The following is a 72,089-nucleotide window of genomic DNA, read 5'->3' on the forward strand; positions in this document are numbered from 1 at the left end:
ATTTTATTGTTTTCCAGTTTTCAAGGCTTGGATCAAGATTGAAGTTTCAAGCCGCTACAATCGTTCTTATTCAGTTTTATTTAATTCAGTTCTTTCAATTGATGTCTTTTTAATTATGTTTATGTTTTATTTCAATATGTCTGGCTAGTTTCGTTTAGCTGATTCTAGGGTTTGTAAATAGTTGATTGAATTTATGTGATTTATTTGTTAATACCTTTGTGCCTTCAAGTTTATGATTCATAATTCCTTGTGCTTGTTTTCTTGTGAATTATCTGATCAATAGTTTGCATGTTTAACTATTCGATTTGAGACCTAGCGGAGATAACTGTTTAGCGGATTCAGGAATGTATGATATAATTTTAACCTTGAGACCTAGCGGAGATTGGTGGATCATAGGGAGCTATGCTTAGGAGCTATTGGGAGTTAGTAGATTTTCATGAGACCTAACGGAGATAGAGAATTTACTAATCTACGATCGTTGTTGCTCTAGCGAGAGTGATTGATTAATTAAGTGATCTCTCATCATAACTGGATTAAACTGGTACATAGGATTAATAGATTTATTGCGTAGATTTAATTAATGAATTTACTACCCTAGGACCAGTTGTCTTTAATATTTGATTCTTCTACGTGCTTTTATTTATTGCTATTTGCGTTTTAGTTTAAGTCAATCAATCTATACTTTCTGTTGCTTGTCTACTGTTATAGTCTGTTTAGGGGATAGCTAAAGTTATTTCGTTGTGTCAGCCCTTGTGGATACGATAATTGATTGCTGTTTATACTACGATTACACAGTGTTAGTTGCGGTATTTTTATTGCTAATAAATTAGAGATCAACTTTTTGGCGCCATTGCCGGAGACTGATTAGAAGTTGCTTTAACATTTCCGATAGAACTTTGACTCAACCTAGAACACCTCTAGTTTGACTTGCAATAGAACAAGGACATCCTAGTGATGGTAAGTTGACCCAGTGTCATCTCTCAAGGAAAGTCTTAAAGGGCTTCTAATTGTATCGCAGGAAAAACAGTAAAGAAAGCAGTAAAGAGATTGATTATTAAACTAAAACTTGAAATTAAAAACTTAATTAAAAACCGAACTTAAAATTAAACTAGGCGAATTAAACTATTAAACCCTAGGCAAGATTTTAAAGAACTTAAATTAAACCTACTTATGAAATTAAATACTTGTAAATTAAAAACCAACTAATCTAGACGTGAAACTAAAGTGCATAATTTAAATTGCATAATTAAAAAGAAAGCATAAACATAAACGAAAAGCATAAACATGATTAAACAAAATTAAATTGAATTGAAATACGAAATACCGTAAAATCCTTGAACGTGTAATTGTGTCACTCAATCACAATCCAAGAATAAACTAAAAACTGAAGTGAAATCTAACTTAAAACAATGAATCTGAAAACTATGAAGAACTATGAAAGCAAGTAAATCCTAAGCTTCGGCTGCCAAAGGAAGATCTCAAAGGCGTCCAAAAATTAGGGCAAGGGATGATATTTTACAATGAAAAGTATGGCCCTATTTATAAACTTCAAATCCCTATGGATCACCTTGGAAGTTGCCATGCAAAGCCGGACTCTAAAAGGAATAGAATCGTGCAAAGGAAGGTAAGTCCAGCTGTGACGCGCGCTCTAGAAGTAATCTCCACCCTAGCGGAAATCGCGGCTCTCGCCAGCGGAATGGATCGCCAGCGGAATGGTGATTTCTCTGCTATCGCCAGAGGAACGGTGATTTCTCTGGCTTCACGATTCCGCTGTAATGGACTTTTGCGATCCCGCTGTACTGGCTTCTATCCCCTCTGCTCTGACTTATGACTCCAGAGAAATGGTGATTTCTCTGACTCCAGAGAATAACCACCATTCATTCACAAACCCGAAATTCGAATCGAAAACCATCTACTCTTCCACAAATTCATAAAAATTAGCAAGATTCGAGACCAAAAACTAAGCATAGAAAGACTAATCTCGCCCAATTGAAAGCATAAGCGCAATAAAACACCCCCCCACACTTAAAGCATGCCATGTCCTCAGGGCAGAAAAGAAATAAGAATAGAGGAGAAAACGTCCCTGATTATTGGCATGGGAAAACTGAAGCATCGTGAGAGGTGGTGAAGAGGGGAATTCGCGTCTGTGGCAGAGTGGAGAGTTGCAGCGAGCGCGGAAAAGTGCAGCGCGAAAAAGTACAGCGCGGAGAAGTGCAGCGCGGAAAAGTACAGCGCGGAAAAAGTGCAGCGCGGAAAAGTGTAGCGCGGGCTGGCGAGGCTGCGCTGACGGCAAGGTTAGAAGTGCAGTGCTGAAGTCAAAACATGAACACCACATCAAAGTATCCGCGCAAGCAACCAAAACTTAGGAAAGACACAAAACAACAACGGAAAACAAAGAAAAACAAAAACTAAAAACAAACCAACGGTGGGTTGCCTCCCACCAAGCGCTAGAGTTAAAGTCTCCAGCCCGACTTCAGATCTGACCCTTAATGAGGATCGTGCAGAGTGTGAGACTCCACCACCATCGGAGTTCTCAGCTCATAGTAGGAATTCATGCGATGACCCCTGACTTTGAAGCTCTCCTTCGCATTCTCTATGTACAACTCAACTGCACCAGGGTCAAACACATCCGTTAGCACCGCACCTTCTTGCTTCTGAGACAGCGCTGGTGATCTGAACATCGGTGCCTCCTTTTCCTCTTCCGTGTAGGTGTTCATCAAAGCAGGCTGGATGGGCAGCGCTGGGTTCCTCAGAGCTGGGCTCGTTAGAGCTGGCAAAAGATGTGCAGCGCTGGCGTTCTTTGTCATAGTTAGCCAAGTAGTCAGAGCTGGGCTCGTCAGAGCTGGAGTGCTGGACAGATTTGGCAAAACTGGCAGAGCTGGAGTGTTGGAAATTCCCACTTCTTCCGCATGGTCAGAAATCTCAACAAAAGAACAGAAATTCATTAAAGAGTTAGGAATAACAGGCTTCTTATCGAAAACCGAGAACGTTACCAATCTATCGGATCCCGCCATACTCACAGTTCCAGATCCCACATCAATGCGAGTCTGGGTAGTAGCCATAAAAGGCCGTCCGAGTAGAACAAGATGTCCATTCTCTCCTATAACGCCCTGCCCTGCATCAAGCACCACGAAATCGGCTAGCACCTTGATTCCTCTCACCTTGACCTCAACATCTTTTAAAAGACCACGAGTGCTACAATATGCTCCATCAGCTAGTTGAAGTCTTGTTCTCGTGCTTTTAAGCTCATCTTCATTCCTGCCCAATTTCTGAAAAATAGCAAATGGCATTACATTGATTGCCGCACCTAAGTCTAACATTCCCGAGAACTCTCCAGCTCTACCCAAACCAATACTAAGAATAAAGCTGCCAGGATCTCCTTGCTTCGGTAATGGTTGGGTTAGATCAACAATCGGTGGTGGCAGAGGTGGGCTAGAACGTTGGACAACTTTCGGTGGTCGATACGGCGTAGTGGACTTGTGGAGAGTTAGCTCTGGCCGCCTTATCAACTCTGGCGCTCGTCTCAACTCTGGTGCTCTTCTTAGCTCTGGCGTCCTTATCAGCTTAGGTGTCTTTCTCATGCCATAGTTTTGCAGAACTGGATTTGGCATGACTGACCATTGCAATGCTGCACTTGGCAAGGCTACACTCTGCGGGGCCGGATTTTGCATAGCTGAATTACGCATGGCAGGATGCTGCAGAGCTAGACTTGGCATAGCTGGCTCCTGCAGAGCTGGATTCTGAAGTGTTAGATTCTGCAGTGCTGGAATCTGCAGTGCTGAAGGTTGCATAACTGAATCCTGCATGGCTGGTTTCGGCAAGGCTGAACTTTGCAGAGCTGGGTTTTGCATAGCTGGAGTCTGCAAAGTTGGACTCGGCAAGGCTAACTTCCGCAGGACTGGATCTGGCAGTGCTGAGCTGGGCAGCGCTGCACTCGGCAGGGCTGGGCTGGGCAGCGCGGCACTCGGCAGGGCTGGGCTGGGCAGCGCGGCACTCGGCAGGGCTGGGCTGGGCAGCGCTGCACTCGGCAGGGCTGGGCTGGGCAGCGCGGCACTCGGCAGGGCTGGGCTGGGCAGCGCTGCACTCGGCAGGGCTGGACTGGGCAGCGCTGCACTCGGCAAGGCTGGGCTAGGCAGCGCTGTTACCTTCTTCTGCTCTAGTACCGTAGTCGGTTCAGGCATCCACGTCAGCTCTGGTACCCTGGTCTGCTTCAGAATCCATGTTTGTTCCGGTATCCAAGTCTGCTCTTCGAGAGCAGTGATAGCTAAAGCTTGGTGAGTTTGCAGAGGTTGACCATGAAATTTTCCGGGCTGCTGCTGCTGCAATTGGTTCAAGGTGCCCGACAGTTGCCCTACGGTGGTCTCCAGTCTTTTTATGGTGGATGCTTGAGACTCCATATTCTGCTTAGTCATCTCCATATTTTGCTTGCTAATCTCCATGAAAGCTTGCAAAGTATCTTCAAGTGATGACTTCTGGGGTTGAGCGTGTTGCTGCGAAGGCTGAAAATTCCCTTGCTGTTGATACCTCGGTGGATATTGTTGGGGAAAATTTTGTTGCGGTGGGCAGGGCTGCTGACCTCTCCATCCATTGTTGACGTTCTGCCCTTGATTATAATTCTGTGGTCTGCTCTGCCCTTGATTATAGCTTTGCCCTTGATTGTAGTTTTGCACGAAGCCAGGTCTGCTTTGCATTTGGTTATAGCTCTAAAATCCTTGTGCCGCATAGATCTCAGCTTGTCCTTCCGGAGTAAATTCTCCCATTCTATGGCATTCATTGGCTCCATGACTGAAATCTCCACAAATACCACAAGGCTCGCCATTCTGCACCGGGACGGAAGGAGTTTCCATCTTGCCCATCTTAAGATGCTGCACTTGTCTCACAAGATCGGCTACTTGCTTCTGCAGCTCAAACTGTTGCGTCACAGAGCTGGCCTCAACTCTCTTCCCACGGACTGATTTCTGTTGTGAGCTCTCAGCTAAAGTCTTGAATATCTCTTTCAGCTCTCCTGCAGTCTTCCGAGCTATGTTACCTCCTGCAGTGCTGTCCACCATGAATTGGGCAGTTTCTACTAACCCATCGTAGAAAAACTGCATTAACATTACGTTGGGAAATTGATGTTGTGGACATTGACGTAGAAGTTCTTGATATCTATCCCACGCTTCGTGTAAGGGCTCGTCCGATCTTTGGGTGAACTCCATGATTTGCGTTCTGAGCTCTTGTGTCTTGTGGCTGGGATAGTACTTGAGCATAAACTTTTTACAAGCTTCTCCCCACGTAGTGATTGAGTTGGGCGGCAGAGATAGCATCCACGTCCTCGCCCGGTCTTTAAGTGCATAAGGGAAGCACTTGAGCTTGAGTTGGTCCTCCGTGAGACTAAGCAGAGGAATCGTTTGCACTTGTGTGCAAAAATCTCGGATGAATTGCAGCGCATCCTCGCTTGGCATTCCATGAAACACCGGCAGCAAATTCGAGTCGTTGGGTTTGAGGTTGTAGTTTCTCACTGCAGTGGGAAGCACGATTGCCGACGTGTTGGTATCTCCAATCACCGGCCTGGTGAAGTCTCCCATGTACTCCATGTTTTGAGCCATGACTTCTTTCTCCTCGTATGTATTCTGCTCTGTATCGGCAGATTCAAAGCTGGCGGTTTCCTCCTTCGTGTTCTGCTCTGATCGGTCAGAGCTGGAGTCAGAGTGCGCCTCAGATTCAGAGTCAGAGTATAACACGTCTGCTCTGGTATGTGTGCGAGTGTTATCCAGCGGGGAAGTTAGTTTTCTTTTCAGACTACGGCGTCCCTGCATACACAACACTTAACACACGGATTAAACGCACCGTGTGGAAGAAACAGATAAAAACGAAAATAACAGAAATTTAAATAAAGCGAGTAAAAACGACACAACTAAAACGCCTAAAACTTTCCCCGGCAACGGCGCCAAAAATTTGACTCAACCTAGAACACCTCTAGTTTGACTTGCAATAGAACAAGGACATCCTAGTGATGGTAAGTAGGGCTGGGAATTTCGGGTTCGGGTAATCGGGTACCCGATACCCAACCCGAAAAAATCGGGTATAGGGTACCCGATACCCGATTTTTTCGGGATCGGGTACGGGATCGGGTATTTAGGGGTCTACAGAATCGGGTATCGGGTATACCCGATCGGGTATCCGGTATACCCGAATTACCCGATAATTTTAATTAATAAATTATAAATTTTAAACTATTTAATTTAATTAAATTAAATATGAATTCTAATTTGAAATTTCTAAAACTCCCAGCCCTAGTCTCGGAATCATCCCTCCCGCGGCTCCCGCCCCTGTTCCCAAATTGATTCTTCCCTCCCAAATTCCCAATTCCCAAACTGAACTCCCAGCCCGTCGGCGCCAACCCTAACCTCTGGGCCGCCCCACTCGCCGTCGCCCCTCGCCAGCCCGACGTCGGCACCATCCCAGCCCCTCGCGGCCTCGCCCCTGCAGGCTGCAGCAGCCATTCCGGCTCCCCAGTCCGCGACCTTCGCCCGTGCAGCAGCCGTTCGCCGCCGCAAGTACAGCCTCCGAGCTCCGACGACAGCGTTGACAGGTGAGCTTCTTCTTCTTCTTCTTCTTCTTCTTTTTTTTTTTGTTTTTTTAATGCAAATTCCTAATTTAGTAATTTATTTCCAGATTTCTTTGTCATTGATGTTAATGTGGTTAGAGAGACTTGTTAGTTGTTAGAATTCATTGTCATTTTCAGAGAATGTAGTTGTTAGAATTGTCATTGTCATTTCTTTATCATATATGGCAGTGCATATGTTGTGAATGTAGTTTATATCATATGGCAGTTTATTTTGGGTATTGGCAGTGTATACATTTCGAATTTAGTACTTAGGAAACTGATTTGGGCAGTTTATTTTGAATTTGATTGGCACTTAACAGTTTATATGGCAGTTTATATGAATTCTTTCTTGTTGTTTTGTTTTGTTGTAGTTTGCTAATTGCTACATTGTCATGGATTCTTCGCGCAATAGTAATAGAGTTGAGGAATATGATATTGATATGAATGATGATATGGATGATGATGGCTTAGAGGATATTCCTATTGGCGAAGACGGGGAAGAGACAATACAAACTGGAAAAAGTGGAGCATCAAAGAAAAGGAAAGGAGGAAGTGCACGTTCAGATCATTGGAAAGCATTCACACTTTTATGGGTTGAAGAAGGTGATCCTCCGGAGAAGACGCGAAAGGGGAAGTGCAAGACATGTGGAGCTATAATTAGCGCCGATTCATACCGTAATGGGACGAATGGCCTAAAAAATCACACTATCTCATGCTCTAGAAAGCAAAAAAATGCAACAGGTGGTCAATCTGTATTGCATTTCACACCTGCCGGCACGGATGGGACCAGCGCGTTGTCAGCTTGGAAATTCGACCAAAAGTTTGTTTGTCTCACTCTGGTTGAGATGATTATCCTTGATGAGCTCCCATTCATACATGTGGAAAAAGAGGGCTTCAAAAAATTCGTTGCTGTTGCTTGCCCAATGTTCCATATTCCATCAAGGCAGACGATTAGAGCTGATTGTGTGAAGCTCTTCTTGGAGCGGAAAGATCGATTGAAGACTTTCTTCACCAAAAAAGGCATGGGTAGGGTCTCATTGACCACAGATAGCTGGACTTCAGTAAACAACACAAATTTTATGTGTGTTACTGCCCACTTCATCAACAAGGATTTGATCTTACATAAGAGGATCATTACCTTTGTCAAGATTGTTAGTCACAAGGGAGTTGATATTGGTGAAGCTATTGTGACGGCAATGAAGGATTGGGGGTTGCAGAGATTGCTTTGTTGCACGTTAGACAATGCAACAGCAAACGATGGGGCAGTGAAACATGTGAAGCATTATCTCAATTTGGTGGTGAAGGATGGTTTACTTGAGATTGGTATCTCGGTTCACAGAGTTAGAGAAGCATTGAAGTGGATCAAGGCCTCCCCAGCAAGAGCTTCAAAGTTTTATGACTATGCAAAGCTAGTCAAGATTGAGTCCAAGAAGCAATTATGTTTGGATGTCCCTACACGGTGGAACTCAACATATCTTATGTTGGAGTCAGCTGAGCCGTATGAGCAGGTATTCGAGGTGTTTGGGGTTTAAAGACTTAAAGTGATATTTGTCCTTTATTGCTGGAATTGATTCATCTGATCATATCGCATTATTGCTGGAATTGTTGAGTTTTGGTGTTTTATTGTATTTACTAGTTTAGTTTAGTTTAGTATTTTGTTGGTGCATCAATGGCATTTAGTTTATATTGACTTGGACCTAAATATGTGCAGGTGTTTTGTTCTCTAGAATCTGTGCAGGTGTTTTGTTCTCTAAATATCAAATGCATCTAGCTATGTGCTAATGTAATTAAGTCCCTTTTGAGTTTGATTTGCAAGTAATTAGTGCAAGTTTCTAGTTTCCTCTATTATGATATTTGAAGTTATTCCAAAATATAACTGCTTCTACTTGTGATTTGTATTATTATTATATGAGCAGGTATTCGAGGTGTGTGGGAGTATGTTTTCATCATATACAGAGGACTTGGGGAACAAGAAATATGATAATGGGCAGCATATTGGAGCACCTGAAGCGGTGGATTGGGTGAACATCAGGAAGATCATAGAATACCTCAAGAAATTCTATGACCTCACTCTTCTTGCATCTGGGACTGCATATGCCACTTCACACCTCTTCTTTGTTGAGATGTGTGATATATTTGATCTTATTGCTGAGTTGGAGCTGAATGAGGATGTGGAGGTGTCTTTGATGGCTACAAACATGAGGAAGAAGATTGGAAAATATTGGTTGGAAGGAGTTGAATCAAATCCAAACATGAATCGGCTTCTTTATATTGCTGTTGTGTTAGACCCTAGGCAAAAGTTGAAGCTTGTGGAGAAATGCTTCAAATCAGTGTATGGTTTGGAACGTGCAGCTGTTTTGGTGGGTGAGGTGACGAGCGCAATGAAGGAGTTATTTGAGTTTTATAAGGTATCTCATCATGTGGCGCCCACATCTCGACCACGAGTTAGTGCTTCTACATCGACATCAATCAGAGAAAGGAGATCAGAGCGTCGTAGTGCAATGAGCCTTGAGGCTTTGCAAGAGAGTGATCAAGATTGTGATGATCTTGATACAAACGAGCTCACTATCTACCTCACTGAGAAGCAATACAAAGTGGGTAAGAATGATGTCGACCAGTTTGATATTTTGATGTGGTGGTCGAGCAATACTGCACGTTATCCTATACTTGCTGAGATGGCTAGAGATATCTTAGCCGTCCCCATATCTATTGTTGCTTCGGAGTGTGCATTTAGTATGGGAGGACGTGTTCTATCACCGTATAGAAGCTCTTTGGCGCCGGAAATGGTTGAGGCTTTGATTTGTGCTGAGGATTGGTTAAGATCTACCAATATTGATAAAAAAGATGAAGAAAGCGTTCCAGAAGAAGAGCAACAGAAGGAGTTTGAAATGGGTAATTATATTTTATTCAAGTCTATTTGACATTAACATATTATTACGTTACATTGTTTGATTTTGTTTATCTTAATTTCAATTTCTTACAGTGCTCCATAGCTATACTCATGGTGATCCGAGGACGGCACAGAGTCAGACGGATCAAAGTGGAAGTCGTGCAACGGAGACGGATTAGTAATAGTAGTTACGGCCCATGAACATCATTTTGTGATTGTGATGTATTTGACTTGACATTTGTTTATGTTAACATTTAACAACGTACTTGGGTACTTTAGAAGTTCGTTTAATTTTAAATTTTAGACTTGGGAGCTGAGATTTGTGCTTGTTGATTTTTTATTTGTTGTTATATATTATTTGTTACTACAGGGAATTAAAAACGTAAGAAATTGTATAGGGCAAAGGCTGAAAAATAGGGGTTACATTTTCAATTTTTTTTAAAAAAAATAGGGTATTTTCGGGTATTAGGGTAATTCGGGTACCCTATTACCCGAATCGGGTAATTCGGGTACCCTATTACCCGAAATACCCGATTTACACAGTTGACTTGGAAGAGGATGTTTTGACCGGGTAATTTCGGGTACCCGATTACCCGACTCGAGTACCCGAGTCGGGTATTTGGGTACCCGATTTAAAATTCGGGGTCGGGGTCGGGTAGTGCGTTTAGGGTATTTTCGGGTTCGGGTACCCGATTTTTTCGGGTAGGGTACCCGAACCCGACCCGATTCCCAGCCCTAATGGTAAGTTGACCAGTGTCATCTCTCAAGGAAAGTCTTAAAGAGCTTCTAATTGTATCGCAGGAAAAACAGTAAAGAAAGCAGTAAAGAGATTGATTATTAAACTAAAACTTGGAATTAAAAACTTAATTAAAAATCGAACTTAAAATTAAACTAGGCGAATTAAACTATTAAACCCTAGGCAAGATTTTAAAGAACTTAAATTAAACCTACTTATGAAATTAAATACTTGTAAATTAAAAACCAACTAATCTAGACGTGAAACTAAAGTGCATAATTTAAATTGCATAATTAAAAAGAAAGCATAAACATAAACGAAAAGCATAAACATGATTAAACAAAATTAAATTGAATTGAAATACGAAATACCGTAAAATCCTTGAACGTGTAATTGTGTCACTCAATCACAATCCAAGAATAAACTAAAAACTGAAGTGAAATCTAACTTAAAACAATGAATCCGAAAACTATGAAGAACTATGAAAGCAAGTAAATCCTAAGCTTCGGCTGCCAAAGGAAGATCTCAAAGGCGTCCAAAAATTAGGGCAAGGGATGATATTTTACAATGAAAAGTATGGCCCTATTTATAAACTTCAAATCCCTATGGATCACCTTGGAAGTTGCCATGCAAAGCCGGACTCTAAAAAGAATAGAATCGTGCAAAGGAAGGTAAGTCCAGCTGTGACGCGCGCTCTAGAAGTAATCTCCACCCTAGCGGAAATCGCGGCTCTCGCTAGCGGAATGGGTCGCCAGCGGAATGGTGATTTCTCTGCTATCGCCAAAGGAACGGTGATTTCTCTGGCTTCACGATTCCGCTGTAATGGACTTTTGCGATCCCGCTGTACTGGCTTCTATCCCCTCTGCTCTGACTTATGACTCCTCTGGTGATGACTTGGCTACACTGGCTTCTTGATTTCGCTAACTCCAGAGAAATGGTGATTTCTCTGACTCCATAGAAATGGTGATTTCTCTGGCGTTTGATTCCTCCGCACTTATAGTTCCAGCAACGAAGTGATTTCTCTGGCGCTTCCGATTCCTCTGGCGCTTCGATTCCTCTGGCGCTGCTCTGGCTCTGGGGCATTTCTCTGCTCTGGCAAGCGGGGCTTTGCTTCTCTTACATGCCAGAGTATGCACAAAAACACGATTCTTAGCCCAAACTCTCCAAAATTTGCACTCTTCATCTCGAAAACCTAAATCTCCTGCAAAGCATAAAATAGACCATAAAACGCACCAATTTCCAGAAGATTATCTTTAAAATATGCACATGCAAACCCCTAGTACTTCAGGTTTTTATTTTTTCTGTTCTAATTTATAAGTGGTGTTTCTGTAGGTTGCGCATGAACACAAGATCTCACGGTTATCCTCTTTTTGAGTTTGATCCTGAAATCAACGCTACTTTGCGCAATCTCAAGAAGCAAAAGAATCAAGCTAAGTCAGATACGATGGCTACTCCTGAGCAAATTCAAATTCGAGCTCTGCAAGATCAAATGAAAAAGCTACTTGATGAAAAGGCAGCTGCAGAGGCTCAGAAGGAACTCGCTATTAATGAGGCGTTCATACCGCAGTATGTGTACCAGGAACCCCCACAAGTCAATGTTAACAATTTTGAGCTGAAAACGAGTTTGATCACAATGGTTCAACAGAGTCAATATGGTGGACATGCGATCGAAGACCCTAATGCGCACCTGGCGCATTTTCTGGAGCTATGTAGCACGGTAAAGATGAATGGTGTTCCCGATGATATTATTCGTCTTCATCTTTTCCCTTTCTCACTGCGGGATAAGGCGAAGTCGTGGTATCATACACTGCAGCTGGGAGAGAATACCATGTGGGAAGATTTGGCTCATGCGTTCCTACGCAAGTTTCATCCGCCTGGCCTTACTTTGAAATTGAAGATGGACATCGTGCAATTTCAGTAGTATGAGGGAGAAAAGCTGGTGGATACTTGGGAGCGATATCAGGAAAAGCTCAGAAAGTGTTCGAGCCATGGATTTGATGAAGGCACGCTTGTGATCATGTTCTACAATGCATGTGAGGAGAGAACACGGATGCATATGGATACAGCTGCAGGAGCTTCTCTGCTTCAGAAATGCAGTTCTGAGGCTTGGAGCATCATTGAGAGTATGGCTGCTACGAGTTTTCAATGGCCATCAGAGAGAGTACAATTGAAAAATGTTGCAGCTGCTTCCAGTTCTGATCCCATGGCAGCGATGGTTACACAGCAGACAGCGATTGCTACACAGCATGCAGAGCTGACTACTAAGATCAATGAGTTGAATGTTGGACATCCTGAGCAAGCTGTGAAAGACCCGTCAGGCATGGAAGATATCAATTATATTAATGGCAGAAACTATGAGAATTTCCAGCGAGGACAACTAGGAATGTATAGCAGAGGTCAACAATATCAGCAGGGCCAGCAACAGTTCCAGCCAGGAGGACGCCCGCATCCGAATCTTTCTTATGGCAACCCAAACAATGTTGTGCAACCTCCACCAGGATTTTCTATTTCTAGCGGGGAAGTAATCAATGAGCCAAAGAAAGATTCGATGGAGGACATGATGAAGCAGATGCTCATGAAGATGACTGGGATGGAAACAAATGTGGGGAACAAAATTTCTAACATGGAAAATAATTTCTCAGCACTTTCCAAGCAGGTACGAATGTTGGAAAATCAATTTGGTCAGATAGCCAACCAAGCAGCTGCGCAGCACAAGCCGGGCCAATTCCCTAGCAACACTGAAATTAATCCCAAAAATCAGTGTAATGCGATTCATCTACGGAGTGGAACTGAATATCAGAATTTTCCAGAGCTGCAGAATGACAAGGGAAAAAGCAAAGTAGTGGAGGACGATGATGATGACTTGGAGGAGCTTGCAGCAAAACAGCCGCCCCCTCTTAAGGAGGATTCGAGCTCTTCTACTGTTAAGGAGCCTATTCCTACTCCTTCGTTCCCTAGACCGGAGTACAAGCCTGTAGCTCCATTTCCAATGCGTCTGCTAAAGCCGAAGTTGGATGAGAAGATGGGCAAGTTTATGGAGATATTTTTAAAGTTACAAATCAATATTCCATTACTTGATGCGCTGAGAGATATGCCGGAGTATGCTAAGTTCCTCAAGGATGCAGTCTCCAACAAGAAGAAGTTGGGGAAATATGAGACGATCAATTTATCAGAGGAATGCAGCGCGGTACTACAGAAAAAGCTACCGTTGAAGCAGAAAGATCCCGGTAGCTTTACCATTGCTTGTGTGATTGGAGGACAGAATTTCTCCCGTGCTCTTTGTGATTTAGGGGCTAGCATCAATTTGATGCCCCTATCTATTTTCAAACGATTGGAGATTGGAGAGATCAGGCCTACATCGATTGCTCTGCAGATGGCAGATCGTTCCCTTACTTATATAAAGGGAATGGTGGAGGATGTTCTAGTGCAGGTGGAGCAGTTCATCTTTCCTGCGGACTTTGTGGTCTTGGACATGCCAGAGGACAAGAATACTCCGGTGATTTTGGGGCGTCCGTTCCTAGCTACTGGCCGTGCTCTTATTGATGTGCAGGATGGAGATCTCACATTTAAAGTCAATGATGAAAAATTGACTCTATCTATCTATGACGCTATGAGAAAATAGCCGAGCCGCAGCTGGATGAGTGCAACATGATTGAATCTGTGATAGATTTTCCTGCAGCTGTAGACGATCCCTTGGATGAGTGCATCACACGGTCCTTATATCCATACTCTGAGCTTGATGAGGCGTGTGATGAGATTTTGGAGTACATTGCTGAGCTAGAGGCTGTAGAGAGCCATCCTATTGAGCTAATTTCGTTCCTGGACATTAACAAACCTGTTGATGGGGGAATCAAGTCGGTGGAAAAAGAAAAAGATATTCCTGCGCCAGCTGCAGCTGCACTCAAACTTGAGCTAAAACCGCTTCCTGAGCACTTGAAGTACCAATTTTTAGGTGAGAATGAAACTTTTCCTGTTATTGTATATGCTTATTTATCTCTGTTGGAGTTGGAGAAGTTGATGCGAGTTTTGAGAAAATACAAGTCTGCTATAGGATGGTCTATTTCTGACATCAAAGGAATTAGTCCTTCTATTTGCATGCATCGTATTTTATTGGAGCAGGAATACAAGCCTAAGGTGCAGCCGCAGCGACGTTTGAATGCGGCTATGCAAGAAGTTGTGAGAAATGAGGTGCTTAAGTGGTTGCCGGCATTATTTATGCCATCTCTGATAGTGAGTGGGTGAGCCCAACTCAAGTTGTCTCTAAGAAGGGAGGCATGACTCTGGTGAAGGATGAGAGAGATGAGCTCATAGCTACGAGGCTAGTAACAGGATAGCGCGTGTGCATTGATTATCGAGCTTTGAATGCAGCCACACGTAAGGATCACTTTCCTTTGCCTTTTATTGATCAGATGTTTGACCGTTTGGCAGGATACGAGTACTACTATTTTCTGGATGGGTACTCGGGCTACAATCAAATCATGATAGCCCCGGAGGATCAGCATAAGACCGCGTTTACTTGTCCCTATGGCATATTGATGAACATGCATTTTTTACCTCTTGGTATGTCATATTTGATGGTTAGTTATGAGGTTTTTGTGTGTTTGATGGTTTATTTTGAGCTTATATTGGTTTTTGGTCAAGAACTTGTCACTCACTTGTGTTTGAACGTATTTTCAGAAATAAAGAAGTAGAATTTAGAAGATTTGGCTGAAATACAAGTTGTAGTTCATCTCGAGAGGAGTTCGTGAGCGCAAACGGTTTGTAAATTGGAGTTCGGACGAGAAAGAACGAGCCAAAACAAAATCACTGTGCAAGGCCGCGCGAGGTCGCGCGACCCAGCCGCGCGACGAAGGCAGAAACTCTGGACAGCGCGCGCGGGATCGGCGCGCGAGGTCAGGCTGTCTCGGCGCGCGGCCGGGTCGCGCGGCCGCGCGAGACGCCGTTTTCTCGCCCAGTTTCCGGATTTTTCACTTAAAGTGCGATTTTGGAGTATTTTTGGAGCTTGAAGACCTAGGGCATATAAATACCATCCAATAACTTATTCCCCAATCACCTTTTATCATTTTCCACACCTTTTGGAGAGCTGTGAGAGACGGAGCAAGAGCAAGATTGAAGATCATCAACTTTACTACGATTTTTCATTACCGAATTTTTATTTGTATTTTTGAGATTTTGATTTCTAGTCATATGTCTATGTGTGGCTAGAATCCTTTTTCCCATGGTTTAGGGAGTAGACATGATTTGAATTTCTGACTGTTTGATTCGATTAATTGAGATTGTTATTCCTTTTTATGTTCTTGTTATTATTGTTTGCTTTATTGCTTGATCACCAATTTAGCATAATCATAGGTTTTAATTTAAGATCGGGAGATGATAATTATTACCTGAACTAAGAACATAAAACACAATTATTTTAATTCTAAAGGGAGTTGATAATTGTGAGGGCGTTAATCCTATGAGCTTTTAGGAGTTGCATGTTAGAAGTGCGATCCGGGGACGGTAGCCTTGCATGTAATCAACGGTTTGTATGCCACGAGAGTGTGAACTAGCTTAGAGATTGCCTTAGAAATCGTCTTATTAATTGAATTGAACATGTTAGTTAGGAGAATCTGTTGAAACCTTTGCCTTGAGAAATCTTCTCTTATCTGTTTCTCTGTATTTTCATAGCTTGATTTATTTTCTTTTCTGTTATTTATTTATTTTGTTTTCCAAAACCAAAACTCTAAATTCCGGTTATCCAGATAGAGGATTATAATTTAGGATAGGCATTGATAATCATTAGTCCCTGTGGATTCGACCTTGTCACTGCTATACACAATTGTACCCGTACACTTGCGGCGTGTCAAATAAAATAGCGAACAAGTTTTTGGTGCCGTTGCTGGGGACTGATTTTTATCAGTACTATCTGTTGATTGTTTGAGACTAATCTGGATTTTATTTCTGTTCATTTAAATTTCTGTTCTTTGTTTTTCCTGTGGTTCTAATTCTTGTGTTTGGAGCTTTCCAGGTAGTGAATGAACACACGATCTCAGAATCTTCCTCTTGAAGATTTTGATCCTGAGATTGAAGCTACGCTCCGCCTCAACAACAGCAAGAAATCTCAAGCCACACTCATTACTATGGCCACCGCAGAAGAAGTTCGTGCCTTGAAAGAACAACTGCAGAGTCTGATGGATGCTCAGAAAGCCTTGGAAAATCAGAAGCAGCCGCCAATCAATGAGGCGTTTACTTCGCAGTATCAGTTTCATGAGCCTCCAAGAGTCAACGCAAATAATTTTGAGCTCAAGACTGGTCTGATCACGATGGTGCAGCAAAACCAGTATGGAGGTAAAGCTGTGGAGGACCCAAATGCGCATCTGGCGCAATTCCTGGAGCTGCGCAGCACTGTCAAGATGAACGGAGTCCCAGATGACATCATACGACTCCACCTTTTTCCCATTCTCACTCCGGGATAAGGCAAAGTCATGGTATCAAACTCTGCAGTTGGGAGCTAATCCGGTATGGGGAGATTTGGCAGATCTTTTCCTGCGGAAGTTCCATCCTCCCGAGCTCACATTGAAGTTAAAGATGGAGATTCTCCAATTCCAACAGTTCGATGGAGAGACACTAGCAGAGACATGGGAGAGATACCAGGAGAAGTTGAGAAAGTGCTCGTCCCATGGCTTTGATGAGGGGACCCTGGTGGTCATGTTCTATAACGCTTGTGGGGAGCGCACCAGGATGTTCATGGATATAGCTGCAGGGGGCTCATTGCTCAAGAAGGGGAGTTCTGAAGCTATGGAGATCATTGAGAGCATGGCCACCACGAGCTATCAATGGCCATCCGAGAAAGTTCATTTGAAGAAAGTTGCTGCTACCTCCAGTTCGGACCCTATGGCGTTGATTTTGACTCAGCTGGCAGAGATGAACTCGAAGATCAATGCTATGACTATTGGCAATCCTGAGCCGGCTGTGGAGATCCCAACAGGCGTAGAAGACGCCAACTACATCAATGGCATAAACTATGGGAACTTTCAGCATGGGCAACATGGCGGATACAATAGTGGACAACAATTTCATCATGGAGGGCATCCACACCCAAATTTGGCGTATGGGAATCCAAACAATGCAATTCAACCTCCACCAGGCTTCTCGGTAACCAATGGAATGATAAATGAAGAGAAGAAGCCGAATATAGAGGAGTTGCTGATGAAGTTCGTGTCCAAATCCGACGAGAGGATGGAAAAGCTAGAGTCCAATGCCGTTGCTGTGGGGATTCAAATGAAGATGTTCGAGACCTAATTGGGTCAAATAGCCACCGCCGTCAACAAACTCCAACAGTCGGGTAATCTCATAAACAATGCCAAGGTGAATCCAAAGGAGCAGTGCATGGCCATTGGAGTAAAGAGTGAAGTCACCTCTGAAGACAACCATGGTTCTCATGAGATGGGGAAAAGAGAGCTCTCGTGGAGAGTCCATGAGGAAGGTCGACGACTTCCACCTCATCTACGTCCTCCTGGGTGGATGCCGTTTCCCCAGCGTCATTTTAAGATGGTTGATTTGCCAAGCGGGACTACACAGGAAGGGGCCATGACGGCAAAAGATGAGAGTGCACGGTTGATTGAAAAAAAAACTGAGGAGGTCACTGTTGAGGTTTCTGGCAGAAAGAAGGAGGAAAAGCAGAAAGCTACTTCGCCAGCAACTGTGACTATACCATTCCCTCAGCGCCAGAAGAAAGAGGAAAAGCAGAAAGCTACTTCGCCAGCAATTGTGACTATACCATTCCCTCAGCGCCAGAAGAAAGAGAGGATGAAAGAGCGGCTCTCTAAGTTTTTAGAGATCTTTAAGAAGGTGAACATCAATATTCCGTTGGTGGAGATGTTACTAGAGATGCCGCAATATGCCAAATTTCTCAAGGACATAGTCTCACGAAAGAAGAAGTTGGGAGAGTTTGAGACGGTGAATCTCAATGAAGAATGCAGCGCAATCTTGCAAAGGAAGCTGCCGGCGAAGGTCAAAGATCCGGGTAGCTTCACACTTTCCTGCATTATTGGAGGCCAGCAATTCAGAAGGTCACTCTACGACTTGGGGGCGAGCATCAATCTCATGCCGTTATCTGTTTTCAAGCAGCTGGCGATTGGAGAGTTGAAGCCGACATCTATGAGGCTGCAGATGGCAGACAGGTCGGTCACCTATCCTCGTGGAATTGTGGAGAATGTGCTCGTGAAGGTGGGGGATTTTATTCTCTCTGCAGATTTTGTGGTTTTAGACATTGAGGACGACAACAAAATTCTGCTGATTTTGGGGCGCCCGTTCCTTGCAACGGGAAGAGCTTTAATTGATGTGGAGAAAGGAGAGCTCACGCTGCGAGTTCACGATGAAAGCCAAACCTTCCATGTCTATGAACCATGCCGCATCCACAAGGACGAAGTGCCCAAGAAAGTTAAAGATCCGGGCAAGGTAAGTGTTGATATTGTTAATACTTTTGATGAGGATCAGTTTTCTTGGCAGGACCCAGGTGATCAGAGTTCGCAGGAAGGGAGCACGACTGGCAAGAGTGGAGCAGGGAGCAGCTGTTCGCAGCACTGCTTGTAGCAGCCTCCTTGATGAGTTTGTTGTTCTGTCGAGCTAACGACGTTAAAAATAGCGCTTATTGGGAGGCAACCCAATTTTTGGTTAGTTCGTTTCTTTTTGTTTGTTTGTTTGTTTTCGTGCCCCACCATTCCTTTTCAAACTTATTCTCCTTAGTGGTGAATAAGTTTGGGGGGATGTGTCTTTGTGGGTGCACTTTTGTTTTGGTTGTTTTTGTTCTGTCGTTGAGTTTTCTTAGTCTTGCTTTGGTAGTTCTCTTTGTGATGTACCTTGATGATGATGTGAGATGTATAGAGTTTTGTTGGATAATTGGCTTATGATGATTTCTGCTTTAAAATTGTGAAATTGCATGCATTTGTGTTGGTATCGTTGTGATTGAGCATGATTGATGAATGATAAGCATGGTCTCTTTTGATGTTGCAATCAATGAAATAAGTTGTGAGATTTGAGCCTTGACTGTCACCAATTTTACGGTCTTATTTCTTATTCTTGAGTGATTGTTCGAGCTTGCATGTGTCTCACTAGAACTTGTCTTAGTTTCTCCCTCGAGGCCACATAGTGTGCTTAATAACTTTGAGATGATAGAAGGCCGTCTTTGCTAGCCTATATATCCCATATTTGTCCTATTACTATATATGATCCTAGTTCACCCATTTGAGCCTTTTGTTTTCCATTTTATTTGGTTTAGCCGTGGGTGGGAGCTTGGAGATTGTTGTTATGGGGTAGTTGGTTTGTGGAGATGTGTGTTTATGGATTATGTACTTTGATCTTGATTGAAAAAATCCTAGTACCCTACAAGTCGTTGAAAAAAGAAAAAAAAGGAAAAGAAAGAGAGAAAAAAAAAGAAAAGAGAGAAAAGAATTGAAAAAAATGGGTACATAGGATGCTTTAGAAAGTCATAATATCATGAGAATTAATTATTGTGTTGTGATGGATTTTGTATTCGAATTTTTTTTTTTGTGATAGGTGGATGATTGTTGAGTTAGAATGTATAAGGTCGGTGATTGTGCTACATTGAGAATTATCTTTTAGTCACTTAGCCAAATATATCCTACCCTACCAAAGAGCCTACGTTACAACCTTCAATAAAGACCTTTTTGATCTTGGTTATAGGAGCACACGTGTAGTGGTGGAGAGGTGAGACGATCGACAAGCCTATGGTTGAGCACTTGTCTTGCTTGAACTGAGCGTATACACGTCCATGATCTTGATTGATACACTTGAGAGTTGAGAGTTCTTAAATTCTTTATCTTTTGGTGAGGATTGCAAGTCATTGAGACCATAATTTGAAGTTCGTCATGAGTGTGATATCTTGATGATAGGAGATACAAATGCATGTTGGTTTTTTGTTGACAAATCTGAAACCACAATGTTATCCACTTTTCCCTGCGCTCTTGTTGATTCATTCTTGATTCATCTTTGTATTGTCCGAGGACGGACAATAGTTTAAGTTTGGGGGGTTGATGAACATGCATTTTTTACCTCTTGGTATGTCATATTTGATGGTTAGTTATGAGGTTTTTGTGTGTTTGATGGTTTATTTTGAGCTTATATTGGTTTTTGGTCAAGAACTTGTCACTCGCTTGTGTTTGAACGTATTTTCAGAAATAAAGAAGTAGAATTTCGAAGATTTGGCTGAAATACAAGTTGTAGTTCATCTCGAGAGGAGTTCGTGAGCGAGGGAGAACGAGCTAAAACAAAATCACTGCGCAAGGCCGCGCGACCCAGCCGCGCGACGAAGGCAGAAACTATGGACAGCGCGCGCGGGATCGGCGCGCGAGGTCATGCTATCTCGGCGCGCGGCCGGGTCGCGCGGCCGCGCGAGACGCCGTTTTCTCGCCCAGTTTCCGGATTTTTCACTTAAAGCGCGATTTTGGAGTATTTTTGGAGCTTGAAGACCTAGGGCATATAAATACCATCCAATAACTTATTCCCCAATCACCTTTTATCATTTTCCACACCTTTTGGAGAGCTGTGAGAGACGGAGCAAGAGCAAGATTGAAGATCTTCAACTTTACTACGATTTTTCATTACCGAATGTTTATTTGTATTTTTGAGATTTTGATTTCTAGTCATATGTCTATGTGTGGCTAGAATCCTTTTTCCCAGGGTTTAGGGAGTAGACATGATTTGAATTTATGTCTGTTTGATTCGATTAATTGAGATTGTTATTCCTTTTTATATTCTTGTTATTATTGTTTGCTTTATTGCTTGATCACCAATTTAGCATAATCGTAGGTTTTAATTTGAGATCGGGAGATGATAATTATTACCTGAACTAAGAACATAAAACACAGTTATTTTAATTCTAAAGGGAGTTGATAATTGTGAGGGCGTTAATCCTATGAGCTTTTAGGAGTTGCATGTTAGAAGTGCGATCCGGGGACGGTAGCCTTGCATGTAATCAACGGTTTGTATGCCACGGGAGTGGGTATGTTAGGTCCTGAGGGTCTCGAATAGCTGTATGGGGGGAATACACCTATGGGCTATTTTTCAATTAATCCTCAATCAGAGGGATCTCAGTCAGAGATCAAAACGAAACTTTACATGCAAACAAAGACGCTTGTTTTACTGAAAACAATTTTGACCAAACAGGGTTGACGACTGATACTGAAAGCTCTTCAGTAAAGAGTTATCAGTTAAGTTGCTGGAACTTAACTGATGCAAGTAAGGGCATCAGTCGAGTTTGCTAAAACAGAGATGATAACACTCTTCCTGACTATCAGAAGATAGATCAGTCAGACTGATATCATACGCAGCGGAAATTAAACTTAGTTTCGCAATAGCCTCAGTGGAGCACGTTGTTGGTTATTAGGTTTCTCTTTACAGTTAATCAGTGTTCAGTTTATCAATTGAAATAACACAAGTAAGAATGTAAAACTGAAAACAGTAAACAACACAGAGACTTTTACGTGGTTCGGAAAAACCCTTTCCTACATCCACGGTTGGTTGATCAGACCAACAATCCACTCCGCAAGTGCTTAACAGGTGCACTGCAAACCAAACCGTATGCTTGCCGGGTGCACACAACCGTATCACTGAAGAAAACCCTTCTTCAGTACCCACGCTTCACTCGCGTCGGATTTCTCTTGCTTAGCACAACACGCGCTAAGACTCTCAGAGACAGAAAACCCTTCTGACCTCCAAATCACTCAAAACACTCTTATGGGGGGAGGTTTGAACGAGTGCCAACTATACTTACAAAGAACAAGTTCTTTGAAGCAAGTTTGACCTTTGGCTTCTGGGTAAACAAAGGTTTGCCTAAGGTCTAAGAGAATGTGTGTAATCAGCAGTGACTGATTTTGGCTTTGGAATTCTCTTCTTCGATTCAAGCTTTGGGGAGGTTAAGCTTTAGGCTGAGTAGCTATTTCGGCAGAGCTTCAGCTTATGTCGTTGAATCGGTGAAGGTTGAAGTGATCATCGAGCGCTATTTGTAGGAGAACTCTTGAATAGATCTATTGACGTAGATCGTCCTCAAGATTTCTTCCGTTGGAGAGCAATTCGAATTTGGGCTAAAGCTTCAATCTTCGAGGTTCCTTGTCTGGGTGGAAACGACTCTCTTTGATGGACATGAGATGTGACGTCTCTGAAAAGTAACCACCAGATAGGAATGACCTCTGCAGAGATAAGATCCTGAGATCTCTGCATTTAATGCGGCTGTACTTTGTGAGTACGTGGCTTCCTCTGAACGTTGGAAGATCAGTCCGAGGAGGAATATTCAACTGATACTTGACTTTAGTATCAGTCCATTGCGCGCATTAAGTAATCAGTCTTCAACTGATACTTCAGTTGGTATCTACAGTCTTCAGTCTTCAGTCCTTCGTTCTTCAGTCTTCAGTCTTCGACACCGCAAGCTAAACTAGAAACGAACTCTAACACTTGAGTTCAAAAACGATTCTAGTCTATTACAGTTAAGTCCTATGAATTTTGGTATCATCAAAACAAGGGTTAGGATATTCCACAAGGTTCCCAACAATTTCCTCCTTTTTGATGATGCCAAAACCACACAGCAGTTCTAGACAATAAAAAGACTGAACTCACACTACAAGTTCTAAACCTGGGGTGAAAACAGTTCCCCCTTAACAATAGAACCTAAAAACTTGTACTTAGAGTTAAGAACGAAACAGTTCTAAAACAGAACAAGGAGAAGACAGAAAAACATAATCAGAGCCTGGACAAAGAGTCATTGTCTTCAGGTTGAGATCAATAAGAAGTTCTTTTCATTAATGAAAGACTGATAAGCCATCAGTCGAGGTACAGAGCAAGACTTACATTGGAGTAAAAAGAAAAACAAAAACAACATGGGAAACCCATGGACTCCAGCAGTCTGTTTGGCTGCGCCTTGAACTTCTTGATCTTCATCTTCTGTCTTCGTGTCTTCATGTTCCTAAGCTTGTTCCACTCTCACTTGTTTTCCGTTGATTTGAGGTCTTTACTGGAACGTCGTTCTTACAACTTCTGGTGATCCTTGCTATCTCATCTTCAGTCAAGAAAGAAGATGAGGAAAAACCTTTGAGAAGGTTTTTCTCTGTCTTCCAACTTTTTCCCCCTTTTTGGCAACATCAAAAAGAGAGCTGACGATGGAGGCTATGATCAGACGGTACCCAACTCCTAGTCTCAGAATCTCGTGAGAAGATTCGAGAACAGGGTGAGCCCAGAAATGCAGAAGAGGAGAACGCCAGTGATGAGGTGAGGAGATGAGAGAGACGGAGAAGTGGAAAAGGGCAAGAAAACGTAGAATACGAAAGATAGAAGAAGGCTACCTTGGAAGAAGGAGAAGGCTGCCTTATGAGGAGAAGGACGAGTTGGTGAATTGGAAAGAAAGAAGGAGAGAAAGATGGGCGTGAGAAGGAAGAATCGAAGCGGTGGCAGCTGAGAAGACTAACATCATCGATTCACCGGCACTGGGTCTTTGAAGAATAGACCTGGTGCGGCTGAAGATACCGGCTAACAACGAGAGAGGTCTCGTTGTTTGTTGCAAGCCAGGGAGGAGCGCAATATATGCGATAAGGAAGATCTCCTCCAGAAGCTGTGAAGCTTCTTGGCGCCAGGCATGAGAATGGAAGACACTCGCTTCGCTGGATACAAGTGAGGGTAGAGCAAACTTTGACGTCGAAGGGACGTTGAGATCCAGTGGAAGGGTCCGGTGAAGACCAGGTATGTGAACGTCATTCTTCCACTCCATGACTTTGCAGTCATAGATTTCTCCTTTAGTCGGAACAATTTTTCTCTGCAACTTTGGAAAGATTGAGAATTTTTCTCACAGTGAAGGCTGTGGAGAGTTGTTAGTTGATGCAGAAAAATTCGTGAAGACAACATGGTATAAATAGACAAGATGTGAACCATGTAAGAAGATGAAAAGTTTTTCGAAAACTGTGCCTAAAATGTATTTGAAGAAAAATTCACGTCCGTTGTCACTGCGAGGGACAGAGATTTCAAAAAGGTGAGAGGCATCATTGCATTCTGTCATGTCAATGAGCTTCTCAAGAAATTTTATCACAGAGGCAAAAAGGTTGGAAAGATTTTTGGTAAAAGATCAGGATAAGTTCAATCAAAACAGATTTTCCCTTTAAAAAACTCTTGTCCTTCTCGGATATTCCATTTTCCAACAATCAGTTAAAGTTTTTGAAAGAAACTGATCAGTTAGAGAAAGATTTTGAACTGAAACTCAAAACTCTTAACTGAAATAACTGATTTAAAAAGTAAGCATTTAAAATACTTACTGATCAATTGAGCATTGTAGTCAGTTGATACCACTTGATCCTGGTTGAATCATCAAGATGACTTCTTCTTCAGATGAGCGTTCTGACTTCATTGCTTTCCACGTCGACGATCGTAGAATCAGCAGTTGGTTGACCACCAGTCAGCAAGACTGTTTGAGAAGGTCTTTAAACACAGCATCACTCTTCAGGGTTGATGAGGCCGATCTTTCCACACAGATCATTGAACCTCTATTCTGGAAGAGCCTTGGTCAGCAGGTCCGCTCTCTGAATAGCAGTGGGAATCCATTCCACATAGATATTCTTCTTTTCGACATGATCACGGATGAAGTGATGTCGAATAGCAATATGCTTAACTCTGGTGTGATGAACTGGATTCTGGGAGATTGCAATAGCACTGGAGCTGTTGCAATAGATAGGAACTTCCTTTTCGTCGATCCCATAGTCCTTCAATTGATGGACTAACCACAGGATTTGTGAGCAGCAGCTTCCGGCAGCAACATATTCAGCTTCAGTTGTAGAGGTGGCGACTGAAGTCTGCTTCTTTGAAAACCAAGAGATGAGCTTGTTGCCTAGGAATTGACATGTTCCGGAGGTTGATTTGCGATCAAGCTTGCATCCACCGAAGTCTGAGTCTGAATATTCGGTGAGCTTGATGTCGTCGTCTGCTGGATACCACAATCCTAGATTGGGTGTACCTTTAAGATATCTTAGAATCCGCTTTGCTGCATCCAAATGAGCTTCCTTTGGATCTGATTGATATCTTGCACATACCCCGACTGCAAATGCGATGTCTGGTCTGCTCGCAGTCAAATACAGCAAAGATCCAATGATTTATCTGTACTTCGTCGAAGAGACAGATTTTCCTTCTGAACCTGGATCAACTTTCCAGTTTGTGTTCATTGGGATCTTGACTGATTTCATGTGCTGAATACCGAACTTGGCTATCAGTTCCTTGGTATACTTGGACTGACTGATCAGTATTCATTCGTTGGTCTGCTTGACTTGCAATCCGAGAAAGAAATTCATTTCTCCCATCATGGACATTTGAAACTTGTTGGTCATGATGTCAGCAAACTTCTTGCACATGCATTCGGATTTGGATCTGAAGATTATGTCATCGACATAAATCTGAACAAGCAAGAGATCTTCTCCTTCTTTGAGAGTGAACAGGGTTCTGTCCACAGATCCTTTCTTGAAACCTTGTTCAACAAGATACTCCGAGAGAGTATCATACCACGCTCTTGGTGCTTGCTTCAATCCATAGAGCGCTTTCTTCAGCTTGTACACCTTTTCTGGTCCAACAACCTCAAACCCTGGAGGTTGTTCCACATAGACTTCATCTGTGAGCACTCCATTGAGAAATGCACACTTGACATCCATTTGGTGTACCTTGAAACCTTTGTGAGCTGCGAAGGCTAAATAAAAAGTGTTTGTAAGGATAAAAGATTAAAGTGGATGGTGGGACCATTTCTATAAAAGGAAAGTGGTATACTCTTTGCGAACGCCCGATATAGTAAAAATGGTCCACTTTTGACGGACGGAGGGAGTATGTCATACTCCCTCCGTCCCATGAAGCGTGACCCATTTCTTTTCGGCACGAGAATTAAGAAATTGGTATTTCGTGTGTTAAGTATGGTAGGTGAAAAAGTGAAAAGGGGAATAAATGGTAAATTTTTTGCTATTTTTAGAAACAGGTCAAGCTTCGTGGGACAACCCAAAAAAAAAAAATGGGTCATGCTTCGTGGGATGGAGGGAGTAGTATATATTTTACACAATTACACACTAAGAGAGTATTTTGGCTAGAAATGTTACACTTTTCATAATTTTTTTGCTAGAACTTAATAGCATCCGCATTGGGACCTCATTGATAGCCTCCTTGATAGCCTACTTGATAGTGTTTGTGTTATTGAGTAGGTAGTGCTGCATTGGGGTTCCTTGATAGCCTACTTGATAATATTAGTTTTGATTTTATGTTTTTCATTTAAATTTTATTGCATAATTTAAATTGCATATTTAAATACTGGATTAAACATAAAATTTAAAATTACTTAAAACATAAAAAAAAAAAAAAACATAAAAATTCGAATATAATTCGAATTTTCGAATTTTTCCTTTTTTTTTTAAAAAAAAAAATTGGGCGCGTGCATTGCACGCGCCATCTCCTCCGCCCATTCGAGGATACTCGATAACTCGAGGAGTCCTCGAGGAGCTCCACGCTGCATCGCCCTCCTCGACGCCCTCCCTCTCCTCGAGGAGCTCCTAGAGTACCCGCGATGCGGGTGCTCTATGGTGCTTATTAGTGTAACAATTTGTACATGAAAATTTTACACATTTTCATATCGTGTGCATGGGACATTAGTAACCTCAGGTAGTAGAAAATGGGTAGTTAGGGAGGGAAAATTAGAGGGAAGATGTTTATTTCAAGTGAAACAATAAAGAAAGAGAGAGAAACATAGTTAAAAAGGGATGCCCCCATAAATACCACAAAAGCTGTACCACGTCGCTCTCAAGAAGACAGTGATGCTGCTGGCATCTTTATCTTGGAGGAGATCTAATCCCTTCACTCTTATCTCTCTCTCTCTTCGTTACACATGATGCCAAGTAGAATTCTGGGGAAAAATATCATGAATGAATGAAATGGATTCAGAAAGTGCTGAGTTGAATTGAGGAATTGGCCAACTTCTGTTGTTTATTTCTTTATGTAAGGCATACTGAAATAGCAGCACCAGAAGAAGAGAGAGAGATCTTTTTAATCTCTAAATTCTGACCTAAACACACTGCTGCCCACACCCGCTGTCACACAAGGCCGATTATTGGACAGAGAGCGACAGAGGGAATTAGAGAGAGAGAGAGGAAGCGCGCTGTCCCAACTTTTTCTGTATTTATTTTTCTATTCTCGAAGCTCTGCTTTGTCCGGATAAAATGAAATATTATAAGGAAAACTGCTGCTGTGATTAATAGCCTATAGCTTCTGCTTCAATTTCCAGGTTTTTTTTATTTGGTTTTTAAATGTCTATATTTGTTGCAGAGTAGAGTCTTTGTAGTACATACAGAGCTATAATTCTCATCATAAAGAAAGCGTGGAGGGAAAAGATGGGTTAGGCCATGGATACAGCAAACGTTGAACGGCTGCTCTCATAAATATTTTCTGCAAAATTCAGAGTCTGGATCCTCAGAGAAATTCTAAGCATAATCATTGTGAGAAACAAAAGCAGCAGAGATCCAGGTCATACCATGTAGAGAGAGAGCGGTTGAGCATGAGGAACATCGGTGGCGAGATTGTGGAGGTGGAGGGCGGCCACATTGTGAGGGCCACCGGCCGGAAAGACCGCCACAGCAAAGTGTGCACCGCCAAGGGCCCCAGGGACCGCCGCGTCCGCCTCGCCGCCCACACCGCCATCCAGTTCTACGACGTCCAAGACCGCCTCGGCTACGACCGCCCCAGCAAGGCCGTCGACTGGCTCATCAAGAATGCCAAGGCCGCCATCGACGAGCTCGCCCAGCTGCCCGCCTGGCATCCCACTTCCGCCCTCGAGGAGGAGCGCCGCCGCCACCAGTTTGGTATCGATTTGGTGATTGCCAACACCAACAGCCGCAACGCCGACGCCCAGAATTCGAGCTTCCTCCCGCCGTCTTTAGACTCCGACGCCATCGCTGATACCATCAAGTCCTTCTTCCCCGCTTCGGCCGAGGCCAGCTCCGGTGCGATGCAGTTTCAAAGCTTCCCAGCTCCCGATTTGGTGTCGAGAAACGGTGGTGGCAGCAGCAGCCAGGATTTGAGGCTCTCGCTGCAGTCATTTCAAGATCCGATTCTTCTCCACCATCACAATGAGCAGCCTCAGCCTCAGTCTCAGCCGCAAACACAAGTTCTACTGTGTGGCACTCCGCTGGGCCTAGACGGCTGGCCGGAGCACCACCAGTTCCAGCGGCTTGCAGCCTGGAATGGCGGCGGAGACGGATACTTGTTGAACGTGCCGCCGGCGCCAAGTCAAAACCAGTTTGTTTCACAGAGGGGACCCCTTCAGTCCAGTAACACACCTTCAATTTGTGCTTGGATGGACCCATCCATCGATCACCCACCAATCAATCCTTCATCGATTGGATTTGCCTCCGGCTTCTATATTCCTGCACGAATTCAGGGTGATGAGGAGGAGCACGACGGCTATTCCGACAAGCCATCCTCTGCTTCCTCCGATTCTCGCCATTGATTAATTGCACCTCTCTTCTTCCCATTATCAGGTTATCACTTGTTCATTATGTTTTATTCCCTCCTTATATCTTCTCATATTATTCATTATTTTCCACCAGTTTGCTGAGGAAGAAGATTGAGCCAATGGCAGCTGCCGTGAGACGAAGAATTCTGATCTTAGTTTCAGGTTTTCCGTTTCCAGCTTGCTACTATGTATTTCTACTATTAGTTTCATGTACCAACCCTAATGAGCTACTTCTGCTCAACTCTGCAACATTCCGTTTTTAATTTGTTGTTAAGACTCATCTTGTTGCTTCTTTTACATTGCTGAAACTTCCTATAGACTACTTATTTGATCTTTAGATGAGAGTGCGAGGAATAATTAGTTTGTTTCATATAGAGAAATGATGAGTTATCCATGTGAGGTGAAAGAGATGATCAAAGGGATTGGTAAAGCGACTCATGCTTGGCCATCTCCATCCGTGCTGGGGTCTTGGGGAGCATTCGTATAATGGTCGTTTTCCACCAACATTAAGACCATGAGTTGGATGGGAGAGGAGGGATTTAAAACATTCCTTCCTACTTGATGCCAAGATTCAACTATTAATCTTTCACATTCTACATTTCTACTTTACTAACCAAAACTAGTAGTGTCTCTGTCTCGATTCATTTACTATTATCTTTGTTCTAGGCTGTTTCACTATGTAGTTAAAGCTCTCAAAATGGGCTCCAACTCATGATTGAGGTCTAGCTTGCTTCTTCAAGTGCATGAGTTCAGCAAAACTTTGTGTATGGTTGATTATGTAATAGGCAGAATTGTGAAGAGTTAAGTGCAATGAATACTTGAAGATCCCATCATCAGGGAAGAAAATGAGATGGCATAGAATTTACTAGTAATTGAATTGAGAAATAAAGAAGAGGACCCCTTGATCACCAATATTTTGTACTTATTTAGCCATCAATATAATCATGGTCCCCTACCCTGTAAGTCACTGTGCCTCTAAATGTCTTGAAATCTAGCAGAAATTATTTCTTAAGGAGAAAAAGAAAAGAAAAGAAATTGTCTTATATAGAGATGGTGACTATTGCAGAATGGTTGTTGGTACTTCTTTACTGCATGAGTACTAGGACTAGGAGAGTGGAGAATAGCAGGGATCTTATGATTCCACTCACTGCGAGATAAAAACTTTACGGTCTTGACTCTAAATAAACTCAAATTTGTAGCAAATCATGACTTGCATGGGTTGAGGCTTCCCATCGGATAAAACTCCTACTCCCTCCGTCCACGAAAAAGAGTCATGTTTTTCCTCTTTTTTTGTCCACGAAAGAGAGTCATGTTTCACTTTTTATACAATTTTACCCTTCTTTGACTTTCATATTTACTTTATTTGTCATTCATGGACCCACCACAATAACTAATAAACAATCTCCTTACTTCTTTAATTAAATCCTAATATATTTTCTTAATTAAAAGTTAAAACCCTTCCCCTTTTTTAATTCATCAAACGCAGCACATTCCACTTCCTTTTATTTTTTTGGAACCCTAGTTTTCTTCCACACTTGTGCCGCCTCTCTCCGGCGAGGCTGCCCCTCCTTATGGCCTGAGTCGGTGACCTTTGATGGCCTAAGTAGGTGGCGCAAGCGAACGCGGCGGTGGCAGCGGGATTTTAGAGAGAGGGGCGCGACATCGTGCAGCGCGGCGCCGCCTCTCTTTCCCGGCGAGGAACGCCGCCGCCGACCGCCTCTCTTTGCGACGCAGCAATCAGCAGTCGCAGGAGGACCCGAACGCCGCCGTCGTCGTCCTTCATCCCTCGCTCTCTCTATTTCTTAGGTAATAACGACAACTCCTCGCTATTCCCTCAAATCGTCGCCTTCTGAGCCCGAAACCAAATCACCTTCTCTTTGAGCCTGAAACCCTAAGGCGTCACCTCTGACAGATTCCTCTTAGGCTGAATCACTAATCTTCAGAGGATCTGGCCGTGGATGGCTTCATCCTTCAGAGGATCTGGTCGTGGATGGCTTCATCGACAATGAAGAACGCCGATCGGGATCTGGCCGTGGATGGCTTCATCGACGATGAAGAACACCGGCCAAACAACTTTGCGGGTTGAAACTGTTAGTTTTGTGATGGGGGTTAGTGATGCCATATTTTTGTGGATAATCTGCATTTGATGCTTTGCCTTGGTCTGTGTCGCCCTGTGATGACAATTGCTGGCTAGTGTCTGAGGGTTACTAATTTTTTTTTCTTTTTTTTATGCCACCACTGGTATTCTTTAGTTTTGGTAGTCTGAATTCGAAGTTTGTTGATTGAATTTGATGTTTTGTAAGCTTTTTTTGATGCAACCACTAGGTATTGAAGTCTGAATAAATTGGAATTAAAGTTTGGAGAAATTGAATAAATCGAAAATTGGATGAATTAAGATAGAAAAATTAAATTGTGGATAATTAATGGAATAATATCATTAAAGTAAAAATATTAACTTCAAAAGTTAATTTAGGATTAACTAATTAAAATTGTTATTAACACTACCCCTATAAATTTATTTCTCTCTCCACTTACACCTACTTTAACAACTTTCTTAAAACACGTGCCGAGTCCGAAATGAGACTCTTTTTCGTGGATGGAGGGAGTATTTCACATGGACGGAGGGAGCATTTCACAAAGTCCCTTGGCTGGTAATCTATTTCCCCAGCATTCATGAGGCAACCTTTTATGCTACCTTCCGGAGCTGCTTGCAAAAGCTCCCTTCCCATGCCCTTTCCCGTGCCCTTTGGACGGCCATGTTCTCGCTTGGTCGGTACTTCCGAAAGTATTTTCATCCCCTGACTAACTTGCTTCTCTAACTGACTAATACGATTAGTAATATCCTCCGGGGCAGGAGTGGACGAGTCTTTGCCATGCGAGACGCCCCTGCTTTTGTCCACGTTCTACGAAGAAACTTGACTAGCGATCTGGAAATCTTCATGAGACTTGTTCACAGATTTTCCCTTATCCGTGTTAGCCTGATTAGGCGTAACTTTTTGAGATTTCTTGCACTTGTCAATCAAATGCCCCTTGAGCTTACACTTAGAGCAAAATAATGGGAGTTGCTCAAAACCAAATTCCATATAGAATGCTTTGTCTGGAAAATCAAAGAGGATAGTTTCTGGAAAAGAGAGGGCCAAATCCACCTCGACCAAGACCCGAGCATAGTGCCCAAATTCACCTGCAGCCGTAGCCCCATCAATCTTCATCGGCATGCCAACCGATTTAACAATACCAGTAATGATTCCAGTGGTCCAATATTATACCGGTAGGCAACAAATATGCATCCAAACTTAGCAAAGAGATGAAATTTCCATGTATGGGTCGAAGTTACGTACCCATTCCCTTATACGTTGCGTTCCACACAATAAATCCCAAACAGCCTTGTGTTTGATCTTTGCCTTATCTGCCGCCGAGCTGAACTTGAGAATATAAAAGCTTTTTCCCATTAGCATTAACTTCCGGTCATTGAAGTTCCATAAAGCTTGAATTTCAGAACGAATCTCTTCCGCCAACTGAGGCTTATCTCCTTTACGAAGATATAGTCGCCCAATAACGGCATGTTGGAACTCCTCCACACAGTGCTGATACATCGCAGCAGTAATTGTGAGAGTAATCGCATCACTAGTTACCTTTGGCTCCGGGGAATTAATACGATGGACAAGATATTAGGTTTCCTAGTCCGAGTAAGCGGCCGAGAAATATTAGTATAAGAACGACGATCACCAGAGACATAATTCGAGGACTTACCACCGGCGTCAAGATTAGCACGAGACAAAGTCAAATTCGCAGACTTACTAGAAGATATGGTGTCAATATGAGAAATAATCGAAGAAGCCCCCTGCAGTCGTTCTCCACCGGTGATATCTTCGTGAAGAGTAGCAGCAGCAGAAGCAGAAACACCGAGAAGAAACCTGGAAGCAGCTAGAGCAGACGGAGCAGTCGTCTGCAGAGAGCTCAGAGCAGTCGCTGTCATGCCTATATCCGTCATCGTCTTCTGGAAACCGGTATTAGGGTTTCAGAAACCCTAGTTTCAGGGTAATGTTAGCGCCGAAAGTTTGTGGAGATTGAAGAAAGATTCAGTTGTGAAGGGTCACAACTAAGGGAAATCTCCAGAGACTTCGCCGCCGCAGCAGAAGTCGGAGGGTTGGAGTTGCCTGAAGTAGGCTCCAATGACTTCACCACCGTAGAGTGAACGCTGAGGGAAGAAGCTGGAGAATGGAGGGGGTTGACAACCAGAGCAACGGCCGTCGGGTCCACCGGAGGAGTGGCGATTGGTTTCATCTGCGTTTTCCACAAAAAATGCATAATAATAATAATAATAATAATAATAATAATAATAATAATAATAATAATAATAATAATAATAATAATAATAACAATAACAACAACATCAACAACAATAATAATAATAATAACGAAAACGTAAATGATAACATTATCTCTATTGACGAGCCGATGCAAGAGTTGGACTCTTTATCCACAAGAAAAAAAATGCTTCGCTACTAGTGCTTGCGGTCTACAACATGTGTCCCCAAGATACAGAAGCTGAGTTGAACTCGATATGTTGCACCATATGTCGATGTTCCAATAAAGTACTCAATTTCTGAGACTTAATATCACTCTTAGGATTCGAACAATATGCAAAATATGGTAGAACAATCAAATACATTCGAAATGATATGCTGGATGAATGTCGAATGAATGAAATTTGCATTTAGTGGCTCTCTATTTATAGGCGGGAAGGGTTTGACTTGAAGGGGTGCGATTTGAACAGGTGCACTGGTTGGACTCGAAAGGGTGCAAGCAGTTGGACCCGAACAGGTGTGTCCCCTGACTCTGGGTCAGGGCGTGTGTCACCTACAAGCCAACCGCCGCCACCTATGTATCATGTGGTGCAACTGCTGCACGTTTGCGCCATGTGGTGCAACCACTGCCACGCGTGTCTGCCCTCTGCTACATCAACGTCCACATACTCATTGAACCGCACCATGTCTATGCATGAGCCGCTTCCGAGACACCGGACCATCATTGAGCCATATTCACGAGTCACTTAGCAAAAACTGTTGGCCCCTCAATGCTCTTCGTGACATTCGTGACGATGCGCACGTACAAATTGCGCCTTAAAGCACTCATTGCGATAAGTGCGACGTGCACGTGCCTAACACGAGCACCGACACCGGACCCAGACTCGAATGGTGCTACGCACCTTCCTCGTAGGAGATGGGCTAGCCATAAAATGGCTAACTCAAAAGCCCACTAGGGTGTACCATAGTAGTGCACACTTGATTATCTCATTCTCAAAAGATAATACTTATAAATGGTTTGGGAGTTTTTTACTTTTCCAATGTGAAATACTTATCTTTCCACATACCCAAGCATTAAAATGTTTTTCAAACACCAAACTTCATGCATTAATTTCTCATTCATTACTACTTGAAAATGAACAATTAAATACATTATTTTAAGGAAATATGCAGTCATATGGCCATTTTGAACAATCAAATATAAATTTTGGCCACTAATTTGAAAAACACAAAATCTGGCCATATTTTACACGTTCTGCCAAAACTACCATTTTACTCGTCGGCCACGCCTATTTGTACTGCACGAATGGTACTAGTGACCATATTAGTGCGAATAGTGTCATATACTTGTGCTGATACACTGTCCCATCAGTCATATGGCCATTTTGAACACTTCCCCGTAGGATTTAAATTCTCCAGTTAGGGTTTAGATTCTCCATTTAGGGTTTAATAATTGAATAATACTTTTGGCACTAATATTACCATTTGTGCCAAAAGTACCAATTTACTAAAACAAACCAAACATGAGGTTGGTAGTATTCGGCTCGTTAGCTCGTGAACATGTTCGTTAAGTTATTCAACTTGAAAAATATAAATTATTAGTTGGTACAACTTATATTTATTTACTAAAAATAATAATAGTTGTATTAAATCTTCAATAAATTTTGTTTGTTATAAGAAAATGATTAATATATTTATTATTTTGAATAAAATAATTTATTTTCAAAACAAAAAAAATTAATATTTTGAATATAAATATAGAAAGTTCGTGTAGGCTCGATTAAGTTCGTAAGCCTCAAAATATTCGACAAACGAAGTTTGGGATTCGACTCGATACTAAACAAATCAAACTTGAATACACCATTATTCGGTTTGAATCGATTCGATTACACCCTTAGACACAGATAGATCTACAAGAGAATAATTCAAAATAAAAATATTTGGAAGTCAAGTGACAAAAAATGTGGCGTTAACAATATAAGTGATTTACACAAGCAAAAAAATCTATGGAAGTCGAGAAAAGGCAGAAAAAAAGTAAAAAGTGTTTTAGAAGAATCAATCAAATTTTAACGATGGTCCCGGCGGGGCTCGAACCCGCGACCTTCGGCTCATAAGACCAACGCTCTAACCAATGAGCTACGGGACCTTGTTTTGGCAAAATAGTACTAATATCTTATTTGGTAGATACATATAAAAGTCGAAATTAAGATGCACTCATGTACAATATGTCGTTTTAGAATTTAAAATCTACGGTAAACATGATTCGAAGTATAAGACAAACACATCTGGCATGAGTCCCTGCATTCAAGAAGCTAAAAACTTCGATTAATTCTTTCTCAAAAAATAACCTCCATTATTAATAAATCGTAACTAAAAGTATATGCTATATTAGCATTTTCACTCGTACAATGCATAATTTTTTTTTTATTTATATTAGCATTTACCAACTCAATTATCATATCTATAAATATAATTAAAAAATCAATTTTATGAAAAGGTAAAAAAAAAGTTATAAATGAAAATGAAAAATAGATTTTTTCAAAAAATATGAGACGGGAGATGGAATTTTTAAAATTAATCTTCAATTTTATTATCACTATAAAATTTCCGCTACAAATTATGAATTCTTTTTTGGAATAAATATGAATTCGTTGTGAAAGTGTATGATCATTTAGAAATTAAAAATTTCCACTCTCTATGATTTTCGAATCCAAGACTATAAATGCATTCAATAAAATGATCAACTATAGATCTTTATGATCTAAAGACTAAAAATAATTTTTAACCTATATTTTAAAATAGATTTTTATTTCTACCCATCCATATATAGGATTGAGATCCAAAACGAATTTTATTTTTCGTGAGAAATGAAAATAACGAATAAGTCAGTATAAATACATGAATAAACGGCTTGTAATGTATGAATAATCATTAATTATATTAATTGATGAAATTTTCGCTTTCTCCAATATTCGAATCCAAATTTAAATAGATATTCATGCATTATAAGAAGAAATAATACATCTGCATGGCCATTTTGAAGAATGAAACATAAATTTTGGCCACTGATTTGAAAAACACAAAATCAGGTCATATTTTATGCTTTCAGCCCAAACTACCCTTTTACCCGTCGGTCACGCCTATTTGTGCTGCATGAATAGTACTAGTGACCATAATAATGCCAATAATGTCATATACATATGACCATTTTGAACACTTCCTGGTAGGGTTTAGATTCCTCATTCAGGGTTTCAATTACCTATTTAGAGTTTACATTCTCCATTTGGGTTTTAATCATCGAATGATACTTTTGGCTTTAAAATTACCATTTCTGCGAAAAGTACCAATTTACTTTGGAGTTTTTTTTTTTGGCTTTTTGTTTGTACTTTTGACACTAATATTATCATTTGTACCAAAAGTACCAATTTACTTGATTTTTTTTTTCTGTTGGTACTTTTGGCACTAATAGTGCCAAGTGTACCTAACTCGCTCGTAAACCTGAATCTGATCCGACCTAATTGAGGGCAAAACTGTCTTAAAACGTAAGTAATTGCCAAAATTTTTGATTTTTTAGATGGGTGACCAAATATTGAGCTTCATTGCTCAATATGACTATCTCTCAAGTTTACTCTTATAAGAAACTTACCTATTAGATTTTATTGATTTATTTACATCTATTCTCATTCTTGCCAAAAATAATATTCTCCCATTATCCTATACAAGCATATTACACTCTAAGGGGGGTGTATTCGTTGTGGATTTTCACAGACTTTAAAAAGTCCATGGAATTTAAATTCCATGGAATTCACATAGATTCCAGACGACTTTCAAAGAATTCGTGGTTAGATTTCACCCCGATTTTCACTGATTTTCGAAGACTTTACGGGATAATTCTGGAATTGAATTCCATGAAAACCAACGCCCGCAGAGTCCCAGCCCCGCTGGAAACCCAACGACCGCTGGGAATCCAGCGAGCGCTGGAAACATGATGATTTACTCATTATGATTTACGCATCCCTTCGTTTATAAGAACTGAGTTTAATGCTGAAGAAATTTGTCTCTGTAGAAACCCACAGGGACGCCCTTCGTTTGCACAGATTATTTCTCGACTCAAAGGTGTGCATCGCCTTAGTGTGCAGAGAACCGACAGCCGTGAAAACCCATCTCTGATGTAACAATAGCTCGGAACTTGCTCGAAGAACCAGTTGAGCAGAAGAAGTGAGTTTTTTAGAACTTTTAAAAAAGTAAGCTCAATCACTGATCTCAAAACTGGTGAGTTCTATTTGTTGACTAATCGATTTAAAAATTGGTGCGTAATTTCCAATACCAACAAAACAAAAAACACTGATCTCAAACGAAATCGTCGCCTCCTGTCGATCAATTCAAGTTTCCTCACAGCAACACTTCACCTACTCCTTCCCTTCCCCTTCTAATCCAAGCTTCTTTCTCTCAAATTTCTCCATTTTTTCTCCCAAAATCAGCTCCGATTTTCTGAAAAACACACAAGATTTTAGCTATGAAGCGAGCTCATATAAACCGAAAATGCTCATTGCCCCTAATTTTTGTGTCCATTTCAGCCCTGATACTGATCTTCATCACTATTCTATCTCACCTCAAACCCAATCATTCTTCCTTCCCGACCTCCATCTCGATCGACTCGGATTCCTCAGACTTACTCGGATTGCCGCGATTCGCCTACCTCATTTCGGGTACAAGCGGCGACGGCGAGAGGCTGAGACGGCTGCTTCAGGCGTCGTACCACCCGCGGAATTACTATCTACTCCACCTCGATTTGGAGGCCTCCGACTCCGAAAGGCTCGAGCTCGCCAAGTATGTCAAGTATGCGGCAGTGATTCGGAGCTTCAAGAATGTGATGGTGATGGGGAAGGGCGATTTGGTCACTCCCAAGTTGTTCTCTAGAAGACGATGAATTGGAGAGAGAAACACACGATACAGACATATCTAGCTTGGAAATGTGTGGAAAAAGCATCTGCATGCTAGCTTTGAAATGTGTGGAAAAAGCAACTTATGATATATATATATATATATGAGCGGCTGCAATCTATTCCTAGCCAGCGCTGGACACCCAGCGAGCGCTGGGTTCCAGCCAGCGCTGGCCTTATGATATATATATATATATATATATATATATATATATATATATATATATATATATATATATATATATGAGCGGCCGCTGCACCCAGCGGCCGCTGGCTTCTTGGCCGCGGGCGCTGGAACTCAGCGCTCGCTTAAAACTTCATGGATTTCAATTCTCGTGGTTCTTGGCCGGATTTCATCATGTGTATTTTTTGGATGAAATCCATGAAAATCATTCCGGATTTTAAGTCAATGGAATAACGAATACACCTAGATTTGTATGGATTTTAAAAAGTCTTGAACGAATACACCCAAATTTATATGGACTTTTAAAAGTCTTGAACGAATACACCCAGATTTCTGCAGACTTTTAAAAGTCTTGAACGAATACACCCAGACTTTTAAAATCCATCAAATTCCACAACGAATACACCCCCCTAAATGCGACATGTTGTAATAATAAGTAGTGAAAACTGACAAAAGGTGTTGTAATAATAATAAGTTACGATAACTGATAAAAAGTGGTATTCTAATGATAAGTTATGATAACTTATAAAAGTTTATATATATAAGTAGTACACTTTAAATACGAAGTTCATAATAATAAATTATCAGAAGTGAGATGATTTTTATACGCTCTCTCTGTCCTGCTATTTGTGGCTTACTTCATTTTAAAAATGGAGATTAAGGAGAATGTGTAAATTGAATAAAAGTGGTGAATCCACACCTAGTCTTTTTTAAAGTTAGTTACTATCTTTTATGAAAATGAGCCAATTTTAGTGAGATGACCAAACTATAAAAAGAATCACTTTTAGCAAGATGGAAGGAGTAATATTTTTCCAAAAGAAAGGCTACAACCATTACTATTAGCCATAATTTGCAGGGTAACTTCTTTTTATTTGATCCAACCTATTTAATTCTACAATTAATATGCAGTTCTTCAAATTTCAACGGAAATCCCCCCACTCCTTTCTTTGTGGAGTACGGACTGAACGTTACATTATATTTATTATTATAAATTTAAGAAATAACTTAATACTTGGCTAGGATCGGGTGGTTTGAATTGTTGACTGTAACGGAGCATGCCGATAAAACATACTAATAATGAGGCTAGAGTTCATCAATTCGACGTTAATCACAATGGAGTACGACAATAAACAGAAATGATAAGGTCAGGATTCAGCCTCATAGACTCAAGTAGATGTATATACTATACTTTTCCCAAATCCAATTAAAAATGTGTTGTATAGCTAACTTTTTCCTCAAATTCACCTGTATAGTAATATACGTTGTTGGTCCCGAGCGAGCACATACCAAGGTATGAGGAGGCAGGGGGAAAGAATACGCCAATTACAAACTTTTTGTTACTAATCAGAGTTTTGGTTCTAAGACGAGTGCAACTGATAATAAGTCAGCTAAAATTATTCAGCTCAGTTGACTGAAAGGTAAGCTGAATTCGTAATAATCTAGATAAGCTTGTCTAACATGGTGATCAATTAACAACCCTTCTGACTTCTCGGAAGTTGATTAGTTGGAGTAATAACTAAATATGCGAAATGTGGTGGTTAAGCTACTCATTTTGTAAAAAACTTTTAGTTCAAGTTTTCAACTTAGTTAGGATTCAGTTTGATCAGCAGCTTGAGTCTGTTGATTTTTAACTAAGATTTTCAGCTGATGTTGAGTTATGTTGTGTTGATGGTTAGTGTGCAGATTGAATGATAGTTTAAGTATAATTGAATGTAAATGTTGAATGTAAATCACATAACAGTTTAATATGGTTTGGAGAAACCCTCCTACGTCCATAGTCCTGCACTAAATTTGGATCTCTTGTTTTAGAGCTACAAGTCAGCCGATCAAAAAAATTTCTTATGCTGATCCACGGATTATACGACAGTGACCATTAACGCAATTTCCTCGTTTGCTTTCGAATACAACTTCATTGGGACGGACCAGATTCAGGTCGGATTCAGGTTCGCGCGAGGATTAGACACACATGACACTCTTAGTGCCATTAGTGCCATATACTCAGTGCTGCAAGAATGGTACTTATGACCATATTAGTGCCATTAGTGTCATATACCTGTGTGATGGTATTATTTAGATGGGTACAATTATACGGCCATTTTGATCACTACCCCGTAAGGTTTAGATTATCCATTTAGAGTTTAGATTATCTATTTAGAGTTTAAATTATCATTTAGGGTTTAGATTCCTCATTTAGGGTTTAGATTATCCATTTAGGGTGTTGCACGAATGGTCACTACAACAAAAACTCTGATAGAAACCACTAAATAGAAACCGATTTTGGCTCAAAATCGGTTTCGTAGCTATTAAAACCGGTTTCGTAGATATAACCAGTTTCTTTTTTAAAAAAATGCGCTGATAGAAACCGGTATTTTACTACCGGTTTCTTTGTTGTGGTGTTATAATTACATTAAGACACCGCTTCTAAAAAGCCCTACCACACCAGTGAAAAACCGGTTTGTATTAGCGGACAACAGTTGTACTTTTCTAATGGAAGTGGTTGTACTTTTCTAATGGAAAATACTTTCAAAAAAAAAAGAAGAAGAAAAAGTTGCAAAATAAATTTCCCAAACCCTTATACTACGAGTTACACCTCCGCCACCTCCTTTCCATCGCCATCCTCCCCCCGCCGCCGTGCCGACGTCGACCCTCATCGACATCCTTTCTTGTGCCTCTCTCACTCTCCTGTCGATTTTCTCCCCAGACGCCCTACCGCATGCCTCTCTCCCCACCCCCAAATCTAGAACCCTAGGTTGTCGCAACCCCTGCCTCTCTCGCGCTTCCGGTTACCGCAGGTCAGCGACACGCCTCTCTTGCTCTTCCAGTCACCGCATGTAAGGAAGAAAAATCTTACTTTTGATTTCTGAGAATCATTCATCAATTGGGGGCATTTTAATTATCATTTGGAGAATCATGCAGCCGGGAGGTTGAGGTGCCGAAGACGGCGGTGTCACCCATTTGGAGGCGAGGAGGTGGTGGCACCCACAGCTTCAGCTCACGTGAAGCTGCAGAAACTAGGTGTTGTCGCGTCAATCATTAGGGAGGATTACTCGAGGAGGTTGGGGTCTTGTGATTTTCAATTACTCGCTTTTGAATTTGCTATTACGTTAATGATTCAATATTTTTGTCATTTAAATTGTGAAATTTGGTTTCGTTATCTCTATGGTTTGGTTATATGAGGTGTTTTACCTGGAGATGATACATAATATACGATGTTGATGGTGTATGATTGAGTTTTCTGTTGTTTCAAGTGATGGTTTCATGTTCTAGATGCACATAGCTTAATTCATATTATAACAAACAAGAACAGTACTTGAGTTATCTATACCTTGTTTGAAAATGATGGAAGTGCTTCTCTATATTACTTGATATCGGACTATGGAATGGTATCCCGATATGAATGTGAAGATGACTCTTTTAAAGTATTCCACGTCTCATTGATTTGAATTAATTCGACTGCAGGTGGTTTTAGGGGTATACTTGTTGTGATGCTTGTGGAAGATTGTTTGTTAAGGAAAACTATTGCCCTCTCTGTATAAAGGTAAACTTCAATGTTCATCTATTCTTTGATCAATCAATGTCAAATAGTATATATACAATATATTCTACAATATATTCGAACTCAGGACCACGAATTCATCCAACAGGGTTACGAATCAACCGTAGATCTTGATGATCTAAGGGCTGAAAATCATTTTTATTTTATACGCTTAAGAGTGTTTTTATTCTAGCCCTCCCCTATATATATATATATATATATATATATATATATATATATATATATATATATATATATATCGGGGGGTGGGCTACCGTGAGAGCACATCTTATTAAATTGCGATTTTATTAAAAGGAAAAGAAAAACCTAAAACCCTTGAAAGCACACGAAAGCAGACTAAGGGCCGAGCCTCATTAAAACCTTTCCATGGAAAACCCAATGGGAAAAGCCAGGAAAGGGAAAAGAGTACTCGTCTAAGACGAACAAACAAGACTAGAAGAGCGGAAATGAAAGTTTCTGGAACTCCGGCCTAACCATCATCCCAAAACGATCCTGGCTCCAGCTGGTCAAAACCAAAACAAAAAGATAAAAACCCGGAAAGACGATGGCCGGTAAGACGCCGTCGCCAAAGTCAAACAAAAAGGAAAAGGAAAAAAACAACATCCCGAGAAACGTTTTCACTAAGCAAACCCAACAAGCAACAAAGGAACAGGACGTGGGCCGGTAAGACGCCGTCGCCCACGTCCCAAACCAACCCCAGTAAGTAGAGAAGTATGACCGGTTATACGCCGTCGCCAAAGATCTCTTACTCACCTTAAACAAACCTGAATACATGCGTGGAGAGTTCCCGACCCTCCCGAGCAAGAGCTTACCCACAGGATTCATAGGCGAAAACACACGAGCAGTGATGCTCATCAAAAGAACGGAGGCCGAGTCTTGCTCACGTTCAGCTCCCATAGCTGCCAAGAAGATGGCAGTAGCATAGCTCTCCGGCAGAGGCGCACAAGAGAGCCATAAAATGGCCTCAGCCACGAGCGGGGACCAGTGCTTCGACGACCAATGCATGCTGCCCCAAATTCTCGAAGTCGATAGGAAAACATTCTTACCACCGAGCTGCCAAAGAAGCCCGACCGTTTGAACCCCAGTTTTGAGCGCACCCAAAGACTGTAAAAGGGTTGAAACGACGCTCCAAACCAACTGCTCCTCCTTCTTCAGCGCAAGACACGCAGGCTGCTGCACGGACTCCCAACGCCTATCTCCGTATGGTTCGCACATGGCTATGCGTATACATGTCTCTTGCAACCGCAAGTTTAATATTATCAATAGCAAAAGACCACAAACCTTCGACACGATCATTACAAGCCATGATATCCGCCGATTGATTTCCTTCTCTATAGATGTGAGAGACGATCAAATTGAAGTTTTGAAGAAGACGCAAAGCATTCTTCCAGGAAGCAAAAAAATGCCAAGGAACATCCATGGATCTGGATTCAAGAAGACGAACGAATCAGACTCAATCCACAAGTAAAGCCAATTCCTGTCATGGGCAATGTTGATAGCGGTGATGACAGCAAGAAGCTCGGCTTCAAAAGAGAAGCCAGTGCCTCCCTTAATGTGAAAGCAACCACGAATGACCGCATAGTGATCCCTGAAGACGCCACCTGCTGCAATGATCCCCGGCGCACCTAAAGCAGAGTCGTCCGTGTTAACTTTGATCCAGGGAGAAGTAGGCGGCCACCAATGGACCTCAACCATATAAGGTGAAGGAGACGGACGACCGCTAACACCAATGGCGCGGGAAACCAAGTACTCCGACCAAGTGTTGCTAATGGTGCCTATATCCTTAAAATTGAGCTCCAGTTCTTTAAAAAAAGACTTGACGAATGCCAAGATCCGGCGGGGATCGAAATTCTCATTATCAAAAATCAAGGAGTTTCTACAGTCACAAATCTTCCACATAGTCGTGATAACACCCGCTTTCCAGAAAGAGAGAAGTTGAGAGCTAAACTTCGTTGCCCAAGCCTGAACCAAAAAAGAGTGAATATCCAAGCATTCACCAAGCATTGCTTTGTCAAACCACGAAAGCGGTTCCTTCCAAATGGGCCTCACTTTCAAACAACTCCATAAAACATGAGAAATGGATTCCTCGCACTCATAGCAGATAGCGCAACCATTAGGACCAACCATGCCCTGTCTAATGAGAATATCAAGAGTGGGAAGACGCCCATGGATGACTCTCCAACAAAGGATCGAGCGCCTCACAGGGATGAAGGGTTCCTAGATCCATTTTCCCCAATTGACCTCCGGGAACCGATGACCTTTCCGCGAAAAGACTAGCGCCGCAGAAACATTGCCGCTGATAGAATGTTTCCAGAAACGAACATCCTTGCTTCCATTCATGGGGAGAAGGATGATATCGGCCACCACTTCAGGGAAACTATTCACGAAAGAAGAAGAGAAGTGCCAAATACCATCATAAAAGTAATCCTGGACAGAAAAGTTAAGAAAATCATGCATGTAAGGAGGAATCTTCAACTTATCAACAAGCTTATAACCAAGCCAATCATCCCTCCAAAAATAAGTGCAATCGCCTCTGTTAATGCAGGCGTAGGAATCATCCACCAACTGATTAACCTCATCTTTCAAACCAAGCCAGACAGAAGAATTAACAATGTTATCCTTGGCATAGCTGAAGTTAGTAAGATATCTAGAACGCATGAGTTGATGAGCCCAGTCGACGCCTTTAATCATCTTCCAAGCCAGTTTCATAAAAAAGGATTGATTCATAAGCGTAAAAGAGCGAATCCCCAATCCACCTTCGAGCTTTGGAGAGCAGCTGCGTCCCCAACTAACCGAGCAGCTGGGCCTCTGATCAATACAACCAGTCCACACAAAATTTCTGCAAAATCTATCCAAAGAGTGAAGAAGCGATTTAGGCCACTTGTAAACCATCATAGAATGCACAATAGAGCTTTGAATAACCGACTTCACAAGGCAGAGACGGCCAGCCATGGAAAGTTGAAGACCTTTCCACTTAGCAAATTTCTGGAGAATCTTATCAAAATCTGCATAAAAAAGAGGCACGAGGACGACCGACAAAGATAGGGACCCCCAAATAAGTCATTGGGAGACATCCTACCGAGAAACCAAGGGCCCTGTAAATAGCACGTCTTCTATCAGTAGTGACATGTCTAGAGAAGAAGAGATTGGATTTCTCCTGATTGCAGTGTTTTCTAGAAATAGACCCATAATATTGAAAAATATCAAGGATTTTCTTAGCATTGCGAATCGTGGCACGACAAAAGAGGATGACATCGTCAGCATAAAGAAGATGGGTGGGGAAATTCGAGGACCCAGAGAAACTCATGGGAGTGAGATGTCTAGAGTCCATGCAGCTACTGATCAAACGGCTCAACACGTCTTCAGCAATCCCAAATAAAATAGGAGAAAGAGGATCTCCCTGTCTAACTCCACGGGAGCAAGCAAAATAACCAGTGAGACGGCCATTGTAAAGAATGGAGAGTCTAGCGGAACTGAAGATAATATAAATCCAACTGATAAACTTCTCATGATAACCATTTGCTCTAAGGACCTGAAAAATGAAGCCCCAACGCAAAGTATCAAAGGCTTTCCTGATGTCAATTTTGCAGGCCATATTGATGCCCCGGTTAGTACGTTGCATACAATTAAAGCCTTCCGAGCTAAGCATAATACAATCATGGATGTTCCGTCCGCTGATAAAGCCAAATTGATTGGCCGAGACATGGGAATTAGCAACGACACTAAGCCTCGAAGCCAGCACCTTGGAAATAATCTTAAAGAGGAAATTTGAGAGTACAATGGGCCGCAGATCAGCCACAGTAGAGACGACCTCTTTTTTGGGGATGAGAATCACAGTACTAGCATAGCAACCACCAGGCAAATAAGAATGGGTGAAAAACCTTTGGACCGCCAGAATGATATCAGTCTTGATCGTCTTCCAACAAGTATGAAAGAACATGCCAGAGAAACCATCCGGACCTGGCGCGCTGTTAGCATCCATACTAAAAACCGCAGCAGCGATATCTCCATCATCAGGAATCCGGATGAGCATAGCATTCTGATTTGCAGAAATAGACGGCTGAATAAGAGCATCAATCTCTAACTGATCAGCAAGCACTCTCCCATCATCAGTAAAGAGCTCAGAGAAATGACTAACAATGTGCTGCTCAATAAGACCAGGATCGTAAACCTCAATACCATTAATATTTATTCTCGTGAAAGTATTATTACGCTGTTTAAACTTAGTGAGCCTGTGAAAGAAAGCAGTGTTTCGATCACCATCCGATAGCCACGTCGCGCGACTTTTTTGTTGTAAAAGACTACTCTTTCTGGAAAGCGCCACATTGAGCTCCACCTGGAGATGCACCTCTTCATTAAACAAGTCATCCGTGTAACCTGAATCAGCAATCTGCTTCTGAGTGGCCAACAGTTGCTGCTGCCATTGACTCAAAGCAATGTCGACATTCCCAAAAACCTCCCTGTTCCAAATCCTAAGCTCAGCACGAAGCCTTTTTAATTTCAACATAACACGCACAATAGGACAGAGGGCATCAACCGGCTTCATCCAAGAAGTTTCGACCATCCCGCCAAAGGAAGGGTGCGTCACCCACATATTGAGGAAACGGAACTGCCGCTTACCAGACGGCGCAGCCCTGCGGCACTGCATGACCAAGGGAAAGTGGTCAGAAGTGAGACGGGGAAGAGCAGTGGTGATAATCGAGTCCCAGAAGTCAACAAAGCTTTGAGAAAAAAGGGCTCTGTCTAGCATTGATTCCACATGAAGAGGCAAGAAACGACGACCCGACCAAATAAGCGAAGACCATCAGTCGGAGACTCTATGAACTGAGTAGCGTCAATAAACGAACAGAAATCCACACAGGAAGCACGATGGGGAGCTATAAAACTAATACGCTCATGAGCTCCCTTGACCGCATTGAAGTCACCAATAAACACAGTGTTACCCGAAACAAATCTGAGGAGATCCTGCCAAAGAGAACGTCGAGAAATCTGATCGTTCGCACCATGAACGACAGCAACTCGAAAATCCATCGATTGCCAAAAGCAATCCACCACCACAACCTGATCTGAGGAGAAAACTGTAGTCGAGACCACCGAGGGGTGAGAGAGAACCCAAATGTTGGAGCATCTAGTACCACGACAATTTTGATGAACCGGAATAAGATTGAGCGAAGTCCAGAAAGAATGTCAGACTTTGTGAAAAGCCTTTTTAGGTTCAAGAAGACCCAGGAGAATGGGAGAGAAGGAGCTACAGTGTTCCTTGAGAAGCCTCTTGGATTCATCCGTCATCCCGCGGATGTTCCAGGCAAGAATATTCATATAGAGTTATTTAAATGAGTGGAAGAAGCCTCGCTCCGTTCCACTTCATCAGCCCAGCTTTCGTTAGCAACATTATCCATAGCAATAATGCAATTTTTAGGACTATCGTCAATGACAAATGTATGAGCCTTTTGTCCGGTGTCGTTGGCGTGTCGTAATCGGCTCTTTATACTGTCCTGAGCCTGCTTAGTGATCTGTTGGGCAGCCTTGACCGCTTGCTCTTTCTTCGAAGGCCGTCCACATTTTTTGACTGCCGGTGCCTCTACTTGAATCGGGGCTTTGGCAATGGCGAGAATCTGTTCAAGACGCTGAGCCTTTAAAGCATTTTCCAAAGCTATGGCATCCCTCTTTTCCTTTCCAGCATTACCAGGTACGCTATCATCCACAATAATCTCTTCATCCACCTGTTCCTCTTCATCAGAGGCAACCGGTGAATCAAGAACAGAAGTTTGCACCGGCCTTAGAATGGCGTCAAGCAAATCTGGTCCAGACATGGTTCCAACCTCCTGTCCTTCCGAACTGATCTCATTGAGCAGATTAAACCGATTTTCGCTAAGTTTTGGCGAGCTTCTCTTGACATGCCCAACGTCCTTCTGTTTGTCCATCGTCCTCCCCGGGCTGCTATTCTCTTCCTGTTCCTCTGCGTTCCGTTGTGGGGAAGGACGCAAGAACATTGTTTCATCTCTCGAGTTAGAAGGAATTGAGGCCTGTTGTAGCGAAACATCGCTGCCTTTTCCCTCTTGCCTATCCTCGTTACCAGCATACTGATCCTTCTCAGAAACTTGTTGCCAATGCTTGTTTAAATCAGTGGCTTTCGGAGGTTGGTTTCCATCATTCCGCGAAGTCTCACCAATCAAAGGTTTTCCTTTCCGACACCTCTCCACAGTATGACCTGTAGTTTTGCATCTGGAACAAAAAAGGGGCAGATATTCATACGTAAATTCAACATGAAAAGAAACATCATCACCATCCACAAGGAGAGTATTGGGTAGAGGTTTAGACATATATACTTCAATAAGAATGCGAGCGAATTGGCCAAAGTCTCTCTGAGCTGAAGTTCCATCGACCCTCAAAGGGTGTCCCACAAATCTCGCGATGCCAGTGAGGACTTCAACATTCCAGTATTCGATTGGCAGGTAATGTATTCTCACCCAGACATTGGCCAGCGAAGAATGCTCCTTGAAAGGATCAAAGTTTTTCGTCCATTCTCTAATCCGCAAGTGCCCACCTGACACTTCCCAAACGGCCTGAGCTTTAGCTTTTAGTTTATCTTCCGCAGTATTGAAAACCATCGTGTAATATCCCTTGCCTAAGGGAATTAGTTTCCATTGCCGCAGCTCCTTCTTCACCATCATAGCAGTTTTAGGTTTTTCTCTCTTTTTAAGTAGCAGCCTTCCAGTCAAAGCATGAGAAAATTGAGCAATCTCTTTACGAAGCAGTTCCTTGGGAATTTTGAAGGAAAACTGGTCGCCCTCTTTGGTGGGTCGTAGGGCATGGAACCGGTGGGCAGGTAAATCCGGCCTTCGCGGAACGCGATTAGTAGCTATATCAGCGTAGGATCGTCCATTATTATTGTCATCAAGAATAGAGCCATCCATGATTTCTTTCCCACGTGAACTGTTTCGAGCAGTATCTCCATCTTCCCTGCGCGAAAAAGGAGCAGCAACATCTTCGTTCATGGCAGAATCCTGATGCGGGTTTGGTGTAGCAACAATCGTCTTCATTGAGTTTTCGAGCGTAAGTTTCGAACGTGGGGAGAAGTTGTTGGTGAGCGAAGGAAGGTTTAGGCCTCCCGCGCCCGAGGGGCCAAGAGAGTTGCCGCCGTTGGACGCCATCGGACGGACGGAAGATCAGCGGCGTGAGGGAGATTGCGGTGGGGCTAGGGTTAGGGTTAGGGCTTTCATGTTCACCTAAGATATGTAAATTTGGTCAAAATTCACCGTGAGAGCACATCTTAAAATAAGAAATAAGAGTAATTTTTAATGTATGAATTTTATGTAGAACACGTATGAATTCGCTGTATAAAGGTACGAATTGTGAAAAATAAATTTTTGCTACCTTTGGGATTCGAACTCAGGACCATAAATCCATCCAACAGGATTACGAATCAACCGTAGATCTTGATGATCTAAGGGCTGAAAATGATTCTTATTTTATATCTTAAAAAATGCTCTTATTTTAGCCCTGCCCTATATCGGGGTGAGGTAAAATAAGAACACTTTTAAGTGTATAAAATAGGAACAAATCATGCCCATTAGATCTTGATTGATCTTGTGGCTTGAAATTTGCCTAATCTGAACATAATTCGAAATAAAAGAACTTCATATTTGTGCATAGAATAATTCGTAACAAAAGTACTTTCAATTCGTAATAAGGAAAACGTATGAATTTCAAGGGAAACAGTTACGAATTTCGGATCTCCATATAATTTGATATGGGCCATTAATTCACCATGATCTAATGGACATAATTTGTACCGATTTTATACATTTAAAAGTATCTTCATGGTAGACCACCCCTATATATATATATATATATATATATATATATATATTATATATATATATATAGGGGAGATGTTCAAGAAAGAACCATAAATAAAAGAAGACCGGAGAACCATTTTCAGCCATTCGATCATCAAGATCTACGGTGGATGCATCATCTTGTTGGATGAATGCAGATCCTGGGTTCGAATCCTGAAGGGAGCATTTTTAAAAAAAAATTTAGTGCATTAATTTTAACAGCAAATGCATTAATTTTTACAGTGGATGCATTAGATTTGATGGTTCTCCCATTCTCACAGATAATGTAGTTCTCTCTAGAACCACACCCTATATATATATATATATATATATATATATATATATATATATATATATATATATATATATATATATTCTACACATCATTCTTTTATAAAACTTCATCATATGAAAATTTATTTAAAAGGATATTTTTATTATCTCAACAAAAAGATCAATATTTAATGGGTTAATAGCCAGAAAATACACGAACTTTCATCGGAATTGCATATTGCACACGACCTTCAAAAATAGCCAGAAAATACACCACCTTTTATTTTAGTCGCAAATTGGTAAAAGTTGTTGAGATTAACATAATTTTAAATATATAATTAATTTAATTGATTGAAATAAATTAATTTAAAAAATAATTTATATAAAGAATATTTAATACTCCCTCCGTCCCAGCTTTTAGTATCCAACTTTCCTTTTTTGGCCGTCCCACATTTTAGTATCCATTTCTATTTTTGGTAAAAGTAGGTGGGATCCTTACTCCACTTTAATTATTTTAACTCTCACATAAAATGTGGGACCCTTATTCCACTCACAACACATCAATCACTTTATTAAAATCCGTACCGTTCTCAACTGGATACCAAAAGTCGGGACGGAGGGAGTATATTTTGACCATAAAAACAACATAAAATAATTATAAATCACAACGTAGAGTAATTATTCGTTGAATTTCGACGGGTAACATACTAATTTATTTTAAATAGAAAAGAAGTGTTGTTCTTATTTAACCTTTTTTAAAAAGAAATTCTACAACCATTAGCCATAACAATGAAGCTATGCAATCGCATTTTGAAAAATATTTTAGTAAATATGAATGAGAAAAAATATATATATATTAATAATTCTATTTTGTTCTCAAATATTTTTTACCTAATTATCCACTACAAATTCTAGAGAGAGAATATGATTATTAGTCAAGGATACAACAATCATAAAAATTAAAAAATAAAAATAAAAAATTGGACCGTGGGGACGAATCCAACTCCCGCCTCTTCCCCACCCTACTCTCAGCAAACACAAAACACATATACAACGCAGTATTTCCGGTTATTCCTTTCAAGATCCGACAACATCATCACCTTTACATCGGCGTCACCTATCTCTTTATCCCTATTTTTATCTCTTCCTTTCTCCTTTCATTGGAAAAATGAAACACAAAGAAACCCCTAAGGAACGAGATGGTAGGCAACAAAAGATCCGCCAAACAACGTTGGGGCGAGGAACTGGTCCAGTCAGGAAGGGTGAAAAAATAAGGGCGGGGAACACTGCTTGAAGTTCAAGCCAAGAGGTGGCTGCAGGCAGTCAAATTTGTGACTTTCAATACAGAAAGTTCTATCAAATTGGTAAAAAAAAATGGATCAATGCAAATGTTTCTTTTACTAATTAACAACAAATTACAATTTTATTGAATACAAATTATACTTCGCCAACGATAATTTTATAAAAATAAATAAGAGTTAATATATAAAACTATCCACTTTCATATTGTAAAGATAAAAATTGTCCACTAAGATAAAAATAATAAAAATTGTCCACTTTTTGATTGAAAAGACAGAAATACCCTTTACATTAAAATTTAAAAAAATGGCCACTTTCTCTAGCTCTCTTCCCTCGTCCTAATCGAATATGGAGAACAAAATTTCCAACTTGTAAAATCCCTAACTTCATCTCCTTCAATTTCCGGCGAAGACCACCGCTATCAGTCCGACGCCGTCGCCGCCGTAGTTGCAGGGCCACCTGCGACGCCACACTCTCTTCTCCTTCAGGTAATGATCGAAATTCGGCGGATCGGCGTGGCCGAACTCGGTGCGGATCTCGATGATTAAGATCTCCATGGCAGACGTTGAGGTAGAGCGCGCCGGCGGCGAGTTAGTCGTAGATGGAGAGGTTTTGGCACTAGGCGAAGGGGAGTTCTAGACCTCCGATTTGGCACGCGGCAGTCTCTCTCTCTGTCTCTCACAAATCCAAATCGAAACACACACACACGACTCAAATCTATCGGGCTCCATCTCCTCAAGGTCGTGCTGTGGAAGCGATGGGCCGGCAGCCGGGATGCTGTCGCACCCGCTCGGATTATTTGATATCCCCCTTTTCTGCTTCACTTTCCTGGTGTGTGTGTGTGTGTGTGTGTGTGTCTTTTTTGTGTTGGAAATTCAGCAAAATTTCTGTCTTTTTGTTGAAAAAGTGTAGCTGAAGAGAATAGAGAACAAAATTAATCGGCAAGTGACCTTCTCCAAGCGGCGATCGGGACTTCTCAAAAAAGCTCATGAGATCTCCATCCTCTGCGAAGCCGATGTCGGTTTAATCGTCTTCTCCACCTAGGGCAAGCTCTTTGAATATGCTACTGATTCGTGGTATGATTTATGTTCCTTTAGGTCTAATTCTCAATGATTCCTTCGTTTCATTGTGAGGATTTTTTATTCTGAGGTTTTCGATTGTGTGAGTTTGGGTGTTTTCTTCCCCACCAGCGTGATTTGATTTGTTTTTCTTAATTACTACCAGATGTGATTTCATTTATTTACTTTTCTTGAAGGTATGTTGAACTTCATTCTTGATACAAGCAAGATAGAAGCTGGGAAGATGCAGCTTGAGGAGCAAGTGTTTGACGTGGAGCAGCTTCTGGAGGACGTGGTTGATCTATACTATCCTGCTGGCATGAATAAAGGCATAGACGTGATCTTGGATCCATGCGATGGCTCTGTCTCGAGATGTCGTTGGGCTATAGGTGATGCATACAGTTGGGATGCTAACTTTGTCTATGTAGAAAAAAAAAGAATACGATTTGATCATATGACTGCCACTGTTTGTTTCTTCATCATATAACTTGTAATTGTGCATTAGATTCAAGTATGTAGCAATAACTTGCGATGTGAAGATGATCAGGTGGTGCAAGTGGTGATTCATGAGCTCGTTCGTGCTTATGATGAGTGTCGTGCTGCTAATCTCGACTGGAGTAACTGCGCTCATCACGCTTGCAATGAGGTTAACTAACTATCATTAAGAAATCTAAGCATTGTTTAATGCTTCATCATGCTTTTGTAATTCTTGGTTATGCATAGTATTTGTTGGAGCAGATTCGAGCTAATCATCTCAGCGGTTATTGCCACTTGAAACAAGAGCTTCTTCGTGGGCATTTGAAGATAAAGAAAATACTCTCACAGTATTAGGACTGGATGATACACTGCAATAAACTGGAGCAGAGACTGAATGTTAGTGAAATTTGTAGCAGCAAGGAGCAAATCATGCAAAGAGTAGGTAACATTGTTGGATTAGAAACTCCTATTATTATATACCTTGTTGTTGCTGATGATCTCCTTGAAGATAACTCCGTACTCGAGAGGTGGGGCAAAGGTTTGCTTCCTTTCGAGAAGAAGAAGTTGGGAGAAGAAAAAGTTGGGTGTTCTTGACACGTACAAGAAGCACCCCTATCTGATTCAATCGGCTATAGACTATGAAGTTTGCTTGAGATCTGATGTGTTTGTGGGGAACACCTTCTCGACTTTCTCCAGCCTTATTGTTCTTGACAGAACTCAATTGATGATCAGCAAGGGTCTTACACAACAGTGCGGGTTAGATGTTAGATGGCCTTCTTATGCCTACAATTTAGAAGGTGAATTAAATGGTCCATGCCCTTGGGCAGCTAATATGTCGGATGTGAGCCTCCAAGCCATTAGTTATGGTTCGAATCATGTTTCTTGTCGATGATTCTTGAGTTTTGTTTTCCATGCTTATTGTGGGACGCGGTTTTCGACAAATTCGGTGGTAAACCTTCAACTCCTTTTTGTAGATGGCATGAGGTACATGATTTTGGCCTTGTATATCTTCAGTGTAAGGCAATCTTTTATATATAATTCTTCATTCTTATACTCCTTTGAAATATGTTAGGTTGTGTAAATGATATGGAATACTTCCCTGATTAGTCATTTACGTTTGAGATTGTTCATTGATTGAATTCTCTCCGAGTTATTGATACTTTGTAAAAGTAGGGGGAAATTCGGATTGATCACAACGTGCTCGTCTTCTGGTGATGAATATTTGGCTGTGTTGTTGAATGTGTTAGATTTTCTGCTAGAGCAATGAAAGCAATGAGAGGAAACCCATATTGTTCGGGAATAAAAGCGGAGGATGCCATGAAAGCTATTTGGAGTACCTGCTATAACGACACTGCGCCCTTCGACACTTGAGAGAGGCTGTTACTCACTTCTCTTGGCATCAAATTAATTGCCACTCTGAAGTTGCTACTGCACTGATTATGTATTTAAGTTTACATTCTCGAGTTATCTTTAATCCACGCAGATTTCACATTACTACTAATTTCTTTGTTGTAGAGCTGGTTATGGAGTTTTGTTATTTATTTGTTAATTTAGTGTTTTTTGGTTACTTGATCTATCCTCCAATTTTGGGGGCCGAATTGGAAGCAATTGATTTTGAAATTATTTTTGGGTGAATGTTTCTAATAGCTTAGATATGTAGAATTTATGTAGCTTAGATCTCTTTCTCTTTCTCTTATGCTCATTGGTAGATTTTTTATGAGAAACGGACTGAATATCTTGTATTTCTTCGTATTATTCTTGAATTCACAATCACATTTATGAATTCACAATTTAATGTTCTTGAATTCACAACCACATCTATGAATTTACAACTTAATTTTCTTGAATTCACAACCACCTCGATAAATTCACAACTTAATATTGTTGAATTCACAATCAAATCTATGAATTCACAACTAAAACTCGAATTCACAACCAAAATAAATTCTTGTTGTGAATTTGACTGATTGTGAATGGACAACCAAAAAATTCTGATTGTGAATTAAATTTTGGTTGTGAATTTGACTAGTTGTGAATTCACAATCAAAAAATTCTTATTGTGAATTAAATTTAGGTTGTGAATTCGACTGGTTGTGAATTCACAATCAAAAAATTCTTATTGTGAATTAAATTTAGGTTGTGAATTCGACTGGTTGTGAATTCACAACCAAAAAAATCTGGCTGTGAATTAAATTTTCGTTGTGAATTCACAACCAAAAAAATCTGGTTGTGAATTAAATTTTGATTGTGAATTCGACTGGTTGTGAATTCACAAACAAAAAATTCTGATTGTGAATTCGATTGGTTGTGAATTGTGAATTCACAATCAAAAATTTTTGGTTGTGAATTCACACTGGTTGTGAATTGCGAGATTTTTTAAAGGGGTGATGTAAAGTGGACATTTTTTTAATTTTTAATGTAAAGGGTATTTTGGTAACAGTGGATATTTTTTAAGTTTTTTATTTTAGTGGATATTTTTTATCTTTACAATATGAAAGTGGCCATTTTAAAAATCCACTCAATAAATAATCCATTACAAATGACACTTTAAATAATAGAAAATGATACTTTTAAGATATGCAAATGATATTTCGTAAATGATACTCCCTCCATCCTACATATTTATCCATACATTTTCTTTTTTTTTACATCCCTCAAATTTATGCACACTCTATTTTTGGACACTACTTAACTCATAATTTTCACAATTTTACCCTTGTAACCTACACTATTTACCCACAATATCAATATGGACCCTTTCTCAACTATCAATACTCCAAATAACTTTTTATTAGAACTTGTGACATGGTAAACTATGCATATTTATGGGGGACAGAGGAAACATTATTTACAAAATCAAGGGTAAATATCATATTAAACCATGAACTATACTCGTTTTATAAAAAATACCCTAAATTATAAAAATATCCTCTAAAACCCCAAACTATTAACTTCGTATAAAAAATATCCTGCATTCATCTTTCGATTACCAGAAACGTGATGTGGCTCGTCGGATGCCACAATGTAACTTATATTTTAATTTTTTAAATGACATGGCATAAAACGATGTCGTTTCATACCATGTCATTTAAAAGATTAGAGTTGTTGGGAACTTAATGAAATATATTATCCCTAGTTTTGATGATATCAAAACTCTTTGTTCGTATTGTTATAGATTAGAACTTTTTCGAACTCAAGTGTTAGAGTTCGTGCTTTTAGTTAGGTTGAAGACTAAAGACTGAAGACCACAACTGAAGAAAGCTGTAAAAGACAAGTCAAAATGCATCAGTTTTGACTGAATGAGAGTTTCACTGAACTAACAGTGATAACTAATGCTTTAATGCGGAGCAAATGGAATTAGCGGACTGATACTCCTGACAAGTATCAGTTGACATTCTTCATCGGAGTGATGCTCTGAAACCAGCATTAAATGCTCTTGCAGCCGCATTAAATGCAGAGATTTTGAAGATCATCATTTCTCTGCAGAGAGTTCCTATTTGGTGCAACCTTTTCAGAGGCGCCCTACCGGATGTACTATGAGACGTCGTTCTTCACCAAAACATGAACCTTGAAGATTGTAGCTGATTTATGCCTAATTGTTCTTATTTTGGGGGTTTGATTGTGATATTCTGAGTTTATTTGTTCTGGAATCTGGTGCGTTTATGAGTCTGTTTGATGTTTTGCATGAGATTTTGATAAAATAGGAGGAAGAATGTTATGTTGGAGAATTTGGATCAGAAATTGCTTATTAGGGCCCGCGGCGCATACTCTGCTACCTCGCCAGCGCTGACAATCCCTCGCCAGCACTAACAACACTGCCTAGAGCGGTCAAGGCAGCCAGAGCTGACAATCACTCGACAGAGCTGAATTTCATTCGCCAGAGTAGATTTCCATTGCCAGAGCTGGCAATCACTCATCTACGTCGCCAGAGCTGGTAATCACTCTCAAGGACGCCAGAGCTGGTAATCACTCGCAAGGCCACCAGAGCTGCCTACGTCTAAAGAAGTGCTTAGGATGGAGGGAAATACTTCATCTGTTCCACTTCATTTGACCTATTTTTCTTTTTAGATTGTCCCACTTGTCTTAATTTATTTTATTTTTGGGCTAATTGGCTGTAAATCCTTAACGTTTTTTAGAAATTGGTGAAACTGCTTCTGCGACGGCGGATTAACACTTACCTGCTAAAACTACTCCTCAATTCCCAACCCTCTGACCTTGCGATTCTCCTCCACATGAACCTTTATTCGCGACAAATTTGGAATGGATGGAGAGCTCGAGGCGGAGCCGAACGACGATGTGGTATCGAGCACTGGAGAATCTGGAACCGAGTGCACGTCCTAATTAGTCACGTAATTGCTGTGAACGATTCCGTTGGCATAGCCCCCAATTTTCGATGCCCCAATTTTCTCACTTTCAGCAGAAACAAACAATTCCACCATGCAGGGTATGGTGGTCGCCTCTCGTCCGTTTCCCCATCTCAATCGATTCATCTATCTAAATCCCCAATTCTTGCCCTAATTCTCTACCTCCAAAATCCACGGCGCCTGACTGTATGTCGCTGCTGAAGTATGTCTGCCACCATTGGAAACTCGACGGTGGTCATTGCTGCCTTTGAATGTGTTGGTTGCCACCTCCGTTCTCATTCTCTTCTTCTCTTTAAATCAAGTTGTGTGTTTGTGAGTTTCTGTGTGTGTTTGCTCGAGTGTGCCAGCCGACGCCGGAGTGTGGTGGCGGTATGGGACGACGGCGAGTGGGGAAAGATGAACGATCAGGCGGAGGTGGAGGAAGAGGGGAGCCGACGGGGAGGCGATGGGGGGAGGCTCACGGGAGTTTGGGAGTAGGGGAGGCTGGGAAAGATGATAATGATGTGGGTTTTTCATATGTTTTTAATTGTTTTTTTGTATTTTTTTTTCCACATGTCATATATGTGTCAAAGTGTCAATTCTGGCTGCCACCGTGTTAATTTCAGCTGCCACCATGTCATTTTCGACGTCGGAGTAAGAAAAAATCGGTTACTAAACTAATTTGAGACGAAAGTGAAACACTATGAATTTAGAAGTCATTTTTTTAGATTTGGTGCAATAATCAATTTCTAAAAAATGTTATGAATTTACTGGCAATTAGCCTTTTTAATTTTAAATAATAAACTTTTATTATAATAAATATGAGTTCACATATTTTACATTAATTTAAATTATAATTTTATCTATATAATATATAATAACAAAGCTGGCTTACCGTAAATAGTAACTTCTGTTTTTCTACTTTTTTATCTTTTTATTTTTAAAATTTATTAACACATTCATTAATTACGTTGATATAAATGCATTAATTTCAATTGTACAAATATAAATGCATTTAGGTAGTTAATTAAGTCAATTAAAAGTAATTACCTTTTTTTAATATAATTAAAATGAGTTACTTAAACTCGAAATGAATTGACTTTTGCCTCAAAAAAATAAAATGAATTGACTTAATTTATGTTTTGAAGGTGTTGATTAGAAAAAAAAATTGAGGCTAAAGATATTCAAAGTTATATATATACGAAAAATCAATTATCAATTATAAGATTAGATATAGATATAAATTGACTTAATTTATGTTTTGAAGTTGTTGGTTATAAAAAGGTTGAGGCTAAAAATATTCAAAGTTATATATGCACGCCAAATCAATTATATCAATTATAGAATTAGATTTGTCAATCAAGCAATTATTGATTCGCCACCTTAAATTACAATATAAATATCTTAAAATCATTGTACCTCTCAAAATCTCTGTAAAATTCTTAATCCTCTTTGCAAATTTTCCCAGCTGATGAATGTCTTCCCCGTCGCCGATTATATTTCTCTTGAGAAAACATCTTTGACGCCACGACTTATATGCGTCTGCTGAAATTGAAGAAGCAAATGCAGAGACAATGAAAAGGAATGAAGAGCTGCAAATTTTATGCCTAAGCTGCAAAGTAATTTATGTACGTCTCAAATGTAAAAATTATATCAAATAATCTATTGTATTAATGTGGAATAAATATATCATACATTGTTGTTCTTCTTATATAACCGTAGTACTTATTAGCATAACTTCATACTTCTTCACAGCATCGGCTCTGTTGTTAACGAACAATCTCTATCATATCATAATTAATAAATTTCTTACAAATCTAAGATCCACTTCTTTCTCATGCGTTAGATGAAATGTTGATCATGTACATAATAAATTAAGGGTATGATAATTTAACTCTTATCACTTGTTCTGTACCCTATTACATTGTTCATTTCATCATCTCTTCTCATACATTTTTTTATTGTTAAACAAATAAATTTAAAGATTAGGTGATGTTTGACTCGAAATTGAAACCTTTTGCCTCAGGTTCATACGTTTATATTTTATATTTATGTTAGCAACTTCAAGTTTGAAGGTAACTTGGTGTTTTAAGGTAGTTCTTGATATGACTCTCCTAAAATCTATCTCTTTGTGTATTTGTGTGTGATATTTTTGAATATCTTTAAAATCTTGGAATGAAATTAAAATCTCCCATAATCAATCGTGGAATTAAAATCTGTACAAGCAATAATATTGTAGTATGATTGTATGAATGTGGTGTTGCGATTGGAGGCAATTATATTATATGGAATGAAATTGAGTGCAACAACTCTATTGCTTTTCTTGATTTTGTGTAAGAGACAATATTTTGGGATGTAAGAAATTACATATATAATATGAGAAAATGATTATTATATTGGTGTTAGCACAAATATGTATTGCTTTGTTAGTGATTGAGGTAGAATTGGTTCGATCTCTAGAGAAATATTTGCGGCTATGAGTCTTTTTGTTCATTGTTTCCATATGGAAACTAATTTAATTTATTTTTATGCTATTCAATAAATTATAGTAATAAATAAATTTGCAACTTATTGTATCAATTACATGATGTCTATGTTTGAGTTTGAGTTTGAGTTCAACTAATTGAAATAAAAGCAATGATCTTGAATACTACTAATTGAAAATTTTGATTCGGGCATCCAAACTTGAACCATTCGACAAGCCTAATCATGACCTAGATTGTAGATAATTATGTTTTTAAAACATAAAAATAAGTAAGTGTTAAAATACATAATAAACATTTATATGGACTTCATTGTTGTTTTAATCCACAAAATTCCAATAATGAGATAAATTTGATGGTCATAACTCCGGTCATGTTATTAAGGAACATTGACCATTCTCAAGGAGTGTGAAATAGAACACGTTTGGTGATTACAAGACTTCGTAACCACATGTTGGAGGCTAAAACATTAACCGATACTAATTCTGGCTAAAATGTGTTGATTTCTAGAATGTCTCTGATTCCATCAGATTCACGACTTCCATTCAAGTTCGAATAGAGACAATTTCCTCTTGTTATTTTGTATGTCATAACAATCAACAAGAGTCGAGAATAATCTATGTCACACGTGAAGTTTTTTCTAAAGAAACCAGTATTGTCTCATGGTCAACTTTATGTTGTTGTTTCAAGAGTAAAGAGTCGGAGTGGCTTGGAGATTTCAGCATGTGATAAACATAATAATATCATATCAAGTACAATGAATATTGCCAACAATTTTTTTTTCAAAACTTATAAATTTACTAATTTGTATTACAATGCTTTATTTAATAATACAACTGTCATTTTTACATAAATTATTATTATTATTATTATTATTATTATTATAATTATTGATGATGATGATGATGATGATGATGATGATGATGATGATGATGATATAATTACGTTTACCTACTTGGGTCAAGTACAATGGGTGAAAAGTATAAATAAGAACAATGAATCAGCCGAGACAACATAGCCTTGGCAGACCACCGTTGGCAGTCCACCCGTGGAAACGCCACCTGTAACAACTATGTCAACCTACACCCGTGGTAGCCATGTCAATGTCACCCGTGGCGCTTCCAACTATGTTAACCTCCATTTGTGGTAGTCGTGTCAGCGCCACCTTTGGCACCTCCGACCATGTCAACGATTTAGGCTTAATTGCACTGTTTAATGGGCTTTAGGGCTAGGTCCACTTAATAACTTATAAATAGGATTCTTATATATAGAATTAGGGGCTGATTCATTATAATTATTCAACTCTATAATTGTATAACTCCACAAATAATAAATTCTCTCGGATTTCTCTCCGTGATTGTAGATCTTGACGATCAAACCACGTTAAATACTTGTGTTATTTTTATATTTTTATATTATTTATGTTGTGATTAATTCCACACTCATCAATTATATTATTATTATTATTATTATTATTATTATTATTATTATTATTATTATTATTATTATTATTATTATTATTATTATTATTGAACCCATATTTGTAATAGTATAATTAAAAAAATAAATTATTTGCTTAGTTAAAAGTTATGTGTTTTTTTTAAATATAACACAATAATTTTTATTTATTACTTTAACACAATATAATATTAATTAATATATAATTAATTAACGTTGTAAAAAAAGATTACAATAATTTACCTCGTACGTATGGGCGGGTGGAATACTAGTTTTCTTTAATAATTATATCGAAAAGAGTCGGGGCAAGTGAGGCGATATGAAGGGGGGTGTATTCGTTGTGGAATTTGATGGATTTCTATGGATTTTAAAAGTTTTGGTGTATTCGTTCAAGACTTTTAAAAGTCTGCAGAAATCTGGGTGTATTCGTTCAAGACTTTTAAAAGTCCATATAAATCTGGGTGTATTCGTTCAAGACTTTTTAAAATCCATACAAATCTAGGTGTATTCGTTATTCCATTGACTTAAAATCCGGAATGACTTTCATGGATTTCATCCAAAAAATACACACGACGAAATCCGGCCAAGAACCACGAGAATTGAAATCCATGAAGTTTTAAGCGAGCGCTGAGTTCCAGCGCCCGCGGCCAAGAAGCCAGCGAGCACTGGAACTCAGCAATCGTTCAAACCAAGAAAAGTTCTTCTAAGCAGAATACCCTTCTATCACGTAAATAATCACAGTGCTTCAGATACAGAAGCACATAATCACTATTGCACTCGCAATTGAATTCCATTTCACCAAGTTTTGGCAATGGAGAGAGAGTAGAGAGACGACGAAGAACAAGGATATAGAGAGAGAGACATTCTAGGCTTGAGAGAGAAATTGAAAACCCAAATCAAATTTGGTTTCCTCTCTTTCCATTTCCCAGGTAACAACAGTGAATTGCCACTAATCACCACATTTCTGCATATACATACACCAGTTTCTGTGCGTATAGGTTTACAGTGGGCTAACGTTGAACAATCTGTAAGATTTCTCGAAAGACCACAATTAATTTACGATGTGATTGTTCTTGATAGAGTCATAGTGTTTGATTTGAAGAAGACGATACCGATGGAAGAGGAAATCAAGAATGTAAGTTGTGTTTGGTTAGCGGTGATTGGGGCCTTCTGTTATTGCGGTTTGGTTTCTTCAAGACTGTCTGATAAACATGCATTTTTACCTCTTGGTGTGTCATTTTTGATGTTTAGTTCTGAGGATTTTGTGTGTTTGTTGATTTATTTGAGCTTATATTGGTTTATGGTGAAGAACTTGTCACTTTCTTGTTGTTTGAACGCATTTTCAGAAATAATGAAGCAGAATTTGAAAGAATTGGCTGAAATACAAGTTGTAGTTCGTCTCGATAGAAGTTCGTGAGCGCAAACGGATCATAAATCGGAGTTCGGACAAAGGAGAACGAGCTAAAACAAAATTGCTGCGCAAAGCGTCAGAGCTCGCGCGGTTGTCTCGCGCGGCCGCATGCCACGGCCGCGCGACGGAGCAGATTTTGCTGGAAGACCGCGCGGTCCAGGCGCGCAGCCGCGCGAGAGGCCGCGCGAGTCACCGAGTTTTCGCCCAAAAGTCCGTTTTTCAGCCTTTTACGCGATTTTTGGGTATTTTTTAGTCCTACTTGACCTAGGGCATATAAATACTCCCCAAGAACTTATTTCTAAGAAACTTTTTATCAGCTTATATCATATTTTTACTTTTCCTGAGAGCTGAGAGAGACGGAGAACGGAGCGAGAGCAAGAACTGAAGATTCTCAATTCTACTGCGGTTTTACTTGTGGATGTTTATTTGTTTTATTGAGAATTGTATTCTAGTTCATATGTCTATGTGTGGCTAGAATCCCTTTTTCCCAGGGTTTAGGGAGTAGACATGATTTGAATTTCTGACTGTTTGATTCGATTGATTGAGATTGTTATTCCTTTTTATGTTCTTGTTATAATTGTTTGCTTTATTGATTGGCCACCAATTTAGCATAATCATAGGTTTTAATTTGATATCGGGAGATGATAATTATTACCTGAACTAAGAACATAGAACACATATATTTAATTCTAAAGGGAATTGATATTTGTGAGGGCGTTAATCCTATGAGCTTTTAGGAGTTGCATGTTAGAAGTGCGATCCGGGGACGGTAGCCTTGCATGTAATCAACGGTTTGTATGCCACGGGAGTGGGTATAGACTAGTTTTGAGATTGCCTTAGGAATCATCTTATTAATTGAATTGAACATGTTAGTTAGGAGAATCTGTTGAAACCTTTGCCTTGGGAAATCTTCTCTTATCTGTTTCTCTGTTTCACAGCTTGCTTTATTTTCTTTCCTGTTGTTTATTTATTTTGTTCTTTACAACAAAAAACTCTCAATTTCAATTTTCCAGATAGAGGAATAATAATCTAGGATAGGCATTGGTTCTAATCAGTCTCTGTGGAATACGACCTTGCTTGCTACTGTACACAATTGCACCCGTACACTTGCGGCGTGTTAAAAGAAATTAGCGAACAAGTTTTGGCGCCGTTGCCGGGGACTGATTTTTATCAGTACTATCTGTTAATTATTTGATACTAATCTGGATTTTTTTTTCTGTTTATTTAAATTCTGTTCTTTATTTTTTTTCCTGTGGTCCTGATTTTTGGTTCTGAAGTTTGCTAGGTAGTTCTATAGCTACCGCAGAAGAAGTTCGTGCTCTCAAGGAACAACTGCAGCGTTTGATTGAGGCGCAGGAAAATCGCGATGCTCAGAAGCAGCTTCCCATCAATGAGGCGTTCACTCCGCAGTATCAGTATCATGAGCCCCCAAGAGTCAACGCGAATAATTTTGAGCTGAAGACTGGTTTGATCACGATGGTGCAGCAAAACCAGTATGGAGGTAAAGCCGTGGAGGACCCAAATACGCATCTGGCGCAATTCCTGGAGCTATGCAGCACTGTCAAAATGAACGGAGTCCCTGATGACATTATACGACTCCGCCTTTTCCCATTCTCACTCAGGGATAAGGCAAAGTCGTGGTATCAAACTCTACAGCTGGGAGCCAATCCAGTATGGGGGGACCTGGCAGATCTTTTCCTACGGAAGTTCCATCCTCCTGGGCTTACTTTGAAGTTGAAGATGGACATTCTTCAATTTTCAGCAATTTGATGGAGAGACTTTGGCTGAAACATAGGAAAGATACCAGGAGAAGCTGAGGAAGTGCCCGTCCCATGGTTTTGATGAGGGGACTCTGGTGGTCATGTTTTACAATGCGTGTGGTGAGCGTGCGAGAATGTTTATGGATACAGCAGCTGGAGGTTCTCTGCTCAAGAAAGGGAGCTCGGAGGCAATGGAAATCATTGAAAGCATGGCCACTACCAATTATCAATGGCCATCTGAGAGAGTTCAGTTGAAGAAAGTTGCTGCTGCGTCCAACTCAGATCCCATGGCATTGATTTTTACTCAGCTGGCGGAGATGAACTCGAAAATCAATGCTATGACTGTTGGAAATCCTGAGCCAGCTGTAGAGATCCCAACAGGCGTAGAAGACGCCAACTACATCAGCGGTAGAAACTATGGGAACTTTCAGCATGGGCAACATGGCGGATACAACAGTGGACATCAGTTTCATCATGGAGGACGTCCACATCCCAATTTGGCTTATGGAAATCCGAATAACGCGCTTCAGGCTCCACCAGGCTTCTCTGTCACCAATGGAGTCATCAATGAGGAGAAGAAGCCTAATTTGGAAGAGCTGCTAATGAAATTTATCTCCAAGTCCGACGAGAGGATGGAAAGGCTAGAGTCCAATGCCGTTGCTGTGGGGACTCAAATGAAGATGTTCGAGACCCAATTGGGTCAAATAGCCACCGCCGTCAACAAACTCCAACAGTCGAGCAATCTCATAAACAATGCCAAGGTGAATCCCAAGGAGCAGTGCATGGCCATTGGGTTAAAGAGTGAAGTCACCTCAGATTGCAGCCATGGATCTCATGAGATGGAGAAAGAAGAGTTATCGTGGAGAGTTCATGAGGAAGGCCGACGACTCCCACCTCATCTGCGTCCTCCGGGGTGGATGTCGTTTTCCCAGCGTCACTGTCCATCCCTAAATGGAGGCTCATCTCCATCGCCCCCGTGCTCTGCCTCTTGGCGGTTGCGCCGCTCTGTATACGCTCCTCCGCCTTCATCACAGCCCTCACCGCTTTCTTCATAACCTGGCTCGCCACTTTCAAGCTACTCCTCTTCGCCTTCGATTTGGGCCCTCTCGCCTCCAATCCCCCCAAATCCCTCCCAGTTTTCGTCGCCCTCGCCGCTCTCCCTTCCGGCTGAAGCCGCCCGCCGCCGCCAAGAAGTCCAAGAAACTGCCTCTCAATTTGGACGAGCATCCACTCATAATCAAGGAGGAGTCCATCTGATTGAAGCATTTCGCACATCCGATTTCGCTCGATTTTTTTCCGGATCCAACATAATAATGGACGATCTGGATGTGCTCGCCCGCGATTTTGGGCTGGGGGCTCGCGGGAAATCCAACAAAGAAAGCCAAGAACTAAATAAAATTAGAAAGAAATGCATAGCGAAAGTTTGAGCGGTCGCTGGGTTTCCCGCACTCGCTGGAACTCAGCGGTCGCTGGGTCTTTTCTAGCGGGCGCTGGTTCTCCACGGGCGCTGGTTTCATGGAATTCAATTCCAAAATTATCCCGCAAAGTCTTCAAAAATCAGTGAAAATCGGGTGAAATCCAATCACAAATTCTTTGAAAGTCGTCTGAAATCTATGTGAATTCCATGGAATTTAAATTTCATGGACTTTTTAAAGTCTATAAAAATCGACAACGAATACACCCCGAAAAGAACATTAAACAATGACAATGCATGCCTATATTGAAGTAAGAGAAACAAAATCAAGAAGAAAATAAAAAGAGGAGAGAGAGTCGGTCTAATGATGGAAAATGAGGAATGGAGCGAGGATTTGGGCGAGAAATTAGATTGGGAGAGCATTCAAATAGGATGCTCTAGATTTACCTATAAGGTTTGAATTTCAAAAATTGAATCCAGGGATTGCATTTTTCTTCTCTCCGTTGTTTCACATACTCATCTCATATCTCTCAGACAACTGGGTTGGAGAAAAATCCGAATTCGAAAAGATACTCCCCTCTCTCTCTGTCTAAAGGAAGTTGCAATCTTTGTTGAATTCTGTGCTCTCCTCTTCTCTCCATATATAAAAACCCAATCTAGGCTCCTGATTCATTCAATTCCGTAAAATCTCACACATTTCCAGCTCTACTTTGCGATTCTCATTATCAACAAAAATATGGTGGCGATATGCTGGGTGTCTTACCATTTATGATAGCTTTGCCCTTTAAATCGCCACGAATTCTCGTCAAATTTGATGGATCGGAGGGAGGATGGCCCCAGAAGAACAACACATTGTGAGCAGCACTCATAGCGGCGACAGATCCAGGAACGTTAAGCAGAAGAAAATCCCGCAGCGAGGGTTAGGCGTTGCGCAGCTTGAGAAAATCAGAGTGGAGGAGCAGAGGAAGAAGGAAACCGCCAATGCTCTGCCAAACAACGCCATCGCTTCGGCTACTGACGCAACTCTTTCGCCGTCGCCGGTCAATTTCCGATCACCATCGCTCCCAGTTCAGATGAATGGAAGCGTGGAGGATGCCGCCAGTTGGTGTAGATTGTGGAATGGTGATTACAATCATCGGAATGATAATGCTGCTGAATTCCGGCCACCGGTGAATTTGCAGTCGGAGTCGAATGCTGCTCTGCCTCAGAGATTCTTCCGCTTTCAGCGACCTGCTTCTCCAGTGGTCAGTCATACTTGTTGTGGATATTTTTTTTATAGTTGAGATTTGAAAAATTGTTGTTTTGGCAATTGCAGGTGAATCCCTCTTCACCATCAGCTTCCTCCCATATGGAGCCCCCTTCAAACCAAAATATGCATAATATACATTGTAATAGCTACGCATCTTCCTCCTCTTCGTGGCCAGAGGAATACAAGGTCTCTTTCCTCACTTGTTTGTTGATTGCTAACTTCTTTGATTCTGAATTAGATTTTTGTATTAAACTGTATACCTCATTAGATGTTTTTGAGAATGTTTGCGCTGTTGATTCAAACTCATCCCATCTCTTTTGATTCAATTTTGAATTTTGATGCAATGTAGATGGTAGGCGTGAAGAGATCGTACCCGTTCTCTCTTGAAAGTCCACCGGCTGGTTCCTTCAACGGTCATTTTGATCCTTCCTCCGTTGCTTCCAAATCAAGACGTGATGAACTACCTTCATGTGGCAGTGGGTATGCAGCAGTAGCAGCTCGAACGGAACCAAGAAATGTATACATGAGGTCTATAATCAATCCTAGCAGTTTATGTTCTTGAACTCTAAAACACCAAATGTTGAATATGTATGTTGTAACACCATTTCCATGTAGAGATGGTCCATCAAACCTGCCTGAGGATGATGGGAGGCTAAATGGCAACTTCTTAACCTTGGCTCCTCCTCCTTGGAACTCAAAACACACATATGCCACGGATAACCCGGAGTCTCAAGGGCCGGAGGTATCATATTATGAATGCTTGGCTCACTGTTCAATCTTCCGATGCTCATCTGTTTGTCTTAGTCGCATCTCGTTTACATTACTTTGGCAGGAAAACGAGACAAGGCAAGTGCATCATTGGATAGCAAGTAGATCAAGGGAAGAGCCCTTCAGCTTCTTTCCAGTTAGGGCAGATGAAAGTGATGAGGAAAAGGGAGAAACTATTGATCTCAATCTGAAGCTGTAGAAAGTAAAGGGAAGTGATAGAAGCTTGCTCATGTGATGCGTTTGACTAGTTATATATGTATGTTGTGCTTTTGCCTATTTGTTGTGCAAAGCCTTTCCATTCAATTTCCAACTGCTATTCATCATCCAGATTTTAATATATGTATATATATATATATATATATATATATATATATATATATATATGGATCTGCTTATTTCTATTGGAGCCTAAAAGCGGCCTAACCCCATCATATGAAAATGTTGATTACACAGTGGTTGTGTTTATTGAGAACTTGAGTAAGGTGTTTTTTTGTCAATAAGGGAAGATATATATTTAGGTATCTATGCATTTCTGTTTGTTTCATTAAATTTTTATCCTATGCATTTAAGATTCTGAAATTATATTCGTTTTAAGAAGTCGTTTTTAATGGATTTGTCCACACGCTACGTTTTATGTACTCTCCCGTCCCATTATTATTGATCCACTTCTCACTTTGATTTGTCTCATTATTATGGTCTCATTTTCATATAAAGCAATAAATAACCCTTCAAAAGGTGTTGATTATACACCACTTCTTATCAATTTACATCTTTTTATTTATTGAGTATAAAATTTTTGAGAAAACAATAGTGGGACGGACGGACGGAGTAGTTATTATCCTTTTATTATGTAGCATGTGTTTGTGCTTTTGATTCGGATCAAATTTTGATCTAGTGTTTAGCATCACAATTTTGGAAAGACTAAAGGTTAATTAAGTTTTAATCATTCTTAATTAGAGCTTATTAGTTTTTAATTAAGATTTATTAATTTCTAATTAAAATTTTAATATAACTAGAATAGATTACCGTGCGGATAATAGTTATAGTTACAACAAAAAAATAATACTAGTACTCCCTCTGTCCCATAAATAATGACACGTTTCTTTTCAGCACGGACATTAAGGAGTGTTGAATTAAGGAAAAAAATTGTAGGGACCACATGTTTAATGTTATTGTTAAGAGTAATGATAAATGACTCAACCTAGAACACCTCTAGTTTGACTTGCAATAGAACAAGGACATCCTAGTGATGGTAAGTTGACCCAGTGTCATCTCTCAAGGAAGATCTTTAAGGGCTTTTAGTAGTATCGTAGGAAAAACAGTAAAGAAAGCAGTAAAGAGTTTGATTTTAAAAACTAAAACTTAAACTTAAACTTAAACTTAAATTAAACTTGACTTGAATTTAAACTTAACCTAGGCAAGAATTTAAACAACTCAAATTAAACCTAACTTAAGAAATTAAATACTTGTAAATTAAAAACCAACTAATCTAGTCGTGAAACTAAAGTGCATAATTTAAATTGCATAATTAAAAAGAAAGCATAAACATGAACGAAAAACGTAAACATGATTAAACAGAAATAAATTGAATTGAATTACGAAATACCGTAAAATCCTTGAACGTGCAATTGTGTCACTCAATCACAATCCAAGAATAAAAACTAAATAAAACTAAATTGAAACCTAATTAAAAACAATAAAATTTGAAACTATGAAAGCACAATTTGAAACTATGAAAGCACTAAGAAAGCAAGTAAAATCCTAAGTTTTGGCTGCCAAAGGAAGATCTCAAAGGCGTCCAAAAATTAGGGCAAGGGATTATTGTTACAATGAAAAGTATGGCCCTATTTATAGACTTCGAATCCCTATGGATAGTGCTGTCAAACCTTGCGGGCCGGGCCGGCCCGGGCCAACCCAGCGGGCCTAGGCAATTTTTTGGGCCGGGTCGGGCCGGCCCAAAATTTCAGCGGGCCTCGAACAATGAAGCCCAGCCCGGCCCTATACGGGCCGCCGGGCGGGCCGGGCCAAAACGGGCCAAAATTAATAAATTAATATATATATATATATATATATATATATATATAGTTCCAAAAATTAATAAATTAAATCAAATTTAAAGAAAAAAATTGAAGACAAATTCGATGAAATAAAAAGGGCCTTAAACAATCTACATCTAAATTACGTAATTGACTAAAATTAAATGTAAACAAATATGACTAAAACTAAATGTAAACAATATGAATACAAGTAAAAAATAAAAATTAATTGCAAAAACAACAAAAACTGAAAACGATTTATTCACAAATGAATTAATACAGTAATCAAATCAATTGGAATCAAATAACAACCACAAAAAAATAATAAAAAATAAATAAATCTTTCAAGTAAAAATAATTTAATATTGATTGTTGATTGATAATTTAAATCTTAAGTTAGACTTTGACTCGTCATTGTCGTCAATTGAAGAAATGAACTTAGATTGGGTTGGGTCCATTGGGATTTGGGAGGAGATATAAATTTTTGAAATTTTCATCTACTATACTGACGGGCCGATTTGGGCCCGAAAGCCCGACGGGCTTTTTGGCCCGCGGGCCGCTTGACCCGGCGGGCCGCATGGGCCGGGCCAGGGAGGCCCGGAGTTTTTTGGGCCTTGAAAATCCTAGCCCAGCCCGGCCAAAACTACGGGCGGGCCTATCGGGCCGGGCCATTCTCGGCCCATTTTGACACCCCTACCTATGGATCACCATGAAAGTTGCCATGCAAAGTAGAACTCTAAAGGCAATAGAATCGTGCAAAATAAGGCAACTTCTAGCTGTGACGCGCGCTCTGGCAACACTCCTACTCTGGCCGAATTCACAGCTCTCACCAAAGAAATGGCTTCCGCTCTGGCGCACTTGTTCGCTCTGACTCCCGGTTTCTCTGGCTTCTTGATTTCTCTGCCCTGGCATTCGGTTCCTTTGGCTTCTTGATTTCTCTGCTCTGGCATTCGACTTCTCTGGCTATTGGTTTCTCTGCTCTGGAGATTGGTTCTGCTACTCTGACGAGTTGACTTCGCTGCTCTGGGCTTTGATTTCTCTGGCACTTATGATTCCTCTGGCATTTATGATTCCTCTGGCATGCATGATTCCTCCGGCTAGTGATTCCTCTGACTAGTGATTTCTCTGGCTTCCCATTTCGCTGCTCTGGCATGCGGGGCTTCGCTTCTCTGACGTGCCAGAGTATGCACAAAAGCGTAATTCTTAGCCCAAACTCTCCAAAATTTGCACTCTTCATCTCGAAATCCTAAATCTCCTGCAAAGCATAAAATACACCATATAACGCACCAATTTCCAGAAGATTATCTTAAAATAAAGCTCATGCAAATCCCAAAATTTAGAACAATTAAGCATAAATCAACCCCCCACACTTAGCCTTTTGCTTGTCATCAAGCAAAATCCATATGAATCATAGGAAGAGATTGATTTCAACCATGCTAATGAAGGAATATTAAATTGAATTAATACTCGATTGCCCGATGATCGTTTCTTGGATTATTATTAATTCATCATACAACGATTAAATCCTAACATGCTCCTATGAATTTAACAGCTGCACATAGGTGTTAGGAAAACTTACTTGAGAATCGGATGCACAAACTGTTGATGATCGCGTCGAAAGAATCTGACTCCAGCTCTGATCTTCTCGACTGTATCCCGCTCAATTCCCAACGTTGGATGGACAACGAGCTATGGAAATTCCCAAGACAGAATGGCCACACACGTTTCCTGCGCCTCCCTCTGCTTTCAAAACCCTAATTTTTATCAGTATATTTTCCTGAGAGGTGACAGCTGTATTTAATAATACAGAAAATAGGAGGAGGCGCCAATCTCTATGTGAGGGCCGAAAATCTGTCTTCTTGGGCTAGGAGACATTGGGCCAGCCCAGGGACCAGATACAAGGAATAAAGATGGGCCTCAAATAAATTAATTTATCTATGGTCAGCCCAGACCATAATTAATTTATAAATATCAGTTCATTCCACTAGAGAACCGATACTGACTTACCCCTTTATTGCCGGTGATGAGTCGGGGATTGTATTTAGACTTATTAAATCTCCGTATTTAAAATATCCGACATCCATTAATTAATTAGAGCTCTGACAGCTTAAATTAATTAATCTCTTAATAATTCCTTAAGCAGTACCACTCAAACTTTATTATTACGCCTGAACTTAATCAACCTGCAGGGTTTAGCGTAATAAACCTTATTGAGCTCCTTAAGGGGATGTCATTATCCTATACCGGATACGGGTACTAATACAGATAATCAAATATCATATATTAACCGCTATCACCCAAGATACAGAGTACTCGAGTTAGTATATAACTTTCACCCATAGTAAGTCAAAGTGATATACGAATTAATATATATATCTGAATACTTATTAGTATTAAGATTTATAAGTCACCGAGATCTTTATTCTTCACTTAAGTCAGATAGAAGAATACATCTCAAACTGTGGTCCTATCAATACGTAATGACGTACCAGTATAGACAAGTAGC

General features: G+C 40.5%; 3 protein-coding genes and 1 non-coding gene across 17 annotated transcripts; 3 read left to right on the plus strand and 1 right to left on the minus strand.

Moving 5' to 3' along the window:
- The first annotated feature begins 27,011 nt into the window (after positions 1–27,011).
- On the plus strand, positions 27,012–29,003 carry LOC130986916 (transcription factor TCP4-like). The gene is made up of 3 exons (XM_057910467.1): positions 27,012–27,387; positions 27,538–28,748; positions 28,818–29,003. The coding sequence occupies exon 2, from the start codon at positions 27,767–27,769 to the stop codon at positions 28,715–28,717; it is 951 nt and encodes a 316-aa protein (XP_057766450.1). The 5' UTR covers positions 27,012–27,387; positions 27,538–27,766; the 3' UTR covers positions 28,718–28,748; positions 28,818–29,003.
- Positions 29,004–35,103: 6,100 nt separating this feature from the next.
- On the minus strand, positions 35,104–35,176 carry TRNAI-UAU (transfer RNA isoleucine (anticodon UAU)). The gene has a single exon. It is a non-coding gene; the product is annotated as a tRNA-Ile (tRNA).
- Positions 35,177–40,669: 5,493 nt separating this feature from the next.
- Positions 40,670–54,305, plus strand: LOC130986921 (mitochondrial inner membrane protease ATP23-like). Of its 14 annotated transcripts, XM_057910489.1 has the most exons (7): positions 40,670–40,988; positions 41,074–41,212; positions 41,617–41,695; positions 52,039–52,202; positions 52,382–52,573; positions 52,724–52,830; positions 52,923–53,857. In XM_057910489.1, exons 4-7 carry the CDS (start codon positions 52,187–52,189, stop codon positions 53,013–53,015), a joined length of 408 nt encoding a protein of 135 aa, XP_057766472.1. In that variant the 5' UTR covers positions 40,670–40,988; positions 41,074–41,212; positions 41,617–41,695; positions 52,039–52,186; the 3' UTR covers positions 53,016–53,857. The 14 variants fall into 14 exon arrangements, 2 of the variants coding, with proteins under 2 accessions (XP_057766472.1, XP_057766471.1); XR_009089485.1 differs by lacking the exons at positions 40,670–40,988; positions 41,074–41,212; positions 41,617–41,695 and adding exons at positions 51,314–51,957; positions 53,909–54,305 and having other exon boundaries at positions 52,034–52,202; positions 52,732–52,830; positions 52,923–53,645; XR_009089477.1 differs by lacking the exons at positions 40,670–40,988; positions 41,074–41,212; positions 41,617–41,695 and adding exons at positions 51,314–51,957; positions 53,909–54,305 and having other exon boundaries at positions 52,923–53,645.
- Positions 54,306–65,847: 11,542 nt separating this feature from the next.
- On the plus strand, positions 65,848–67,948 carry LOC130986914 (uncharacterized). The gene is made up of 5 exons (XM_057910466.1): positions 65,848–66,774; positions 66,846–66,965; positions 67,129–67,307; positions 67,395–67,521; positions 67,612–67,948. The coding sequence occupies exons 1-5, from the start codon at positions 66,361–66,363 to the stop codon at positions 67,744–67,746; spliced, it is 975 nt and encodes a 324-aa protein (XP_057766449.1). The 5' UTR covers positions 65,848–66,360; the 3' UTR covers positions 67,747–67,948.
- Positions 67,949–72,089: the final 4,141 nt, after the last annotated feature.

This window comes from Salvia miltiorrhiza, chromosome 5 (genome assembly GCF_028751815.1).
Source record: "Salvia miltiorrhiza cultivar Shanhuang (shh) chromosome 5, IMPLAD_Smil_shh, whole genome shotgun sequence".
Classification (NCBI taxonomy): domain Eukaryota; kingdom Viridiplantae; phylum Streptophyta; class Magnoliopsida; order Lamiales; family Lamiaceae; genus Salvia; species Salvia miltiorrhiza.

What these genes read in the sequence shown, in the direction of transcription:
- LOC130986916 (XM_057910467.1), top strand. Translation starts at nt 27,767, where the DNA reads ATGAGGAACATCGGTGGCGAGATTGTGGAGGTGGAGGGCGGCCACATT.
- LOC130986921 (XM_057910489.1), top strand. An exon ending in GAGATGTCGTTGGGCTATAG is followed by an intron (nt 52,574 to 52,723) that starts GTGATGCATACA and finishes TGCGATGTGAAG; the next exon opens with ATGATCAGGTGGTGCAAGTG. An exon ending in CTCATCACGCTTGCAATGAG is followed by an intron (nt 52,831 to 52,922) that starts GTTAACTAACTA and finishes TTGTTGGAGCAG; the next exon opens with ATTCGAGCTAATCATCTCAG.
- LOC130986914 (XM_057910466.1), top strand. Translation starts at nt 66,361, where the DNA reads ATGGCCCCAGAAGAACAACACATTGTGAGCAGCACTCATAGCGGCGAC. An exon ending in CGTGGCCAGAGGAATACAAG is followed by an intron (nt 66,966 to 67,128) that starts GTCTCTTTCCTC and finishes GATGCAATGTAG; the next exon opens with ATGGTAGGCGTGAAGAGATC. An exon ending in CGGAGTCTCAAGGGCCGGAG is followed by an intron (nt 67,522 to 67,611) that starts GTATCATATTAT and finishes TTACTTTGGCAG; the next exon opens with GAAAACGAGACAAGGCAAGT.